This window comes from Zingiber officinale, chromosome 9A (genome assembly GCF_018446385.1).
Source record: "Zingiber officinale cultivar Zhangliang chromosome 9A, Zo_v1.1, whole genome shotgun sequence".
NCBI lineage: Eukaryota > Viridiplantae > Streptophyta > Magnoliopsida > Zingiberales > Zingiberaceae > Zingiber > Zingiber officinale.
In genome coordinates this window covers 15,327,689-15,398,926 of record NC_056002.1, presented here as the reverse complement: position 1 = coordinate 15,398,926, position 71,238 = coordinate 15,327,689, and the positions used below count along the sequence as shown (strand labels likewise).

At 41.0% G+C, this 71,238-nt stretch overlaps 5 protein-coding genes, 1 long non-coding RNA gene, 1 other non-coding gene and 2 pseudogenes across 14 annotated transcripts; 3 read left to right on the top strand and 6 right to left on the bottom strand.

The window, feature by feature from the left end:
* Positions 1-15,072: 15,072 nt before the first annotated feature.
* Positions 15,073-18,819, top strand: LOC122020965. Of its 6 annotated transcripts, none has more exons than XR_006122388.1 (4): positions 15,079-15,990; positions 16,771-16,807; positions 17,429-18,318; positions 18,613-18,819. It is a non-coding gene; the product is annotated as an uncharacterized LOC122020965 (long non-coding RNA). The 6 variants fall into 6 exon arrangements; XR_006122389.1 differs by lacking the exon at positions 18,613-18,819 and having other exon boundaries at positions 15,084-15,990; positions 17,429-17,535; positions 18,072-18,404; XR_006122390.1 differs by lacking the exons at positions 16,771-16,807; positions 18,613-18,819 and having other exon boundaries at positions 15,084-15,990; positions 17,429-17,535; positions 18,072-18,404.
* On the top strand, positions 15,140-15,242 carry LOC122022204. Its single transcript, XR_006122911.1, has one exon. It is a non-coding gene; the product is annotated as a U6 spliceosomal RNA (small nuclear RNA).
* Positions 18,820-30,654: 11,835 nt separating the features above from the next.
* Positions 30,655-38,824, bottom strand: LOC122018985 (nipped-B-like protein B). Its single transcript, XM_042576490.1, has 4 exons — positions 38,689-38,824; positions 37,111-38,595; positions 36,938-37,013; positions 30,655-31,012 (listed from the first exon to the last, which is right to left on the bottom strand). Exons 1-3 carry the CDS (start codon positions 38,755-38,757, stop codon positions 36,948-36,950), a joined length of 1,620 nt encoding a protein of 539 aa, XP_042432424.1. The 5' UTR covers positions 38,758-38,824; the 3' UTR covers positions 30,655-31,012; positions 36,938-36,947.
* On the top strand, positions 33,499-34,971 carry LOC122019054 (annotated as a pseudogene).
* Positions 38,825-39,911: 1,087 nt separating the features above from the next.
* On the bottom strand, positions 39,912-40,893 carry LOC122021809. Its single transcript, XM_042579966.1, has 2 exons — positions 40,776-40,893; positions 39,912-40,248 (listed from the first exon to the last, which is right to left on the bottom strand). The coding sequence occupies exons 1-2, from the start codon at positions 40,857-40,859 to the stop codon at positions 39,994-39,996; spliced, it is 339 nt and encodes a 112-aa protein (XP_042435900.1). The 5' UTR covers positions 40,860-40,893; the 3' UTR covers positions 39,912-39,993.
* Positions 40,574-42,428, bottom strand: LOC122021808 (pentatricopeptide repeat-containing protein ELI1, chloroplastic-like). The gene has a single exon (XM_042579964.1). It carries the CDS (start codon positions 42,374-42,376, stop codon positions 41,009-41,011), a length of 1,368 nt encoding a protein of 455 aa, XP_042435898.1. The 5' UTR covers positions 42,377-42,428; the 3' UTR covers positions 40,574-41,008.
* Positions 42,429-42,921: 493 nt separating this feature from the next.
* Positions 42,922-52,547, bottom strand: LOC122020327 (DNA polymerase eta-like). 3 transcript variants are annotated; one of them, XM_042578211.1, is made up of 14 exons: positions 52,354-52,547; positions 51,020-51,140; positions 50,841-50,952; positions 50,551-50,718; positions 49,974-50,138; positions 49,647-49,750; positions 49,353-49,472; positions 48,711-48,834; positions 47,623-47,736; positions 47,312-47,503; positions 44,360-44,465; positions 44,126-44,280; positions 43,562-43,673; positions 42,922-43,453 (listed from the first exon to the last, which is right to left on the bottom strand). In XM_042578211.1, exons 1-14 carry the CDS (start codon positions 52,427-52,429, stop codon positions 43,218-43,220), a joined length of 1,905 nt encoding a protein of 634 aa, XP_042434145.1. In that variant the 5' UTR covers positions 52,430-52,547; the 3' UTR covers positions 42,922-43,217. The 3 variants fall into 3 exon arrangements, with proteins under 3 accessions (XP_042434145.1, XP_042434146.1, XP_042434147.1); XM_042578212.1 differs by having other exon boundaries at positions 51,020-51,087; positions 52,354-52,498; XM_042578213.1 differs by lacking the exon at positions 42,922-43,453 and having other exon boundaries at positions 43,605-43,738.
* A 156-nt stretch (positions 52,548-52,703) lies between these two features.
* LOC122019053 (L-type lectin-domain containing receptor kinase IX.1-like) lies at positions 52,704-53,147 on the bottom strand. The gene has a single exon (XM_042576562.1). The coding sequence runs from the start codon at positions 53,145-53,147 to the stop codon at positions 52,704-52,706; it is 444 nt and encodes a 147-aa protein (XP_042432496.1).
* On the bottom strand, positions 53,022-54,776 carry LOC122020328 (annotated as a pseudogene).
* Between the last annotated feature and the right edge of the window lie 16,462 nt (positions 54,777-71,238).

The window sequence follows — 71,238 nt, the reverse complement described above, 5'->3', positions numbered from 1 at the left end:
AGGCAAAGCAACAAATTTCCAAGAGAAGTAAAAAATGCAGATACGCAGTTTCCTAGTAATTTTGCTTCAGAGAGTAACGCATCCCAGACTATCGGGGGGAATAAAAGAGAGGCTAAAATCGAGCAAACAAAACCCTCCGACACAAGCATAACAGAAATGCACAGCAAAGAGGAAGCAAACAGATAGTGCGATATAAAACGAGGTGGGAAAGCGTTTTTACTGGTGTGGTTCCACTTGACGGAGTTGATTTGAGATCCGGGGGAAGGCGTGTAGCTGAGGGTGCAGGGATCGCCGGCATCCACCGTGACGTCGAAGAGCTTGACGGTGTCGCTGCCGCAAGTGGCGAGAAGCGAAACTGATGAATCCACGAACCGCATCTCTCGATTTCTCCTCGCCAGATTCACACAACAACGGACAGTCCACTAGGGTTAAAAATTGGGGAGGAAGACGAGAACTGAGAACATACCCCATGGGAGGAGTTGACCCATGCTGCTACCATGCTGTAGGAAAGAAAAGCCATCATAACCGCAAGCTCGAACAAGACACCGGCTTCTAGACATAGACGAGCTTCCTTACGTACCAATTCGATGGGGGAAATCGAGAAGGGGCTCTTTTCGTAGAAGACCCCGATGGACTAGGAGCCCTCGCTGTCCGGACGGCACCCGACGAGGGTCGGATCGGGGGTGCGTTGAGATGCAGAGACGATGAACTAGTAGAAGACGACGACGACGAGCCCGGATGCGGTTATAGAGCCGAGGAGGAAGGCCACGGGGAAGGGGGATCGGCCGAGGAAGCTCCAGCCCCGCGTCAGCCCGATCCGCGGTGACATGTAGCCCCAAAAGCCCCTAGAGCGCCATCCCTAAAAGGAGGATGCGGAGGATTAGGGTTTCGTGAGGAGAAGCCCAAAAGAGAGCGCGCTAAGAAAGTCCGCCAGAATTTTGGTTCATAGACACCGGGTTTTAAAAACCGAGGTTAAAATCGATGTCTATTAATGAAAAAAAGTCGCTCATAGACATCGGCTAAAAAAACCGATGTCTATGAGCGAAAATCTGCGCTCATAGACATCGGTTTTTGGAAAAACTGGTGTAAAATACTCAAAGACATCGATTTTTGCTTAAAATCGTTGTTGTTCCACCGATGTCTATGAGGGTTTTTCTTGTAGTGTCATATCAGGTCCACCTTGGGCATGATATGAGAGCATATCAGGCCCACCTTGGGCCTGATATGAGAGCATATCAGGCCAAACGGAGACTGATTATATTTTATTTTTTTCCCAACATCTTTGGAGCTTTAAATAAGGATTTGCCAGCAGATTTGGAGTCCTTGCAACTCCAGAATCACAGTAGAACTGAAATGGGTCCAATCAGAGGTGTCTAGGTCCATCAGCGGATTTTGACCAAAAGCCACTGATGACCCTCCCCTACTTGGATTTACCTAAAATCACGTTCCCTGTGAAGGTATGAATGGGGATAAGGTATATCTGGTGTCCAAACGTATTTAGACACCATGGGAAAGAAGTTATTGCCCCGTGCCAGTTGGCACGGAACAGTGCACAGCTTTTCTTTTCATCCCTATGGAAGCACCTTTTAAAATTGATCTTATTTTATTTTTTTGATCATGCCCTTTTTAGCATGTTTGGAGTTTATATTGGTGGGGGATAGAATTAAGCTTTATGAAACGATACCATACCAGACCCACGTTGGGCTTGATATGAGAGCATATCAGGTCCAACGGAGGCTGATTATATTTTATTTTTTTTCCAACACCTTTGGAGCTTTAAATGAGGATTTGCCATCAGCTTTGGAGTCCTTGCAACTCCAGAATCCCAGTCGAACTGAAATGGGTCCAATCAGAGGTGTCTAGGTCAATTAGTGGGTTTTGACCAAAACCCATTGATGGTCCTCCCCTACTTGGATTTACCTGAAATCACGTTCCCTGTGAAGGTCTGAATGAGGATAAGGTGTATCTGGTGTCCAAACGTATTTAGACACCATGGGAAAGAAGTTATTGCCCCGTGCCAGTTGGCACGAAACAGTGCACAGCTTTTCTTTTCAACCCTATGGAAGCACCTTTTAAAATTGATCTTATTTTATTTTTTTGATCAGGCCCCTTTTAGCATGTTTTGAGTTTATATTGGTGGGAGATAGAATCAAGCCTTATGAAACGATACCATATCTGGCCCACGTTGGACCTGATATGCACTCATATCAGGCCCACCTTGTGCTTGATATGAGAGCATATCAGGCCCAACGGAAGCTGATTATATTTTATTTTTTTCTCAACACCTGTAGAGCTTTAAATAAGGATTTGCCAGCAGAGTTGGAGTCCTTGCAACTCCAGAATCCCAGTAGAACTGAAATGAATACAATCAGAAGTGTCTAGGTCCATCAGTGGGTTTTGACGAAAACCCACTGATGGCCCTCCCCTACTTGGATTTACCTGAAATCACATTCCTTGTGAGGGTCTGACTGGGGAGAAGGTATATCTGGTGTCAAAACGTATTTATACCCCTGTCTAAGAAGGTATTGCTCCGTGCCAGTTGGCACGGAACAATGCACCTTTTTTATTTTTCAATGACCGAGAACTGCTCTCCTATCTTTTTTTGCAAGGATTACTACAATCCCTTTGTGCGAGTTTTAACTCTTTTATATTTCACAACATCTTTACGTGACTTTGAAATTACTAACCCCTTTCCGTTGAATTGAAATGTATCACATTTTTATTTTAAACAATGGAGATATGGTGTGAAGTATTATTTCTGCCTTGCAGGTGATGGTTTACACTTCTCATACCTACAATAACACTGTAACACAAAATAAATACTCCATAAAGCTATATAACAGAAACATCACTTTCCACAACTGTTTTTCTTACAATCATATATATGTACTTCATACAAAACATATGGCTCAACTCATCCATTTTACAATTCAGTTAAGAACCAGAGGCCGACGGCATTCTACAGGTCCTCCGATTATGGCCCAGTTGTTTGCACTTGCTGCATTTGATTTTGACCTTTCCATTATGTTTCGACTCGATCCTTGCCTTCTTTCGCCTATCAGGCTACACAAGGCTACGTGGACATAGCACTATAATGTTGTTTACTCCCTTAGGCCTGTAAGGACCAAAAGTAGCTAGAGGGGGGGGGGGGTGAATAGCTCTTCGCGTACGCTCGGTGCTCGGCGGTGCTTGTTTCTTCAAAGATGTGCAGTGGAAATACAAAGAAACAATCACACAATGCTAACACGGTTGGTTTACTTGGTATCCACCTCACAAGAGGTGACTAATCCAAGGATCCACACCAACACACACACCCTCCACTAAATAAACCTCTCCTTTATGGTAACTACCAAGGGCGGAGAAGCCCTACAAGACTCAATACAAGAAGAGAGGGAAGGGATACAAGAAATACAAGCTTACAATGAGTACAAAACCCTAACCCTAGCTTCTCTTCCTGGCTTTGATCCGCCTCTTGACTTGGAGAACTTCCAAGATCCTTCAAGAACTGGCGATCTGAGCTTTGTGAGTGCTGTGGAGGAGCTGGCGAGAGATCTGAGATGAATCTAAGAAGATATGCCGCAGCCAACGCACGCCTGCAGCTCAAATACGACGCAACGGTCGGATCCTGATCGATTCGAATATTCCCAATCGATCGGGGAGGCTTTGGATCGATCCACGGATCGATCCAGAGCGCCTCTGTGCTCTGGAAAAATGCCTGGATCGATCCACGGATCGATCCAGCGCTTATCGCGCAAAGCAGCCGCGTCCCAATCGATGGTTGGACCTTCCGAATCGATCGGCCGATCGATAAGGCATAGTCAATCGATCGGCTGATCGATCCAGCACTTGGTTTTTGCCCAAAACCAAGTCCCAAGCCTCTCAAACCAACATCCGGTCAACCTTGACCTGTTGATACATCATGCCTAGCATCTGGTCACTCCTTTGACATACTAGGACTTCCCACCAAGTGTCTGGTCAATCCCTTTGACCCACTTAGACTTTACTCGTCGTGCCAAGTATCCGGTCACTCTCTTATCCTACTTGGACTTCACCGGATGTCGATCATCCTTGATCCATCCGGATTTTCCCTTGCTTCACTCACTAGGACTTTCACCGGCTTCACTCACCAGGATTCCTACGCCTAGCTTCACTCACTAGGACTTTCACCGCTTCACTCACCAGGATTTCCAACCGCCTAGCTTCACTCACTAGGGCTTTCCTTCCGCCTGGCTTCACTCACCAGGACTTTCACCTTGCCTAACAGTTAGGACCTCCCTGTCATGTATCCGGTCACTCTTGACCTACTTGACTCTCCTTCAATCACACCGATCAATCCCTGATCAATCTCCCACATGAACAATCGCACTGCATTGTCCATGTGTCTACATGTATTGTCAAACATCGAAACTATGACCAAGACCCAAGCTTGGTCAACTCAGTCAACCTTGACCTAAAGGATATTACACCAACAATCTCCCCCTTTTTGATGTTTGACAATACCTTTAAGTTAGGACCATTCTGAGTTAAGCTAATCTCATAGCCTTAACTCCATTCATGCCAAAAGTATGAATGTTGGTTCCCTTCATTCTCCCCCTATGAGCTCCCCCATAGGTAATGAAAGCCTAGCTTAAACCACACATTCTCCCCCTATTGGCACACATCAACCCATCTTTGAGCACACATCAACCCATGCCTCAATTTTAGGCACACTTCAACAAATGCCACATTGTTGAAAACTCTCCCCCTGAAGAGTTGCTCATCGTTGTTCACAACTTCACTCGTTGTGACCAACACGAGAATGAAGGTCCCATACCCTTCATTAACCTTAACCCTACATTCTCCCCCAATGTAGGCAAATGCCCATCCTTGAGCATTATCCACTTGAAGCCACTTGAACAATGAGGATATCCACTCCCCATTAAAGTTCAAACGCTCAACCTTGAGCATGTTCTTAACGGAAGGTTGACCACCTTCCAAGGTTCATGAAAAATAATTTTCATATCTTTAAAGAGTCCCTCCCCCTAAAGACATGGTGGTAACTTCTGTCATTGCACCAACAATGACTTGGAATCCCCAAAACTTTAGGAAACCCAAATTTAGAAGTTTTGAGGTTCAAATATTCAAAATTTGAAACAAACCTCAACCTAAACTTCAACTTAGCCTTCCTTAACCAATCCATCCTTGTTTTCAACATGAAAACACCCTTTTTATGTATACAAATGTATTTTGAGGGGTTAGGAATGGTTACATTGACTAAAATAGGTTTAGAGTGCTGAAATCAGACCTTCCCAGCCAAAATCAGCGTCCTGGATCGATTGGAGTTGGGTTCCAATCGATTCAACCTATTTGAATCGATCCACTGATCGATTCAGGATGTGTGGATCGATCGTCTGATCGATCCAGTGAGCTTCTGCTCGCGAGAATTGCCTTCTGGATCGATCCACGGATCGATTCAGGCACTCCAATCGATCCATGGATCGATTGGAGCTCTGATAGTTGCTGAATTTCAAATTCAGCCAACTTCAGAAACCCCTAGAAAATTCTACAAAAATCCAAAAATCATGAAATTTCGTGTAGACATTATTTAGGGTATACTTTATCAAGGAAAAATAGTTTTCTATGAAAATACATCATATTTTCAAAAATTGACACAAACTTAAAAACTTGCTAAAACTTTAGTGTTTTCTTCAAGTTTGTGTCTAACTATTCAATGGTGATTACTATCAAAAGATAGCCTTCACCAAGGTTTTCCAAACGCATTTTAAAACAATTTTCAAAACCAATATCCCATCACATTCCTTGGGCTTAATGCACATGACTTGTACATTAGCTTTCCCAATGATGGGAGAACACATAACTATGTGTTTTGATGAATTTAAAACTCAAAAGAATGCACTAAATCAACATCTTGAGTTTTGTTCATCATCCTAACATCTCACTAGTATTTAATGTGCACTAAAACACATACAAGTCACCTTATCGTCCTTGTGAGATGTGAGATTTTGGTTTTGCCCTATTCTAGGGATCATGCATATCTATCTAGGCATTTTAGAGATATTAGACATCCACCTAGGATGTCACTTGTTAATAAGTGTTGTTAAATGTCATTTGTCCTTAATTACAAGGAATTAAACTTAAGGCATGATTATGTTATGGCATACATCAAAATGAAATAATTTTCAAAAGAAAATATCCTATAACTACATGATGTATGAATGTCATGACGTGGTATTTTTGAATTTTTCATAATAAAACATGAATGCAACAATAGACATGATGTCATGGCATATGATGGGCAAACAATCATGGCAAGATTTAGCATAAATAAAATATACCTAGATTATCTATCTAAGTATCCTTAACCACTTAGCTAACTCAAAATACCACTAGTTTTAACTTGAACTGTGAAACCTAGATTGCCCTAATTGCTTCAAAGAAATGCCAAACCTAAATTGACATTTCTATTTCTCTTGATTTGTTTATGCCACCTAAAAAAAATTAAGCATGTCCTCAAGTGTTGGCATATTCCATTTTTCCTCAAGAGTGATTACACAAATCAAGGCCCGGATTGCCTTAAATTTCCAAGAGAATACCAAAATCCCAACTTGATATTTCTCAAGGTTTTCCCAATTTGTGCCATTTTAAGATAAAATCAAATTTTCTACCATTAGGCACATTTTACTCTTCCAAAGAGTAAATAATAATTCCATTTCATTTTCAAAGGTTAACAAAAACCTTGAAAATGTTCCTTGAGTGTCAATTTCCTCAAAGTTGGGTTAACTACCCTTCTAATCGGAGTTGACACTCTCTAACCCATCTATGGGGTAGAGAAGATGCTCCTAGGAACCCAAAACCTATTGATGCTCCTTGGATGCTCTAGGTATTCACTAGGGATAACTTCCCTAGATACCTTCCTAGTGACCTTGTTTGGTTTCTTAGAAGTCTTGGTCACTTTTTCTAGGTCAACTCTAGGGATTGCTTCCCTTGTAACCTTCTTTGTGACTTTCTTAGACTTCTTAGAAGTCTTAGTCACATTTGTTGCAAAAATACTCTTAGGGATAACTTCCCTTGTATTTTTGGCTTGACCACTAGACCTAGGGTTGGTTCCATAACTATATTATACCCTATGGTGAGAGATTACATCCTTCTTAGCTTTTGGTTTGTATCCCAAACCCCTATGGTCATTAGATGCCCTTTGTGCTCCTAGACCTAGGCTATGCTCATTTTGCCCTTTTAGGATATTTTCCATCCTTTTTAGGGTCTTTTTCATTTTGTCAAGCCTTGACCTCAAGACTTGATTTTCTACCACTAAATCCTTAGTTTTTGGTTTTCCATTAAATTTATGAGCATTTTTGTTCTTGGGCATGTATCTATTATCCTTAGTGTTCCCGCCCAAGTGTCTATCTACCTTCCTAAGCTTAGGTTGGGTAGTTTTGGCATGTAGAGCCACATACTTTTCCTTAAATCCCTCATGCTTTCTATTCTTATGGTAAATTGCATTAAAATGATAAAAATTTGAACTATCATGCTTCTTGCCATAATGTAAAGGGGTAGGCTCAACAAAAGTTACCTTCCTTTTTACCTTAGAGGCTCCCCCTTGACTTGAGCTTTCTCCTTGAGCCTTGACCATCTTCTTCCCCTTAGGGCATTGACTCCGGTAATGCCCCTTTTGATTGCAAGAGAAGCACACAATGTGCTCCTTGCTCTTCTTTGTTCCGGGGATGGTCTCCTTTGGCTTCTCCTTGCCCTTAGGTGCCACTTGACCCTTCTTCTTGGCCAATTTAGGACACTTGCTCTTGTAGTGCCCACTTTCCCTACACTCAAAACATATTATATGATTTTTATTTTTAATTGAGGCATTTATACCTTCTTGTGTAGGGATGACACTTGCTCCTCCATTTGATATTTCTTGAATTTTGGAGGTGGAACCATCTTCTTCTTCTTCACTTGACCCGGATGTGGAGGCCTCTTCTTGCTCCGGGTTCATTGATCTACACTCCCCCTCAATCCTAGAGGTGGAGGCTTCATCATCTTGTACATGGAACAAGGAGTATGCTCCCTCCTTGTTCTCTTCATTGCACTCCCTTGAAGATGAAGCTTCTTCTTGGACTTCTTCTTCGGAGGTTGAGCATCTCTCCACCTTGGAGTCCTCCTCTTGGTCTTGCTCCAAAGAGTCACCCTCTCTGGATTCTTCTTGCTCTTGTATAGTGGAGGGGATCTCTTCATGAAGCTTGGCCAATTTACTCCACAATTCCTTTGCATCTTCAAATTCTTCAATTTTGCAAAGGATGGTGCTTGGCAATAAATTTACCAAAAGCTTGGTCACTTTGTCATTGGCCTCGCACCTTTGGACTTGCTCTTGACTCCACTTGCTCCTCTTGAGAACTTTGCCCTTTGAGTTTGTTGGAGTCTTGAAGCCTTCCATAAGAGCAAACCATTGCTCTATGTCCATCATAAGAAAATTTTTGATTCTTGATTTCCAAGAATCGAAGCTCGTGGAAGTGTATGGTGGAGCCACCCTCGTGTCGAATCCGAGCCCATCTCGGAATTCCATTGTAGAAGTTGAGCTTTTGAATTTCTTTGACTTTGACAATTTTGCTTCAACTTCTTCACCCTCTAGCTCTTCTTGTTATACTTGACCCTTCCGGCGATGATTCCGGTGAAGAGCGGCCTCGCTCTGATACTACTTGTAAGGACCAAAAGTAGCTAGAGGGGGGGGGGGGTGAATAGCTCTTCGCGTGCGCTCGGTGCTCGGCGGTGCTTGTTTCTTCAAAGATGTGCAGCGGAAATACAAAGAAACAATCACACAATGCTAACACGGTTGGTTTACTTGGTATCCACCTCACAAGAGGTGACTAATCCAAGGATCCACACCAACACACACACCCTCCACTAAATAAACCTCTCCTTTATGGTAACTACCAAGGGCGGAGAAGCCCTACAAGACTCAATACAAGAAGAGAGGGAAGGGATACAAGAAATACAAGCTTACAATGAGTACAAAATCCTAACCCTAGCTTCTCTTCCTGGCTTTGATCCGCCTCTTGACTTGGAGAACTTCCAAGATCCTTCAAGAACTGGCGATCTGAGCTTTGTGAGTACTGTGGAGGAGCTGGCGAGAGATCTGAGATGAATCTAAGAAGATATGCCGCAGCCAACGCACGCCTGCAGCTCAAATACGACGCAACGGTCGGATCCCGATCGATTCGAATATTCCCAATCGATCGGGGAGGCTTTGGATCGATCCACGGATCGATCCAGAGCACCTCTGGAAAAACGCCTGGATCGATCCACGGATCGATCCAGCGCTTATCGCGCAAAGCAGCCGCGTCCCAATCGATCCACTGATCGATTTGGACATCTGGATCGATCCACGAATCGATCCAGAGGCTCTCTGTTCGCTAGGAAAGGCCTGGATCGATCCACTGATCGATCCAGCACTTGGTTTTTGCCCAAAACCAAGTCCCAAGCCTCTCAAACCAACATCCGGTCAACCTTGACCTGTTGATACATCATGCCTAGCATCTGGTCACTCCTTTGACATACTAGGACTTCCCACCAAGTGTCTGGTCAATCCCTTTGACCCACTTAGACTTTACTCGTCGTGCCAAGTATCCGGTCACTCTCTTATCCTACTTGGACTTCCACCAGATGTCTGATCATCCTTGATCCATCTGGATTTTCCCTTGCCTGGCTTCACTCACCAGGACTTTCACCTGGCTTCACTCACCAGGATTTCCTTCTGCCTAGCTTCACTCACTAGGACTTTCACCTGGCTTCACTCACCAGGATTTCCAATCTGCCTAGCTTCACTCACTAGGGCTTTCCTTCTGCCTGGCTTCACTCACCAGGACTTTCACTTCTGCTGCCTAACATACCAGTTAGGACTTCCTAGTCAGGTATCCGGTCACTCTTGACCTACTTGACTCTCCTTCAATCACATTGATCAATCCCTGATCAGAATCTCCCCACATGAACAACTGCACCTGCATTGTCCATGTGTCTACATGTATTGTCAAACATCGAAACTATGACCAAGACCCAAGCTTGGTCAACTCAGTCAACCTTGACCTAAAGGATATTGCACCAACAAGGCCAAAATTCCTTGCTTCGACAGGGGTAAATACAATTCATGTATGTCATTTTCCAATTCTGTGAATGAAAATAATGCTCACAATATGAGAGTGTATCCATGTTCCGGTGAATTATGACGACAATTGCATGTGAGCAAGGCAATCCAGAAATTTGAAACTCCCCACAGTTACAATATTTTCTCTCCAAATCAACAATATATGAAGCACCCCATGTCTCTACTTCCATTTCGGATTGAGAGTAGGGGTGGACTTTATATCGTCTAGCTTTCTCCCTCCTTGATTCCATTTCTTTGGTAGCATGAGGTGTCAACGCAACATACCATTTCGAAGCTTCCTCCCTACGGTTAAAGAACCATTGAGCTACCTTTCTTCTGGTATTATCAATTAACTTGTTTATGGGAAGTTCACGCGTCTCCTTGAACAAAGCATTTAAACTCTCTACACAATTGGTGGTTAGCATTGTGTACCTTCTGCCACTAAAGTGTGCATTAGCCCATCTTTTAGGGTCAATGTTCTGAAGCCACTTATGAGCATCTGGATGTTTTTTAAGCATGGATTGCATTATGAGATCATATTGTATTGTTGTGTTTGCTCGAATTGCTGCCCAAAACAACCCTAAACCTGACCTATTGTCAGTATCTGTTACCATATTGCAAGACATGTGGTGGCAACAAAAAGCATGATGGACAGTAGGGTAGACTTTCCTAACTGCTGATATAATGCCACGATGTCTATTTGATACTATATTCATTGACTCTGGATCAACATTAAAGAATCTCTTCGTATGATCCAGAAACCACTCCCATGCAGACCCACATTCAACTTCAGTGATTCCAAAGGCTACTGGGAGGACATTGTCATTAGCATCTATTGATGTAGCCATCAACAACACATCCGGATATTTGCCTCTTAGGTGTATGACATCAATTCCAATTATTTTACGAAGATAAGATCTGAATACTCTTCTACAAACTCCAAAACCCCAAAAACAGCGTTGGAACTGATTATCCCCATTCCTGTGTAGTGTCACATAGGTTTCAGGATCCCTTACTCTTAACTCACGCAGATATAGTGGAAGATCTCTATATGCTTGGTCATAATCTCCAACAATTTTCTTTATCGCTTTCTCTCGAGCTTTGTATGCTTTTCTGTAGGATATGGTCACTCCGAACTTAGCTTTTATATCTGCTATAATCATACTTGGCTTGTATTGTTCATTAGCAAGAAATTGCTCTTCAACAAAAGAAGCTACAAAGGATGAAGAGCATGCTTGATGATCATCACTTTCCCTAATGGTGCCACATTGGTGTTCCTTTATATATTTCATAACAGTGAACTCTACATCCCCCCGGACAACTACTCTCCACTTACACGGTTGATTGAAGCAGACAACTTTTACTTTATTTTCCCGAGTGTCAACTGAGTTATATCTCATATGTTTAACCATGACATACTTCACAAGTTCATTCTTGAACTCTTGTTGAGACGGAAATATCTGTCCTACAAAAAATTCATGCTGATCTGTTGCCTCTTCAATTGGCCTTTGGAGCAATCGAGAATTTAGAATATATGGATCATCAGCTATTGAGAACTCCTCCTCTAAGTCACTATATTGCTCTTGAGATATTTCATATTGTTTAATCTGCATATCATCAGCAAAGAATTCTTGTACATCTGTATTGCATTGCATTTCCTCTCCATTTCGGTTATAATACCCTTCCTCCTCACTCCAAGTAGCCTCATAGTAATCACCAAGTGTTGTACACGGGTTCAGAACTTCTTCTTCTTGAATACTAGCTTCTTCATTTAGATCAAATGTGAAATTACTGCTTGTATTTCTATTTGTGTTAGGCACACAACTGTACTGCGAATATGATGGAATATTTGTTCTGGCTACTTCTCCTACATTAGCTCCATGTCCAATGCTAGAATTTGCATCAAGAGTATTCCATATCTCAGAGAGAATTTCTTCAGTTATATGATCATCCCTGATAAATAAATTACAAACTAATTTAGTAAATTTGCAACTACATAATCTATTGTTGTAGTTAAATTGTAATTTTGCTCAAATGAAATCACTAGGAAGGATTGAGCGAGGAAAAGAACAATATGATGTAAAAGAAAAGTTTTAACCACATACCACGTTGGGCCTGATATCAATGATATCAGGCCCAACGTGGGTCTGATATCTATGATATCAGGCCCCTTTTGAAGCAGATACTTCTTGTAAACTAAGACCACCACTGACTAAACCCTAAACCATAAATAAAAAAATGTTTAGCCCAACTTAACTATCAACGTCAGAAAATAAGAAGACTTAAATCAATTAAGTCTTCTATTACATCATATTTCAGATGTTGTTGAATATTTATTCTCCACACTACTAAAATAAACCATAACAACACTTTTTGCCGCCACCCTTCCCACCAATACTGTAATTTTTATTTATCATCACTACCCTAATTTACAGTAACAAAATCAATACATACATGTCTAAATCTTTAAATGTGTGCTTTTACTAATTTCCCTCTTGCAAGAAGTTTATCCTTCTCGGCTGACGTTCTTAACTTAATTTGTCCTTGGTCTCTTCTAGCAACTTTTACGCCATTATGCCATAAACCTAACTAGTCTATTGCAATCCCGCCAACCAGCACGAGCAGCAATGACAAGCGCAGGGTTTATGTTTCTTTCAAGTTTATAACACCACGCAGAGGGATGGAGGGAGAGAGATGGTGAGAAGACGTGCATCTGAACCACAAAATATTTTTCAATTCGAATTTCGGTTTGGATGCTTGGAAAATTGTGTTTCAAAAAGGCGGTTGGCAGGTTAGCCAGAGGGGTAATCTAGGAATTGATTTGGGTAAACTGCGCCTTTTAGTAAATACCAAACGGTGATGCGCCTTTTGATAAATACATTAAACCAAGTACGTCTTTTGGTAAATCGTCGAAAAATATTTATAATGACATTTTAAATTAAGTGTCACTAAGAAAATGTCATAATAGACATTATTTTTAGTAGTGTAACTCGAGTATGTGAAACCATTGAGGTGTATGAAATTATAATTAATTTAATTTATTAATTGATTAAAAGATTAATCTTGTTATATTAATTAATTAACATTTACAATAGATTAAGTAATAGTTAATCATATTAATCAATTAAATTAATTAATCGTACTAAAAAAGTTTAAGTGAAAAGATTTAAAGGAAAAGAAACATCCCATATCTTTTCACCTTTTGAAAAAAATCTTTCATCAACTCTTAGGAGTAACCCTTCATCCCTATAAAACAAACCTCCCAATAGGGATAAGACGACTATTTTACCAGTAAACCATCGTAAATCAATTTCTCGAGTGAATGAGAAATTAATATCTAATGAAGGGTTGACCCGATATGATCAGACGGAAATTTAATTCACATACGAGTTGGATTCATAGATGAATGTTAACTCGAGTATGTGGAATCATTGAGGGAGTAGAAAATTATAATTAATTTCATTGATTAATTTATTAACAGATTAATCATTGTGATATTAATTAATTGATTAATTAATATTTAATTAAGTAATTAGATTAAATAGTTAATCATATTAATCAATTAAATTAATTAATAATAATAAAAATATTTAAGTAAAAAAGTTTAAGGGAAAAGACGCATCCCATATCCATATCTTTTCACCTTTTGAAAGAAATCTTTCCTCTTGGAATAATTTTTCATCCCTATAAAATAAACCTCATCCTTCCACTCAAAACACTTAATTCTCAAGTTGTGAATTCTCTTATTGAGTTCTCTCCTCTCTCTCTTTTCTTAGAGTTTCAAGGTTTCGAAAGTTCGACAAGGCTCGAAATTTGGATTTCTCTTATTTCGAAATGCAAATAGTTGTATCTTGGGAGACGATTGCCAATAAATCGTAAGTATCTGGGCACGACACTATTGTCTTAAAGAAAGAAGACCTAGCTTTCATCCTTAATACTCTTATCCTTAGAGATATGTTTACCTAAAGGGGTTGTGTCGATATCTGAAGGGATAACTCGACGACCGATAAGATTAGGCCGGTAGCGATGATACCAAGAAGGGTATGTCTCTTATCCGAAGGGGTACTTTGATAACCGAAAGAGGATGTCAAAAGTATAAATAGAACAAGGTCCATATCGTCATACCGAATTTCATTGATTAGAGTCATTTATTATTGAGATGATTAATCGGACTTAACTATTAGATCTCAACATCGAAGAACTATATATCCATATTTTTCTTAAAGAAAAATTATCCAACATCTCCTCGGCCACGGTGACATTCGAGCTAGGAAAGATTCCTAGTTCATCAAGAAGCTGGTCATCAATTACTTCTATGCTTAATATTTGCTCATGCTAATACACATTCAGTTGGCAGATTGAAAATTATGATGGGTATTAGCAACGAATTGAGCTTAAAAGGAGCATAAATCAAACGGATTATAGTTAAACACACGTGTATATTAATAAGCGTTGAACACTTAAATCAGATCGTTTAAGTTAATCTCTCGAATTAATGAAATACTTTGTGGCATAAATATTTATAAAATACTAAAAAATTAAAAAAAAAACTTTTATGCAACTACTTGTTAATGAATTGAATACCAAGAACACATAAGCCCTCCTATATTCCATTCTTCCCCTGTAAAAAAACTAGATTTTTTTTGTTTATTATTTATATAAATGACTAGAATGGTATATGATTATTATAATTTAACATTTATTATTAGTATTATGTATTATAATTTATGACTTATTGTTGATTATTGTAGATATATTTCAGATTTATTCAAGAAGTGCATTGCGTACGTGAATTAGATTTGAGAGTGATTAAATACTACAGATATTGCCATATTAATATTATTAGGTATTTATGTGTTTTATCAGTTTGTCATATTCGATTATAGATTCTTTTAGGTGGCCCAAATGTTATAATTTAGCAACCCAGCCCATTAGATGTGATTTAGTCCCACATTGGTAGGTTGTGAAGCTCAGTACGCCTGGATATTGTTCTCTCGAGAATGTAGATTTGTCTCTTCGGAGACATCCGATAAAATTGGAACGATACAGAGAAGATTAGCATGGCCCCTGCGCAAGGATGACACGCATAAATCGAGAAATGGTCCAAATTTTTTTTTTCTGCTCGCGCAAATCGCATGGCGGATTGGATTTAGGTTTTGCCCACTTTTTATCGACTTCATTCTTTGGTTTTGTTCCTCCTGCGATTATTAATTGGGGTATGCAACTGTCGATCTTTGATTTGTTACTTGGTTTGCTTCTTTGTCACGATCGTTTCACTTTCATGGATTGCGAACTCCAATCTTGAATCTCTTTTTGTTTTTCTTCTTACTTCGATTCCACCCCATGCGTATACCTTTAATTCAGCGAACCCTAAAATCACTTCTTTTTTTTTTTTTTAAAAAAAAAAACCATTTTTCCCTCTTTCGATGTACTTCGGAAAGTTCAACGGGTTAAATTTGATAGCCAGTAATGTTTATGCTACTTGTTATACGGATTCTAGTGCTTTAGTTCTCCTGGAATTGTTTCATTTGATTCAATGATAGGTTTCAGCTTCCTTTTGTGAAGTTGTCTTCCAGTAAAAGAAACATTGCATGAGGCAGAAGAGCATTGGAAGGATTGGGTTCAAATTATCTTGTGCAGCACTCAGATGCCATCAACTTTTTCCTGCTTTTTAGTCACTGTCTATCATCAATGTGATAGAAGAAATTTGGACATCCTTCTCTGTTCATGTGCAAGTGCGTTTGTGTTCAGTTTTCGACTGTGCAAAGTGATGAAATGAAGTCATTTCTCATTACAGAGATTTAACATCATTCAATAATTGTCCGGCCAGTATGCCTGGTGAATCAAAAGCTTCTGAACTGGTGAGTCTGAGAAGATATTGATAATGCTCTTTTCTATGAATTCTGATATGTCAAACTGTATATAATATATCAAAATATAATTTTTCATCCATTTGTTTTTGACTGTAAAAATCAAATGCAACCATATGTTCATTGATATATATCCATTTTGTATAATGGATGCTTGTGCATGACTTAATTATTTTAAAATTTCTTTGACTGAACATGGCACCAAATTAATTTATTGGACAAACAGCCTAGTCGCTGAAATCCTCTAATTATTATAAAAGAGTTGCATGTTGAAAGAAATCAACTAAATATGGACTATGGTGGCTGTAAGTATAATTAACATACCTATATTTCAATGTGAACATTTATGTACTGAATGGAGCTAAGCCTAAACGGCTAAACCGTTTAAGTAGTTTTTTTTATTGAAATGAGTTGATGCTCGTGGATTATACCTTGACGGCGTTGCGAGTGTGAATATATTACTCAAATCTTGATCCAACGTAAAAATCAAGTCAACTTAATGTTTCTCTCGGCAGGTTGTAACTGGCACAGTTTCATGATTTTGTAATCTGTGAATTTAAGATTGAAACCTCATGAACAGGCTTTAGGTTTTTAAAAGAATGAGATTAATTAAGGATAAAAGAGTGGTATATTCTATTACTGAACATATTATGCTAGTGCTTACCTATAATCAGAATATCTTCTCATTCCTTTCATGTGATTTATGATAAGTCCAGTTTGTTGCTGTTCTTTTTTTTAATCATTTTGTCTGTTGTTGTCATGACTCATTAGGTCTACACATTGCCAAAGAGTGAGGTCGCCTACAAATGTATGCTATCTTAATCACATCTTGGCAATAGCAAGAAACTTTATGTTCATGTTTTGGTTTAATTTATTAATTTTTCCTTTGATCCGTAACTTGCATAAGCTAGCCATTTGGTACAAGACTGGACTATCTGCTGCACCCTTTTGGTGTTCAAAACTTCATCTGCAACATCAACTCGTAGGTCTATTGATATGAAAAGGAATCTCTTGTCTCAGATTGGAATGCATGCATAGGATATACTGATATGATTCTGCTAACACTTGTAAAATTTATGAATTGAGTGTCATGATTGTTGAGTGTCATTGTTGATAACATTAGAATGGTAGCAAATTCATTTAAAGCCACGTCTTATCCATTAGAGAAATGTTGTACGACGTAGGTTGCCCATTTTGTAGTTCTATCTACAATGCAATTATGTTTTCCTTCTTGTTTTGTAATTATGGGGTACTTACATAAACTGAAATGCTACACCTATGAGCTTCTATGCATTTTTTTCGAATTGAATAGTTATACTTCTTACATACACCATTGTCATTTGTCCAGCCATCGCAGGATTATATGAGTTTGTAAGTCCAACATGCATTAGTCACTATATTGAGCCTTTGAATTCTTTAAAAATTATAGGTTCATTTGTTTTTGCCACAAGAGTCTGCCTCAATAACTTTGGTACTCCTACAGCCTTGTCAAAATCCACTATTGGGGTGATTCCACTCTTATGAAAAAATTTCCAGGTATGTACCACTTCATCGACTATAATCTGTAGCTTCACATAATTGATCCATCTTTAATGAATACATATCATGACCTATCCACTAGTTTTGCTGTTTCCTTTAACGTCATGGCAAGAGTTTCATAAATTTGTTATTGAGTCTGATATGATCAACACATCTTTATTTTTTCTAAAGAGATCCAGTGTGTTTATTCACCTAAAGTTAAGCGTACGTGACATATGAACAGAAATAGCGAGCATCTAAACACTCTAAAAGTCATAAAGTTGCAAACATTTAGTTAATCAGTAGCTGCTTAAACTGATAAGTGCAGCAGTATATGGTACTTGTTGGAGTCCTCATCATCTATGCAGTAACAAGTGACAGAAACCTCAATGAAGTCGTTCCTAATTTTTGGTGAAATTGCTGAACCATATGCACTAGGTATATGTAGCTAGAATTTCATGACAAATCCATCTATTCCTGTTTCTTTTCTTAATTGTCACTGCCAATGTACAGTCTAACCTCTTCCATTTCAAGTTCTTTGATTAATTGTACAGGTCCGGTTGTGTTATATCCAGCATCCTTGTTGAATTCATCAAAAATTTCAAATGCTTTCTTATAGAACTAACCCAACCAAACCTCCACCAGACCCAACTAAGCATTTGTCTTCAATATGAAGCTGGTTCACTTCCCTCAATATAAAGTCCATCAAACTTGACATGGATCCATCTGGCGTCTTGTTCTTATGATCATATGGCGTGAATAGGGCCTGCAAACAATAATTAATGAGAATACAGAACAGAGGTAAGAGGCATGATTCCTCTTAGCTGAGATTATTTGATATTCCTGTTCAAAATCTCAAGCCACCAATAAAGTCTGCTATTTCCAAAGGTACTCAATAGTGTAGTAAAAGATTCAACTGGGAAACAATTATTTGAATTACGACCATATTTATATAACATGGGAGCTACTCTATGCAGTCATACTGTTAACCCTTTCTCATGTTATTAAATAGTTTGTAGGTTTAAACATTTAAATATTTTTGACAAATCAGCTATTCTATGATATTTATTCTGGAGATAGTTTTTGTTTCTCTAGGCTCTTTGTCCTGCTGATGGACAAACACACTAAGATAGCTTCAGAGAAAAGAGATAAGAACAAGTTGCAAGCAACCATGAAGGAACCAGTTCTAGGGATGAAGTATCCACGTTCTATTGTTGTCTGCACACTCCATCATGAGATTTTACATAACCAAAGAATTTATGGAACATTGAATAATAAGAATGACTCCTTGGGTTTAGGTTATCTCTGCCCCACCCAATTTCTAAGAGTTTCTGCTCAGATGTTTGGCGAAAGAAATGTCACAAAAGAGGATGAGAGGAGAAATAAAATGCATACCCCACCTCCATTCCTTAGTGAGAGAACATTAGACCAAATATGAGGTTCAGAGGACTTTAATTTGCAAGCTGCCGCACTATTTGAGCCTCAGGCTTTACTGAATGGAGCTGTTCCAGGACTTTCTGCATATGGATCTTAATCCTGTAAAATTCAAAAACAAAAATTACAGGAAGAAAAGGATCTATAAACAAACACACTGAACATTATGTGCATTCTTGGTTCCTGAAATATCACACTACATTGTAAGAAGAGTGTTAAATATGGAAGAAGCGCCCCAAAAAAAAATGTCCTAGTAACAGCAAGATAATTAAATAATGTCATTTGAGTTAAAATATTATATTAATCAACTCCTCTTCCTGCAGATAAAGACACTTACAATTAATCCATAGGAAGATAAGTATATACTTCATATGATAATTATTTACTATGCATACCATCTCTCCTCTCATAGAGGTCTGCTGCTTCAGCAAGCTTGCGGCCATTCAAATTTTCCATAGGCACCATCTTAAAAATTCAAAGATAAAAAATTATCTCAATACCTAGCCCTTTAGAAGCATTCATTTATCTTTTTATGTTTTGCAAACAAGATAAAGCTACATAATTGTCAGTCACTCTAAGAAAGTGTTGGAAAGTGTCAGTGTAGAAACACATCGATGCATCACATATGCAATAAATTAAGCTTCAGAATCTTATTATTTGATCAAAAGCTCAAGTTCTTGTTAAAAAAAAAAAAAAACAGTGGAGTCTCACAATTAGGAATCAGCTCCTTACTATGCAAATCTGACAAAATTACATTAAACATCATGCTAAGGATATCATACAACTTGCTTGTCTTTAAACTCACCTTTAGAATATTTTAATTTTAGATAAACTCTTCGCTGTGAAAATGAGTTAGATGAGAAGATAGTACCATAATTATTTTGGATTTCCAAGTTTAGTACCTCTTATTTAATTAGCACAACTTGATGTTATTATTACTTCATGTAAATATCTGCCCGAAATAAATTCATACTACGTACCTATCAGAAGTATCCTAAACTTTGATTGGTCATCTACATCCTCCGTCTGACACTCCGTTCGCCAGCGGTGGAAATCTGTACCAGCGGTCGCTCGCTGTGCAGAATGGCGTGCAGACTTCGTGCTCGATCATCCGCAGGCAGCCCTCCACCAGGTTGAAGTAGTGAAAGAGACCCTGCATATATATCATTAATCGATTTAATGACAGATTAGATAATTAATCATTAAAACATAATGCAATTTCACTTGAGTTTAGTGCACTAAATAACTTGCCATATGTTTTTTGCACTAGTTGTGCTAATCTTAAAGTCTTATAGTAATTCATACTTTAAAAACCCAAACTAAACAATTACTAATCAAAATTAGAAAGGTAGCCTAATTTGGTTGCATTGAAGGCGTTGACTCGTAACTGATACTATTTTTGTCTATTCATACAAATAGTATTCCTCCATTCGCAAAATTTGCTTGATAATAAACACTTAATCATCAATTTGGAAATATAAAACAAATAATAAAATAATAAGAAAAATATTATTATTATTATTATTATTATTATTATTATTATTTAGGTGCATTCAAATGTAGTGGGATGCCATGTTTGGTATTTTGGCAATTTGTTATTTTCTATTTTCATCAATTTTTTTTTTTAAATGAGAATGTAAAAAATGGAAGGGGAAAAAAATCCATGCACCGGACAAACTTTAGTATTCTCGACAAGCAAAAGTTGATGGTTGAGTTTTTGTCCCTCGGATGGGTCTAGTGGCTAGCGCATGAGGTGTTGTCACAATGAGGTCTAAGGTTCGAATCTCGATAAAGTTGAGGTAAATACCTCTCTTATGTGCTAGTTACTATTCTAAAGGCTAGTAGTCGTCCATGATTTACCTCTTCCGTATTGGCCTTGAGACGGATTGACGGGGACGTTGGGGGTGAGTATATTCACCTTTTTACCACGACAAGTAAAAGCTGATGACAGACTAAGATACTGATGTCAATAAAAATAAATGTCATAATTATTAATTAGAAATTGTTTTTGATTTATTCGGATGACAATTGTAACCATATTTATAATTATTTTTATATTTATTATTATCATATTTATTATAATATATTACTATATTTATCATTATATTTTCAATATATTATTTTAAATAGGCTTCATCATCAATAATGAAACAATTGTTTCAACAAAAGTGATTGAATTCCGTTGGGCAAGCCGGTGGCGGCGATCATCCGCTTGTGTGCCTTGACCAGCGCTAATGGCCATAGGGACAAGATTCGGGCGATGGAGATGCTCTGGGAGATGACCTTAAGAAATGATAAATTGTACATGTCCCCATCCAACTGACTATGGCGGAAAACATCCGCCTCCTGGTACTCTCCCCCGATAGGTGTGAAGAAGAAGGATAAAAGATTCAGCAAGTGGTGCATCCGAGGAGGAGGTAATGAGGAAGAGGACGTAAGAGGAAGTGTTAGAGTTAGGAAGATGAAATGGCATCCCTCCCCCCTTCATTTTCTAGCCTATTCAAATTCCTCCATTAACCAAGGAAGAGGAAGAGGAAGAGGAAGAGCCATCTTCCTCCTATAAAAGTTGCATCCAAGGTCCATGGAAAAAGAAAAGGGAGAGACAAATTGTGTGCGAAATCTATTTGAGGTCAAAGAGAAAGAGTTTGTCCCGTGTTTGCGATCTCTATGCAAGGTTCGTCTATGTGCACAAAAGAGAGAGAAGGAGTTATTGTGAAGAACATAAGTTTTGGTTTGTTTATTACCATCGGATTGGGATTTAGTTTGTGAACCTGAAGAACTTTTCAATTCATTTGTGATCGCTGTTCCGACGACAAGTTATTCTTTGATGTCTTCCTTCTTAGATTTCTTCTCCAAAAGCATTGAAAGCTTTTACGATTTACAGATTTTATTTTCTGTTTATTTTTCATACTTTAGAACCAGCAATGATATCAGAGCAAATGTTAGAATTCATTATAGATCTTTCTACTTGTGATATGATCATGTTATCGCTAAAGCATAAAGTCTCTTATGCTTATAGATCATGTTACTATAAAAGGATCTGTGCAAGATATGCTAGTAGATCTGTTTGAATGGTATGCATATGTTCATCGTCGGAGGAATCGTCGACGAAGTTTGCTCTATCGAATTCCATCGTCGCTGGGCACAATTGTGATCTACATCCATCGCCGAACCCCGAGAGTAGCAGATGCTAACAACGGAATTTGTTTCTATTTCTAGACGATGGAGGATTAGGAGGTCAGTCCTCTAATTACGATCGACGGTCGAAAGGGGTCGAAGGTGATGGCGGCTGGGTGCTGGTGACAAAGAAGAGAAAGCAACGAGAGCGATAGTTTTTATACCAAGCATTAAGTTTGGTGCATATATTTTGGGAGAGTTTTTTTTTTTTTTTTTTTTGTGGAACCATTAAGTTTAAGTTTAATACATTAAGGTTTATTAATGCATGATTTTTTTTTTTGAAACTCATGCGTGTTAAAATTAATACAAACGCTTGTAGCGTTAATGTAGTTTTTAAATTAATGCATGTTGCAATTAATTAGAAAAAAAATTATTAAGTCACGGTTCAATTAAATTAGAAATTAAAATTTATTTTTTAAATATTTCAATTAATTGAGCATTGACTTGAATAATTGGGTCATTGAGATCCCGATCTTATTCAAACCATTGATTGATTTAATCCGACTAACTTGATTCAATTAGACTGAGGTCTGATTTAAATCATTGGTTGATTTAATCAGATCAGATTATTCCTTTTATACCCTAATCTGGTTTAAACTATTGGTTGATTTAACCAGATCAGTTTGATTTAATCAGACAACATTGAATCTAATTGGATTGGACCTTTTCTAGATTTGATCAAGTGGGCTAGATTTGTTCTACTAAGTTAGACTTATCAAAATTAGGACAAATTGTCCAATGGGATTGATCATATAAACCTTGGTTTGATCAATAAGTCTAAGTTAGACTTAAATGGACTTAGGTTAAATAATAACAATTGAACATCCCAATTAGATTAGTTCTAAGATGACAAGGAAATAAGTTAATGCTTAAGATCTAGTTTTCTAATCGATTGATCCAATGTGTTAGTCAACTGAAACTTCTCAAATAAAGAAAATTTATTTTTCTTATTTATTTATGGATTCTGTGTATTAGTTCTATATATATATGTGAGTTGAAATGAACCAGTTTTGTTACTTGTTTGTTGGTTTAGTACTGATATTATTATTTTCAATTCTAGATATCGAGGATGATATACACGATGATTCATCGCAATGTGCGACAGAATGAGCTAAGGGAGGCGATTGAGGAGATATAATATGATTCACTTTACGGGGTTAGCGGACATATTGGACGACTCAATAAATTATTCTAGAAACTCTATCAAGAAGAGCTTCTAATCCTGAATAATTATAGGATCTGGGTTTTGGTCTGATCGTTATCAATACATCTCAATGAAGTAGCACACCATTTATGGGGGCTCTCTGAAGGACGAATCTCATATACACAGTTGTGTGTGGAGTTATTTCACCATGTGGATCAAGAGGATCCTGAAGAATTTGAGAAGGATCCACAAGAGGATCCGGATGTAAATCCAATAGAGAATCTTGAAGCTAGTCTACTTAAGATTGTCCTTATTGAGTTCAAGATGAAAAGGATAGTGTTGACCTCTACATTAGTGTTTGTCCTAGTGGCAATGATATTAACTTATCCATCTTATTAGAGTGTTGTTATTACTGTCGTTATGTATGAACAATATTAGCCCATTAAGTTTAATAAAATCATGTAGTTGAAACTGTTGTTATGTACAAACAGTACTACTTTATGAAATATTATGTTATATGTTAACAAACTAGAAAAGAAAATGTTATGTGTTAATAGTCTTAAAAGAATGATTAGTTTATTTAGATGATTAGTTCATTTAAATGATGAGTTCATTTTATGATTTGTTCACTTAATGATTAGTTCATTTGATGAGATGTGTATAATAGTATTGATTAATGTTAGTTAGATTGGATTATACAAATGATGAGTGGAAACGTAGTTGCCACTTAATTTTATAAAACAACTCAAATTAACATTAAGTCAATCATAAACTATATACATGTGAAATACACTGAATACTAAATAATGTGTTTATTTATGTTAGATCATGACAAATAAGAATATCATAGCTAAACTCAATAATAGAGAGAAATTATATGGGGATAACTATAAAATCTAGCACCTTAAGACACAATATATTCTTAAGAAAAAAGAAGTTCTAGAGGCTCTAAATCAGTTCATGGAAGAACTTGCTAATGATTCTACAACATAGCACGAGCGTAACCTTGATGTCTACTATTAAGGAAATATTGATTAGTTTAATGGCAGACGACCTGATATTTGAGTATGAGTCATTACCATTTGTTCATGCAGTCTAGGTTGCCTTAGAGAAGTATAATGGAGTAAGTTTAAGTAAACTTCGTCAGCTGACAATCAAGTTTGCCGGCTACAAAAAGCACTCGAATATTACCATGGTCCAGCATATGAGGGAAATAACTAATATGATTCAAGAGCTTAAGATTGTTGGTCATGAGTTGACTGATGAACAACAGGTTCAAGTAATAATTCGTTCCCTTCCTGATTCTTGGGAGACAATAAATTAGAATCTTACACACAGTGAAAGTATCAAGATTTTCACTGATGTTTCATATCATGTTGAACTGGAGGCGGAGACAACAGAATCCTCAAGGATATCTGATCAAGCTTTTGTAGCTGAAAGTTATTGATTCAAGAATAAGAAAAGATGGTTTAAAAAAGGAAAGAGAAAGGGAAAAGAAACTGACCCTGCTGCTGGGCAAGACCCAATCAAGAAGTTTCATGAGCATTGTGTTACTAGTATAATTTTATTAGTTAATTCTTATCCTTTGTGGATTATAGATTCATGAGCAACAAATTATATAGCTCATGATTAAACTGCATACGTGATGTATCGTTGAGTACCAGTTGGCAATAAATGGATGTATGTGGAAATAATACAAAAATTGAAGTCAAAGGAGTTGACACTTGCAAACTCAACCTACGTGGTTGACGTACTTTGTTTCTACATATGTCCTGTATACTCTTGAGATTTGACAAAATCTGATTTTCGTTACTAGTCTTCTTGATTTGGGTTATTGTATAAATTTTTATAGTCATTGTGTGGAATTAAGAATTAACTCTATGTTAATAGGATATGGTTATGTTTGAATGGTTTCATAGTTCTTGATTTAGCATCGGATATTGATTACTACAAAAATGATTGTTTTTCAAACATTGGTTTTACTAGCAATGTTAATGTAAATGATGAAGTTTGACATGCTAGATTAGAACATATAGGACAAGAACGAATGAATATATTAGCCAAAGAGGGTTTGCTCGACACTCATGCTAAATTTAACTTATCTATATGTGAACATTGTCTTGTTGGAAAAGCAACTAAGAAACCATTTGGTAAGACTATTAGAGCAAAATCATCATTGTAATTAATTCATTCATATATTTGTAGTCTAATAATGAATGTGAAGGCTAGAAATGAAAGTTCTTAATTCATTACATTTATTGATGACTTCACATATTTTGGTCATGTGTATTTTGATCTCTCATAAATCTGAAGCATTAGATTGCTTTAATCATTATTTGAACGAAATTGAGAATCAATTGGAACATAAGATTAAAACCTTATGCATTGACTATGGAACTATGGAAGTGAATATTTGTATGATCAGTTCAAGATAATATGTAATAATAAAAGGGATTATTAGAGAACTCACTGTCCCTAGAACTCCATAATAAAATGAGGTTGCTGAAAGAAGAAATTAAACTCTTTCAGATATAGTTAGGTCTACGATGACTCAAGCTAATTTGTCAATTTCTAGTGGAAAGATTTGTTATTAGCTGCAACCTATATACTTAACCGAGTGCCTTCTAAATTTGTCTCATTTACTCCATATGAACGTTGGGCAGGTAGAAAATTAAATTTGAGTAATCTGAAACCTTAGGGGTCAACTGCTTATGTTCATGATAAAATTCATAAATATAGAACATTAGGACCCAGGGGTATGAAGTGTATATTTATGAGGTATTCTGAAACTTCTAAGGGTTATGTTTTCATTGGTGAGCAACAACATAGAACTATCTCTTTAATAGAGTCAAGAGATGCTACTTTTCTTGAAACTGAGTTTCCAACAAGTGGTGAAGTTGTTAAGACAATTCCTTTATTTGAAATAGAGAAAGAGGATAATATTCCTTTATTAACAAATCAAGAATCATTAGAGATGTCTGAATTTAGTCAACCTAATGGGAGTAATTTGCCAAGTCACAAGTTGATTTCTCAACAATCCAATTTACAAAGAAGTGTTTATAAGATTAAACCTTGGAAATGGTTTGATATTGAGAATGAGACATTAATAATACTCTCAGTTGACGACAATGAACCTCGAATGGTTGAGGAAGCATTAAGATGCTCATTTAGAGAAAAAAATAGAAATTTGCAATGGATGAGGAAATTGAGTCAATAAAAAAGAATCAAGTTTGAGATTTAATCGATCTTCCTCCGAGTCGAAGGACTATTGGGAATAAGTGATAGAAGTCAAATCATGACTTTTATCATAATTGGACATAATAGATAAGGGAGAAGTTAAGTACATCTTAGGGGTAAAGATCAATAGAGATAAATCAAAAAGGTTTTAGATTTGTCTCAAGAGGTTTATATGACTAAGATGCTACAACACTTCAATATGTTGGATTGCGACATTGTATCCTAAGACACCTGAAAAATAGTCGAAATGAAGAAAAAAATCATATGTCAGTGCTATTGGTAGTTTGATATATACTATGTTGTGTACTAGTTCTGATATAAGATATGATGTTAGCTTAGTCGTTTCCAGTCAAACTTAGGATCAAAATACTAGAAAGCGATGAAAAGATATTCAAATATCTTAAAGGGGCAACATATTGTTATATCTATTTTTGAGGATCTGAGATGAGCTTGAAGGGTTACATAGATGCAAATTGGGCGAGAGACCTTGATGACAGAAAATCCATATCTGACTTATTACTAAATGGTGACACCATCTCATGGAATAGCAAGAAGCAGACTTATGTAGCCTTGTCGACAATGAAAGTTGTGTGGCTTGGCTTGTGTAGCCTTGTCGACAATAGAAGCTATATGACTGAGCTTGTGTATCCTTGTCGACAATGGAAGATGTGTGGCTTACGTAGCGGATGTGGAAAAAGTTATCTGGTTGAGAAGGTTTCTGAAGCATCTAAAGATTGTTGAGGACAGTGAGAATTTTATTACAATGTTCTGTGACAATCAAGCTGCTATAATTTTTCCTAAAGATCCTAAATATCATAGCAAAGACAAACACATAGAAATTAAGTATACTTTTGTAAGAAATATTGTTGACAAGAAATAGATAGTTCTTGAGTACATTACTACATGTAATATACTTACAAAACCTTTTACTAAATCATTGACTAAAGAGTCATTTCAAGGATATGAAGTCTTTATGACTTCGTAAAATGTAACACATTGTAAAATGTCATGATCTATTCAGTGTATATGTCTTTGTTATATTTGAATAAAGTCTCGATAAGCGTGTTGGTAGATTGAGATTGTTCCACTCACATGAACAATCATCTCTATTTGTTAAGTATAAATAGAGGTAAGATCGTTACTTATGAGACTACTTATGTAGTTATGAATAGAGACATACCCATAAGTTAAAGTCACCTTGATAATCATGCCAAGATAAGATCATTTATATAATGATTAGAGTAATTGAATCTATCATTTACTGAATCTGCTTAAGACCAAATTAGAATTTATATGTTGAATTCAGGATTAGACATAGGTATGTTTAGATCAAATTTGTACGATGCTAAATTTTGAGAAAAATATACGCTCTTTTTAGTAAAGAGAAAAATATCATAGCATGTAATTCATACCACGTGTGTTATGACATAAATAAGGATAGTAGAAAAATGAATCTCTGCTTCTCTATTATCTAAGACAATTGAGATTATAAGTTAATCTTGATCTTACCCTAAATGACTATTTAGCTGTCTTCTAGAAGTTCTGATAAGTGTTTGCTACTTTAGCATGTTTCTTATTGGTTATGGGTGATTCAGTATATGGAACATAATTAGGAAAGCGGCTGATTAGAATGAATAAATTCGAGCTAAGAAGGAAGATTAAAATAAATTTACATCTTTGATATTATTCACTAGTCGACCCATTTCTATTATGTATAGAAATGATTATGAATATTGAATATGGAGCATGCTCTTGATATAATTATCGTTATGAGGAATTAAAGATATTCACAATCATGTAAATGATTAATCTGGGATAAAGGTAAGATATTAATGTCTCAGATTCGTTATATAGAACAGTTAAGTTAAGTGTAACAACTTTCTTAGCAATAATTACTCAATGTGCTTGCTGTCGTATAAATCATTATCCCTAAAGTATGAAATGAATGTTCTTACATGGTTTTTGTGACTAGATGACCTTTTTGGATTGATTTAGATAAGCGGGAGATGTTAGAGTTAAGAAAAATGAAAGAACACCTCATCCCCTTCATCTTTTAGCCCATTCAAATTCCTCCATTGATAGAGGAAGAGGAAGAGTTATCTTCCTCCTATAAAAGTTATGTCCAAGGTCTAAGAAAAAATAAAAGGGAGAGAAGCTATGTGCAAAGTCTGTGCAAGGTCAAAAAGAAAGAGTTCATCCCGTGTATGTGCTCTCTGTGTAAGGTTCATCTGTTTGCACAAAAGAGAGAGAAGGGGTTGTTATAAAAAAATATAAGTTTTGGTTCGTCCATTACCATCAGATTCAAATTTAATTTATGATTTTTTTAAAAAAAAATTGATTCATTCATGATCACTCTTTTTATAGACGATAAATTATTCTGTAATATCTTCCTTCTTATATTTCTTCTCTAAAAGTATTGTAAATTTTTATAGTTTACAGATTTTATTTTCTATATTTTTTAATGCTTTAAACTAACATAAAGTTGTTGCCCCTTTATTGCTGCCCCCTGTTTTTTCTGGGATTGTGGTGAAGGATTGCATGTAATAATTGGAGGTAGATGATTAAATTAGAGTACACATGATAATGGTCATTTTTTTCCCTTTTGGTTTTATCCATGTACAAATATGCCTAAAACATGATGGTTTGCATGGTATAGCACGTGGAACGTAGCCACTGACCTCCCTTAGTTTTACACTTATGTTCTCAAAGAGAAAAGTTTCTCTTTTTTATTTTTATGTATGTATTTATTTATTTTGATAATTCAAATGTTTAGATTTTGCAGGATTTCTTTTTAATTCGAATAAATTTAGAATATAATTTATGTATATTTAGAAGTTGCTTTTTAAAATATTTATCTTGATTAGGGGTGTAAATGAGTCGAGCCGTTCATGAACCGCTCACGAACGGCTCAGTCAAAATTTAACTCGAGTTCAAATTTGACTAAGCTCGAGTCGACTCGTTTAACATTCAAGTCGAGCTGAGCTCGAGCTCAGTTAATACTAGCTCGAGGGCTCATCAGCCTTATTAAGTCATGTTAATTTAATATTTTAATAATTAAAATTATTATTATGTTTAAAATGGAAAATAAGTTAAGAGGAGTTTGTGACTAGTGCATGTTGTTCGATGTATTTAAGGTCCACAGTTTGAATCTCACGTACACATGTCGATTACAGCCCTAATCCTGATTAGAATTCAAATTTTAATTAATTGATTGATTTTTAAAGTGTTTATCTGGATAACTTTTATCGGTGGTTAGTAACAAGTAGTATATTATTTTTTTTTAAAAAAAACAGAGATATTGTCGTGGGAAAAATAATACGGGCGGAATCATTTTCTAGTCCGTTTGCTCCACTCCCATGCGACCTCTCTCTTCCATATCCTGTGTCCGTTCCCTCCCCCTGTGCTCCTGCTTATATCTACGATGATTAACAATTCACAGGAGCCTTCTTATAAATAGACATTTTATGCGACGACATTTTACATGGAAGAGATGAAACATCCAACAAAATACATTTTATACCCATTAAAAATTGATCTCAAAATTTATAAAAACAAATACCCATGCAGACCAGCTTTGCTTTTATGCTCGGTCAATTCCAAATGAGTGATTTGATCATTTTTAGAGAAAAGGATTCACCGTAGGAAAAAATAATAGGGAAACAATTACTTAATTTACCTATATGAATGGAATGATAGAAAATGATGATTTACAATACTCATGAGCATGGTTGGCTATAAAATTGCAATTAGCAGCCAGCTCATGGCCAGACTAGTCGATGGACTCTTAGAATGGCTACTAACTCATGGCCAAGTGGTCGATGGGCTCGTGAGCTTGCAACAAGCTCACGGTTAGTGACCACCACATCTATGCCGCGAGCTTGTGCCCAGAGACAGCTGCCACAATCTTGCGGCCGGGCAGCTGCTGTGAACTAGTCTTCTTCCTTTCTTCCTACGCCAATCTCAAATTGCACCAATCACTAGTTGATGGGATTGATTGACTCAGCCACAGCATTGGCTATCTCCCTGCAACAAGCTAAAGGGCTTGCAGAGCGACAAGGCTGAGTTGATGATATTCTCCTCCTACGCAATCAGTGATACAACAGTTTGTTTAATAGCACCTTACCAGTCCAGTCTAAATCAATCTCTTGATAAACCTGAGTTCTTAAACCAAATTGGCATCCTACAAAAGCAATCTAGTACATGGGGGAGAAAGTAATGACAATAAAATTTAGAATACAACATTACTCATTATTTTTCATCGAGACTGGTGGATTAATAACTTAATATTAGTCCCAAATTATCTTGAAGAAGCTAAAATTCCTCATCTGAACTTGGACTTGAAACACAACCTAACAACAACAGAATCATGTAGATGGAACATCAACTTACAAATACACCATGCCTGATTGAGATATACATACTCTTCTAATTCCTCTATCTAACAATCCCGGTGCAATCACGATCACCCACAGTTTGTAGAACTTCGATCTCCCTGAAGATCATCTGTTTAAACAATACAAATTTAAAAAACAAAAGGAAATTGCAGTTCAGTTTTACCATGGGAAAGTGTCTGGATAAGTAAATTAGGACAATTTTTTAAATCACAATGATGGCCTTTATCTTCAAACTCCTCAAGAGGTCCATTATAATTAACATGCTCACTATGCTTCTTTATTTACTTTTGCCAGTATGAAGAGCAAGAAAAAAAAAATCCTAAATCCAAACTCTTAACTCACGTGGAGTTGGTTTACTTTTGTTAGTTTAGAATTTAAATAGCAAATTACAATTGTCCTCTCTCAATTGAGGTGCAGATATACTCTTATATAGTTCTATAATTACATGAGAAATTTTAAGAAATCAGAATGAGTTTATTTTTTTTAACTTTAGATCAGTTAAAAGTGAAAATTCACTTTGCAATAAAAATCAAGGTAAAAAGAAGAGTAATGGATCTTTAAATAACCCTTTTATAATGATCAAAATTAGGAACTTAGGAACATCTGTTAAAATGATTTGGAAGCTAAGGGATGCCATTGTGATTTTTGCCCAGAAGAAAATTAAAGGTTTACTATTGTCAGGGAAAATGAACAATAACAAGACTGCATGAAGAACTACTTGATTCGCAAAATCTCACAGAATTCATGAGCTAGAGAATCAAATTGTAAGTCTTTGTGAATTCAGTCAAATTTGTGAGTTTAAGAGAGCTCAGCCAAAATTTGAGTCTAGCATTGTTATTTGTTATGAGTTATGACTATGCCCACTGGCATCGAATCAGCTCGTGCATTCAGTAACGCTGCTCACATTTGTTATATTTAGAATTACACCATCTAGTCCTAGTAAAACCAGACTTTTAGCAAAAGATATATATCTAGCACCATCACATGCTATTGATTAGTTAAGCACTCTTCTGCGGGATTAGATAACTTTCACACATAGTCCTAGGCCTTTAATATAAAGAAGAAACTATATTGGACTATAATTAACCAAATGTTCCCCTTACGTAATCCATTTAGATCTCCTCTAAGAACAATTCTTTTAGTCATAGGCATGCATGAATGATTTGTTACCTTTTATCCAACTCAATTTATTTTCCTTGTATGTATACTATGTTCTTTAATTATTGTATCTGTCTATTCTAACTTTTTTTTTTTCTAAAAATGATTTTATATTTCAAATTGTTAACCAATTCATATAATCATGTGTTAACTTTCTAATGCATGAGGATTCGTTAGATTTTTTTATTATTTTTAGTAAATTATTTCTTTTTGTAATTTTTGATTTTTTTTTTGTTATTTTAGATATTTTTGGTACTTAATAATTTTTATATTTTTAGTTTGTTTAGGGATTTTAGGATTATGAGTCTATTATGAATCTCTTTCCTTTTCTGGTAAGATTTCTTTTCTTTCTTTACAAAATAGGAATTGAGATCTATATATTAGAATTTCTTTCTTTTCTTTGGGTCTTAGGGTCTAAAGTCTATATAAACATCTATTTAGTTGTAAAAGAAATAATCCTCGAATATTAAATAAAATTTTCTTTTTTTTCAGAAAAATCTAAAGGTTAGCGGTTATATTTTTTTGCCTTCTCCTCAAATCCCCATTCTCGTCAACCTATAGCCTATAGCCTATAGGATAATCGCTATCTTGCCCGACGTTAGTTGGTATCAAAGCTTACCGGTTGTGATTGAGGAAGTAGAGAATCGAATCTAATAGAAGATCATTGTGATCATGATCGTGGTCGCGATCGTAACAACAAGCAAGTTCCGATTGAGGAAGCCTAGCACCGTGAGAAACGGTTGAGGATTGAGGATTTCTAAAGGCAAGTCGTAGATTTATCCAAGCATGTGGCTACGACGACACAAAATCTTGAAGATCATGAGGTACGTGGTCGAGAGGGGATTAACATAGAGGCCTCAAATTTTGAGTTGATCTACCCGAATTTTCTAATACGTCATTATTGATTGGATCAACAAAGTGGAGCGATTCTTCAACTATATGCAAATTCCAGGTTAGATGAAGGTGAAATTGGTTGCCTTCAAATTCAGAGGTCTAGCATCGTCATGGTAGGAGTACTTGCGACACTCACGAGACCGATAAGGCAAGACCAAGGTCACGGATTGAGAAAAGATGAGAAAGAAGATGAAGAGTCAATTTCTTCCCTCTAGTTACACTCAAACCTTGTTCTAGGGACGATTAGGATTCACCATGGAGGGTGATAGCCTCGACGGATTCGAAGACTAAAGAAAAGGGAATAGACCCCACATGAAGCGATAAACAAAGACCAGAAGCCCACTTTCTCCAACGGCACCACTGCTCTCCACTACGCCGCTAGTGGTGGTTCCGCAAACTCCTGATTGGCGCCTTCACCGACAAGGTCGATGCATTTGATCCAAGAAGCAACCGCTCTAGTGACGAAGTCGTTCGTTCAAACAAGATGAAGGGAAAGAGTGGTGATGGTGGTGGCAATGGAAGTAGCAGGAAATAAAAGAAGCTATGGAGGAGCGCCTCCTGGGATCACCTCTCCGAGTCGGGGATCAAGGGGAGCAACTACCATTTGGCTGCCTCGGGGTGTCTGACACATATGCACTCAATGTCGCCGCCTTCACCGCCACTGTCGCCGCAATTGTCCGTGCTTCGCCCAAGGACTTCAGGGGCGGTCTGCCAAGAGTGGCACATCTAGACTGCCTTCCACGCCTTCTTGGCTCTGCGAGCGCGACAGACTCTTTGGGGGATCGTCCGACTGCAAGCCATAGTTCGAGGGCAATAGGTGCGGAAGCAGGCTGTTGTGACACTGAGGTGCATACAAGCCCTCCTCCGCGTTTAGGCTTGCGTCTAGGCTAACCGTGTGCATGTCCACCGACAGTTAGGCCGTACATAAAATGCTCGAAGCCTGTTGTCTAAATCTAGATGATGCGACAATCTAGGAACAATCGAGGAAGTTAGAGAAAAGCTACACATGAGGTGACGAGGAGCTTCCATGAGGGAAAGAGCCATTGCTTATACTCTTTCTCAACAACAACTGGTTTTTCTATTGATGAAGCCAACAACCACCCTTGCAATGTCATCGTCGCCACCCAACCCTCAACCGTCTCCCCTCACCACATTGACAACACTCCCATGAAACCTACCAACGTCGCCATTGACGCCCCTCCACTCTACGTGGTCACACCATGTGTGGGTTGCCTTCACTTTGCATTCGTTTTGACCCGTTTGGCCAAGTCCACCGTCGCCGCTATAGACTCCGACTCGGTCTTCGAGCCCCTCACCGCGTACGCTGGCTACGTTCTCGCAGATCTCGCCTCCGACGTCTTTCACTAGGCTGTCGATAACTACGGTGACCCTCCATGCCTGTGTTTAGCTCCCAGATCGAGGCCTTCTAGGGGCACCACCGATGGTCCTGGATGATCACCCGTCGTGAGTGTGCCAATAACCTACACGCGCTTGCTCAGGCTGTGACTTTTTCGGTGCTGCCGATCGAGGCCTTGCTCGACGACATGGAGGTCGGCGTGGCAGCGCACGCGTTCGTGGGAACGTGCACTAGGTGTGTGATGCTGAGCTGGCAGTTCCACGCGTGGGGGCATGAGAAGGCAAGGTGGGTGCCGAGGGTGGCTTGCCTATAACCTACACGCGCTTGCCCAGGTCGTGACTTTTTCTGTGCTACCGATCGAGGCTTTGCTTGACGGCATGGAGGTCGGCGTGGCGGCGCACACGTTTGTGGGAACATGCACTAGGTGCGTGATGCTGAGCTAGCAATTCCACGCGCGAGCGCACGAGAAGGCAAAGTGGGTGTCGAAGGCGGTGGCAGCGCTGCAGGAAGTAAGCGTGTTGGTGTCGAGCTAGATGCATGGGTCGCACCATCGACTGTCGTACAATACTAACTACTTTCATGAGTGGCACTTGGAACAGGGTGCTGGATGATACAAGGTATTCGAGGCGATGGAGATGATCCTCTTTTTTAGGCTGTAAACAAGCTGAGCTGAGCCGAACTTTGGGGTGTTCAAGCTTGTTTGATAAGGTAACCAAGCCGAGCCGAGCTGAGCTTAAAATGAACCAAGCTTTTGAAATGAGTTTTCAAGCTAGGGTTGGTTTATTTTTTATGAGCTTGAGCTTGTTTGAAGCGTAGCTTGAGCTTGGTTCATTTAGATGTTATCAAGCTCTCAATTCAAGCTTGACTTGAGCTTGGTTCGAGCTTGGCTTGAATTTGGTTCGAGCTTGGTTCGTTTAGATGTTATCAAACTCTCAATTCAAACTTCTTTGATTGTTTAAAACTTTAAGTTGTTTGATTGATTATTGAGTTTGATAATTTAAATTTATTTATTTTATTTTATTGTTTATTTAACATATTAAAAAGAGTTTTATTAATGAATATGGTTCGTGAACATTGTTCATGAACATTGTTCACGAACATTGTTCATGAACGTTAACGAGCTGAACACATATGTGTTCAAACTTGTTTGTTTAGCTTAACAAGCTGTTCAAGCTTGTTTGTTTAATTAATCTTATGTATATTGAACAAACATAAACAAGCTCTTACCAAGCCGAACACCAAGCTTGTTCACGAATTCTTAGTCCGTTTATAGCCCTACTCTTTTTCAGGTTCGGAGTGAGGCCGAGATCGTGGAGCAAGCCGCGGCGGAGTGGAGAGAGGAGGGGTTCTATTCTACGTATCTTGTTGTTAAACGAGTCATGGTGACAACCAAACACGAGGACGGTGAGCAGTAGTGGAGCAAAGCCATCTCGCGCCACCACAACACCAACTACGTCAAGTTAGTCCACCACTTGAAGAAGATCTACCATGGTGTCTTCTCTTAACGTCTTGGTGAAAGTGAGGAACCCTTAGAGGGATTTCTGCATGAGAAGATCACTAGTCTTGGGCTCTCACTAGCCAAGAAATCCAAGGCCATGGCAAATCCATGCCTCTGGCATTCTCAGAAGGTTCTAACCGAGCAGCAGTCCGGCAATGACTCGAATTTGACAGGAAAGGCCATGGAATCTAACGTTCCATTTTAGGGAGAATCTTGGAGAAGTTTTGACACCTTGTGACGGTGAAGAAATTGTGAAATGGAGCTACATTAATTCACTATGAGAGAGCGCATATGTCATCAACAAAAATAGTAAAAGTATTATGAACATGCTACAAGCAGAGCAATTTGACATTTGGCAGTCATTGGTAAAAGGTGATCATGCAGATAATCCAAATAAGGCGAAAGTCCAGCAACTACTAGTATTTTTTTATCGATTTAATGTCAAATGAACTTCCTCCTAAGCTACCACTTGACACTCCTCTGAACTTGAGGATAAGTTCTTTTCAACCCGGAGCGACTAATGCAGGAGGATTCGTTGGATTTTTTTATTAATTTTAGTAAATTATTCTCTTTTTTGTAATTTTTAGGTGGTTTTTTTTTGGTAATTTTAAGTATTTTTGATAATTTTTATCTTTTATAGTTTTTAGATTTTTAGTCTGTTTAGGGATTTTAGGATTGTGAGTCTGTTATGAGTCTTTTCTCTTTTATGGTATGATTTCTTTCTTTGCTTTACAAGATAGGAATTGAGGTCTATATATTAGGATTTCTTTTTCTTTCTTTAAGTCTTAGAGCCTAGAGTCTACATAAACATTAGCTGTAAGAGCGATCAACCTCGAATATTAAATAAAATTTCCTTTTTTTGAAAAAACCTAGAGTTATTAGCCCATAGAATAATCGCTATCCTGTCCGACGTTACTTCCTACTAATACCGAAGCACAACAATACAAGAACCCTATTATTTTTAAACAATGTAAGAACCTGAGTGTAGATTGATTACTTCTGCAACAGTAAGTTGCAAATCAAGGCACCTCACACCAGATACTAAGCAAGAATGAAAAGATATCTAAGGAAAAAAACAACTCAATAGTGAAAAATAACATAACAATTTAAATAAAACTGGAACGTACTATGCACACTTCATCGTTCTAGCTGCCTGCGTGCCAATGCAGGGGCTCTTTTGGGTATGTAAACCTTGTAACTCACCTATCAAAGAGAGAAAAAAAAAGTCAGGTCACAAGGCATCTTGCACCTCTATATGAATTTCCAAGTTTAAAATCAGTACAAAGAGCGCAAAACCTACCTCAACCACTTCTCCCTCATGCATTCTAGAGAATGTCTTTTGTTGGAACTGAGACCCAGTGTCCTCTTTGTTCTCATTTCCACTATCAAAGTTCTGCTGAGAAGATAATAACAAGGTTGGTTGCCCACTCGGCTGATTCATGTCAGCATCTTTTGTGATGCTATTCAAAGATGATGCATTTATGTTCTTCTCTTGTTTCTCTTTCATTGGTGATGTATTTAGAGAAGCTTCATTTGAGGTTTCTTTTATTTTCTTCAATTGCACCAAAGAAGCTTCATTTGAGGTCTCAATTATTCTCTTCAACTGCACCACATTTTTCTGGCCTTCGTTGATGTCAAGGCCTGAATTATTTACTTCTCCAGAATTTTCATTGGAATATGGTTGCCTAAGTGCAAGCCCTGAAGTATCTTCCTCATCAGGGAGTATGACAACGGATCTAACTCTACATTTAGATGGCCAGACTTCTCCTTTGATGATGCTTTGTTGCCATTCAAGAATTCTCGTGTTTGCCAAATCAGTTTGAGCTTCATTGTGACATTGACTTTGCTTGGCTTCATCTTCCTGATGACCAGGAGATCTAGTGTTTCCTGAAAGGCTTCGTTGGAACTTCTTAAAGTTTTCCAATGCCTTTTGTCTTAACTGGGATTCCAAATTGACCGACTCCGTGCCTGAGTTGTCCTCACCCTCCTTCGGCGCAAAATCATCTTTCCCAACACCAGCATTACCAACTGTATGCTTCTCGGCGACAGTACCGCCTACCAATTGGTTGTCCATTGCATAAGCCCAATCATCCCTTTCATGGCTCCCATGGAATTCTTGATCATTGTCTGACCTGCGCCCATCATACCTATCAAAATCATCATAAGCTTGGATAATTCCATCACTGACCACATCATTCCCACTGACTTCCACCACCTCTCTTCCATCTTCCACAGGCGACTTTGATCGAAGTTGCATCTGCCCTTCCATCTCCTCATACTTCTTGCTACTTCGGCAGCCGCTAGGACCGCTATTCCAACTTCCTGCACAAGTAGAGAAACTCCGCGACCGATTCCTACTCTTCCGAATGCCATCATTGCTGGTCGTCCTCCTCCTCCGCCGCCGACTTCTACCTCTCTCTGACTCCCCATCCCTCCCTCTTCCTCGAGACCTACTTCTCTCCTTCAGCCGGGCCTTGGGGGGAGGGCTCCTCGAGACGCTACTGCTGCCGGACGAACTGCTGCGGCAGGTGGAGCAACTACGGCTGGAGTAACCGCTCGAGGGGCTAAGGCTGCGGTACCGCTTCTTTCGGGACACCCTCTTCTTGCTCCTCTTCAACTTAGTGCTAGCATTCCTTGGCGCCCTCTTGCGCCTCTCCGACTTCTTCGCCCGCGTGCGCCGGGGCCGGGGATCCTCGTCGGTCCCGGAGGAGGGAGATGAATCTGATTCGTCGCGCAGACGGCGACGCTTTCCAGACTTGGCCTTCGCCTTCCTCTTGCTCCGACGCTGATTCAAATCGAGGGTTAATCGCGAAACGGAACAAAAAATTGATTGCGCACGAGAAATTAACGGTAGAGGAACGAAACGGGGAAGGGATACCTCGCCATCGAAGTCCTTCTTGGAGCGTCTGGAGGAAGCGGCGGCCGCGGTGGCGGCGTTCGTCATCATCGGATGGACCTCCGAAAGGGAAAACGAGGCAGCAAATGGTCGCGAGAGAAAGGAAAGCGAGTCTGGATACAAAAGACAAAGTAAAATGGCAATGTGATCATCCAAAAGCGGTGGGATTCCAGATGGACGGTCGTGATCAGGTTAAATTATAATGACTTAAATTCTAAATATATAAATATTCAAGAATAATTTATAGATATAAATATTTATCACATACATTTACATAAATCCTGAAGGATCTACAATGAATTTTCCTGCCCCCACTGGCACTACGTGCTCGGTGATAAATTGTCACCACGTGTATAGGAAGTGAATCCCAAAAAATATTTCTTTCGAGCAAGGTTTAAAATTGTGATCAACATCTAGATGGTAATTTCAGATCGGTATAAAATTTTAATATTATATTATATCGTGTTAATATAATTTTAATATTTATTTATTTATATATAATAATTATTATATAAATATATTTATTATGTATAATTTAAAAATAAATTATTTATTAATTTTATATAAATTTTAATTTAATATTATTAGAAAAAATTAAATATAATTTTATGTATAGAAAATTAATTTATCAATAATTTGAATTAAAATTAATATATTATAATATGTTACCTTGCCCATATGAATAAGAAAAAAATATTTGTAACAATTTACTTAAATAATCTCTATAATTCTCGGATGTCCCTATTAAATAATCATAATTATATAAATTAATACAGAGATTATAATTTTATATATAATAATTATATAAATTAACTATTTATTCATTTAATTAATTATTAATATAAAGTAATATATATTTTAAAATAATAAAAATATTAAAATATCAATTAAATATTAAAACAGTAAAAAATATTTAAAATAAAAATATCAAAATATAAATTTAATTTATTAAAATTTTTATAAAAAATTTAAATTTTTTAGAATTTTAAGATAAAATTTAAAATAGTAAAAATAAATTCAGAATATCATTTAATAAAATTTACTAATTTTTAAAATTTTAAATATATTTTTTATATTTTATTGAGATAATTTATTATGATTTATGAAAGTCATTTCAAAATATTACACTTGCGGGAATTGTTTGAATTATTTAAATTATAATATTAATTTTACACAGGACACGCCCGTGACACGTGCTCACGATGCCTCTAGCGGCACCGAAAGCCCCTAACAACGCTTTCAACAGCGCCGAAAACATCTTGCTACGCTACGGCTCCACCAGAAGTGTCACATCATGATGCCTCCAATGCCTATGACTCCTTTGGCTCCCGCGACTCCTCTGGCGACACCGGAGGCATCCGACGACACCTTCGGCGACACCGAAAGCATCTGGCGACGCCTCTGGTGGCATCGAAAACGGCTGATGACGCCTCCGATGACACATTCAGGACAGCCTTCTACTCGAGATGCACACTCGAAACAGCCGCGCTTAGGGTGCCAGTTTCGCTTCCCCAACGAAACGATAAAAACCATCTGTGCCACCTGACATGAAACAACATTTCAATCGCTACTCTAGAGAATAAAATTTCTCCCATTTAAAGAGACGTCGCTTGAGTATCGTGATTTATCTCTCTTTTATATGTCTTGGGACGAACATGAAGAGATATTTGGGATGAATGCATCAGCTTTTGCCAGAACAATGAATTACCTCTTTAGAGTATGATCAACAATAAATGCGGATACATGTTCTCAGAAAACAAAAAAAAAAAAAAAACTCTCATTCTCTATTTACTTAGTGGCCGACTATAAAACGACTCCGTAGTTAATCTCCCTTCACATAACTTGAAGATGAATTGTGAGGGACACATGAGGCAAACATAATTAATTTTTTTTACTATAATGATTAACAATGAATCCTTATTAAGTTATTCAGGTTTCAAAGTGTTTTTCCAACAAAATGTGTCAGTCACAGCTAAAAGAGAGTACAAAATCAAGGAAAGAAAGAACAAACTTGCTTCAGTTATTTCCTTTGACAGCAAAGAAAGGCAAGCCAAATCAATGGAACATACATGAAACAAACGTCCATGGTTGATGCTGCTGCATCTCTTCATAGTTAGACAGCTCAACTTTCGCAGCAGGTGCTCCCCAAACATCTGCGCAGGCGAAGTATTACGATATTCTCAATGTAGATCATGCTTTTATTCCATGACTCCCAAGCTATTAACTTAGCAGTTCTATTAGAAACGCAATCCTCAAAATGAATGCTATGTAATGCTGCATCAATTGATCTCCTCTTTCTCTTCTAAGAATAAGTAATCAGTTCGCTCAAGCAATTCAAGGTTCTACTTCCCTTGCTTTCGAGGAAACTAGAACCTCTGTTCTTTTTGACAAACATTTCATCCATCAGCCTCCTCACTCGCACCACATCATTCCACTTGCCCCCCAGAGCATACAAATCCGATATAAGAGTATACACCCCACCATCCTCATCAGGAATTGCCATGCATAACACCTTCTCCAACCCCTTCTCAGCAATCTCAAAATTCTTATGTTTCATACAAGCTGCCAAGAAGCTAGTCCATATGACAATGTTGGGTTCTACTTTCATGTTCTCAATGATCTTATATGCTTCCTCTAGTCTCCCAGCCTTGGCATAAAGGTCGACCATGCATCCGTAGTGCTGAATTCCCGGCTCATATCCGAATTCTTTAACCATGCTGACATAGTAGCTCTGGCCCTCCTCAATCAATCCAGCATGGCAGCATGCATTGAGAACCCCTGTGAATGTGATCTCATTGGGTCGAACACCTAGTCCAATCATCTTCTCAAAGAATGCCACTGCATCCTTGCCATGGCCATGCATGGCCAATCCACAAATCATTACAGTCCAATGCATCACATTCCTCTCGGGAATTCTCTCAAACACGTAAAATGCCTTCCTCAAGCAGCCCGACTTGGCATACATGTCAACGAGGGCAGTACCAAGCTGATCATTGATGCCCATCCCATTCCTCACAAGGTAAGCATGGATGGATTTTCCGATTAGCGGCAGTGAGCCGGAGCGGGAGCAAGCGGCGAGCATCGTGACGAGCATGAGGGGATCAAGCTTCAATTGGGTGTCATTCATCATGTCGCGGAAGAGGGTAAGGCCTATGGCGGTCAGGCCCCTGTCCATGTAGGCGCCGATCATGGTGGACCAAGTGGCGATATCCTTCTCGGGCATGCCATTGAAGTGGGCGCGAGTGGAGGAGAGATCTCCGGAGCGGGCTAGGCAGGAGAGCATGGTGTTCTCGGTGACAAGGTTTCGGTGGGGCATCTCGTCGAACAGGATGCGAGCGGAGGAGGGGGAGGAGGCGAGGGAATAGGAATGGAGGAGGGCGGAGGCGACGTAGACGTGGGAGGACAGGTTGGTCTTGAGCAGGTAGGCGTGGAGGTGGGGGAGGAGAGCGGGATCATGGGAACAGGCCTTGAGGGCGAAGACGGCGGCGTGGGTGTCGAAGCGGTCCTCGTGCGGAGGGCGGCGGAGGATGCGGAGCTTGAAGAGGCAGATGGCTTCGCGGGGCGAGGAGGCGCGGCGGATCGCGGAGGCAGAGGCGGAGGCGGCGGAGGCGACGGCGGAGGGCGAGAAGAAGACGTGGGAGATGGGGGCGAGGAGGCACTGGTTGGGCATTAGGCGGGTCGCCGGAATCGAACCGGATAGGTCGGTTTATTTTCGGGGCATATCATGAAAATTTTGTACTTAGAGGAAAAAATAGCCAAATATTTAGAGTGATTAGAAGGAAAATGCCTTAATTAACAAAAAAAAAACACTACAATATTTGAAAATTAATTTTGTTTACTTCCAATTAATATGTATTTTTTAAAAAATAACTTATAAAATAATCCTTAAAATTTTTTATTTGTTAAAATTATTTTTTGGTAGGAATACGATTATTTTCTTTCTTGATGGTTCGCTTAAATAGAAATATAATAAATAAAATTTTCTCTAAAGATAACTTGTAGTAAAATGGCAAGTATTCCTGCTTATCATGTGGAATTGTGGATGGCCCTAGGCAAATCCAGTTTGCAACCAACCAAAGTCATAACCAACTCATCAAATTCATGAGAAATTGAATATTTATTTCTACAAATTGATTGCTTTTGCAAGATCTTGTATACTTTAATGAATTGCCCGTGGAATCATACACAATATCGAAAACCTCGAGGGAGAAACAATTTCGAAAAATGAACACTAAATATAAGTGCAAGCAATTGTACAACCATGACAACAATGCAAGGATACAAGCTCGATCTAACTTGAAAGTGTTATCTACAATTTAAAGGTTGTAAAATTCTACATTATATTCGTTCCAAGATACTTCCTAGGCATGGTGTTGATCTTCAAACCCTAACTCTTATCCCAAGGCATTCCTCACATAGTCGCCAGGAAGCAGTTTCGGTTTATATTCAAATAACTTCAGCAAGCACTTTGGCTGATTTTCAGTTCTGATTTCTGAATACTCAAAACATGTTTATTCCTTTTTTACTGGAGAAAAATAGTGAACAATGCTAGAACCCTTTCTAGATGTATTTGTACGCTTCAGTGGCCGAATCCATTCTCTGACTTCTCTCTGGATCTCAATAGGTAACTCGTCTAAGACAGACGGATCGATATCTTCCACATTAAAACCCCATGAATCATAACCATTCTGAATCTGGCTGTGCCGATCATCTTTGTTCATGCTAACCTCTGTGGATGCTCCTTTCTCTGTCATTTGCTCGGACTATAAGTGTTTATAGGACTTACAAAAGTAAAAGCATTCAAAATGATGCAATAATCAGAAAAACAGTATCAGTTTAGAAACTGTCGCCTTACCAGAACATGATGGCGACAATGCTGTATCATGATTGGATGTTTCATCGGCTTGGCTGGTCGTAGGAAAAGAGGAATTACTGCCTTGGAAGAACTTTAAGATAGAGGATTTTCCCTGGCAATCCAACAGGCAGGTTGAGGAATCAAATTGTCAGGCAAAACTCATAAGAACAATGCAACCTGCAAAAAAGTGTCAAGACTCCTATGCAATCACACAGAGTAATGGTATAAGTGTCTCCTTGAAGAAATCATTCGTTTAAGAACAATGCTGATAAACACAAATGGGTATGACAGCAAACACATCTCATCTTTATCTTTCTGACCACTGTAATTGTATATGCCAAGTGAGTAGGCTACTAAATTTCAAGGTGAGAATACTTTTTTCTTCCTAACTCATGCTGCAAAGTTTTATGATGTGGTATACTTGAGCCAGTAGGATACCAAATTTCTAGGTGAGAATACTAAGTTCTTTCTAAGTCATGCCACACAGTTAGGAGGAGTCTATTTGAAGAAATCATCCACTTAAGAAGAGTGATGAGAAACATGAATGACTGACAGTAGATATACCACATCTTTTATCTTTCTGACAGCTGTAATGGTTCTCTTTTGTGTCTGATCTAGAAGTTTGTTGTTGATATCACTTCTAGTAGCTTCAGAAGCAAGGTCCCTTGGTCTAACGTCATGGTTCACCATTTCAAAATCTTCGCGTTGTAGATCCGCATCTGTACACACCACACATCATGAGCATGATGGCGAGAAGAAAAGCAAGAGAAGAGTATGACATTAAAGATTGAACATGACCTGCAGAAGACAAGACAAGATCTTGTTTAGGAGACCCATTAGGATCATCTGATATCATGGAGGAGCAATCTTTGCCTTGGAGAAACTTCAGAATTGACCTTGTTCCCTAAGAAACATGAAGAAGCTTTCTGAATCCTACTATGCATGTCCGTTACTACAAGTTATGATCACCTAAATCTAGTATGCACTGTTAGACTTCATCTTTGAAGCTGCACTAGTGACACGAAACATTGTGAATGTCGATCCTAACCCCAAACAAAGGTGGAGGGGTGAACTAGTACACATGGTTTATGATTAAAAAATTCCCTATATAAGCAAAAAAAAAAAAAAGCTTTTTTCTAGTTGAGTTGAGTAGTAAAATATTTCTACTTTGACTTGAGCTGATCATATGGATTGGTTTCTATTATATGTATATATATTATAGGTGTTATTGTCTCAGTATTAACAAATATCTTACCTCAATTGATGTTACCTTCATGGAAGACACACCTTATTTTCCATCCTCACCGATTCTGACTCATCAAAAGGAGGAGGATTTGTTGGTGTATTCTATCACACCCTCCACACCTGTCCCGGAATCGGCTCCCGTCAAGCCTTCTATTATTCAAGTCTACTCCAGGCGTCACCCTCTAGATTTATGTCCTACACCTACGACCTCGTCATCAGATCTAGTCCCGAACGATGATCTTCCTATTGCATTATGCAAAGGTAAACAACAGTGTACTTATCCTATCACTTCTTTTGTTTCTTATAACGGCTTGTCATCTTCCTCTTGTTCTTTTATAGCTTCACTTGATTCTGTCTCTATTCCTAAGAATGTGCATAAGGTCATATCTAATCCTAGTTGGAAAGAAGCAATGATAGAGGAGATGAACGCTTTAGATGATAATAGCACTTGGGACTTGGTTGATCTACCTTTAGAGAAATGGGCTATTGGATACAAATGGGTATTCACAGTTAAAGTAAATCCGAATGGGTCAGTTGCTAGATTAAAAGCACGTCTTGTCGATAAAGGCTATGCTTAGATTTATGGAGTGGACTATTCTGACACTTTTTCTCCTATTGCAAAGTTAACATATGTTCGATTGTTTATTGCAATGGCTGCATCAACTTGATATTAAGAATGTTTTTCGTCATGGTGATCTTCAGGAGAATGTGTATATGGAGCAATCTCCTGGTTTTGTTGCTCAGGAGGAGTCAGGGCGAGTTTGTTGTCTTCGAAAATCTTTGTATGGTTTGAAACATATTCCTCGTGCTTGGTTTGGAAAATTTAGCCAAATTATTGAAAAATTTGGTATGATGAAAAGCAAGTCTGATCATTCTATGTTCTACAAGCAGCCAAGAGCTGGTATCATTCTATTAGTTGTATATGTAAATGATATTGTTATCACTGAAATGATACTACGGGAATCTTATCTCTTCAATCTTTTATTCATACTCAATTTCATACGAAAGACTTGGGGGTGCTAAAGTATTTCTTGGGTGTTGAAGTTATAAGGAGTAAAAAAGGTATATTTCTATCTCAGAGAAAATACATCCTTGACTTACTAACTGAAACAGGAAAATTAGGGGCAAACCCTTGTAGTACTCCAATGACTCAGAACATGTGTCTCAAAGGAGATGGAAAACTATTTGAGCATCCTCAGAAATATCGAAGGTTGGTTGGGCAGATAAATTACCTTACCGTGACTCGTCCAGATATTACATATTGAGTCAGTGTTGTTAGTCAGTTTATGTCATCTCCAACCGTTCATCATTGATAGCATTAGAGGAAATTTTATGTAATTTGAAGGGAGCACTCGGACAGGGTATCGTATATAAATATCATGAGCACACTCATATTATGTTTTTCAAATGTAGATGGGGCAGGTTCTAAAATGGTTTATTTCAGGTTATTGTAACTTTGTCGGGGGAAACTTAGTCTCATGGAGAAGTAAAAAGCAAAACGTTGTGTCACGATCCATTGCAGAGTCAGAATATAGGGTCATGGCACAGTCTGTGTGCAAGATAATACGGATATATCAACTCTTGATTGAAGTAGGACTTAAAATTTCAGTGCTAGCTAAATTGTGGTATGATAACCAAGCTGCTCTTCATATTGTATCGAATCCTGTGTTTCATGAGCGAACCAGGTACATTGAAATTGATTGTCATTTTGTTCGTGAGAAAATTCAACAAAACTTGATTTCTACCGGATATGTGAAGACTGGAAAACAACTTGGGGACATATTCACAAAAGCTTTAAATGGGGTTCAAGTTGATTATTTTTATAACAAGTTGGGTATGATTAATATTTATGCTCCAACTTGAGGGGGAGCATTATATATATATATATATATATATATATATATATATATATATAATTTAGTTACCATAACTGTATATATTAGTTACTATAGTATTGATACAAATTAGTTAATAGATATATGTTAATTAGGTTAATTTGTCAATTAGCCTAATTATAATTTTCTAAAATTAGATCGTATATAAATATGTCTCACTTTTCAATAAAGAGATATACTTTTTATCTCATCTTTTCAGTTTCCATTTGTTTCAGATCTACTTCGACATTACTAATTTCCTTAACAAAATATCGAGAATAGTCATCAACATATTATTCCTTTTTTGTGTGCAAACAAGAAAAACATATTACCTTATAGCAGATAAAATCCAAACAATTAATGGATAATATTCATAGGTTTTATGTTGAATATAATTTGGATCCAAAATTTAATCAGTTTCCTCAACCTAACCTAAGATTGTAATAAATAAATAAAAATTCAACTAGAGATAACGCATTTCAAAACCCATCATCAAACCTAGATCTGTTAACAAAAGAAGGGAAATCTGAAGTGAAAATGAAGAAAAATGAATGAAAATGTGTTCATATGAGAATCAACTGCACCAGTTCAGCAGTTCTACATGAAATGCATATAGAAGCTGACATCTTACTTGCGGCACATCAGTTATTTTGCTTGCTGCAATAGAAAGCGACGTTACTCCCCATCCAATGTGTTGGGAACCCAAAAAATCACGAAGACCAGAATCAAATAATCGCATAGCATCTTCTTTGAGTTTTGAAGTTCCATAACGCAAGGGACAAGATTTTGAAGGAAATTTCCTTTGGGGTTCCATGTCATTTTCCTATGAAGCATACAACATATAGCATATCTAGAGAACTGTTTTCAGAGAAGCAAGTATAGATGCTTATTGTGCAAAATACAATGTACAAGGACAATCAAGTAAATGATTCAATAATGTACCTTAAATGCTCTGGCATGTAAGGTCAATGTATGTGCAACACGTTTGTTCTGATCCAAGTCACACTGTATACGCTCATTTAGTTCTTCACACAATTGATTGACCCAGTTCTCAACCTAAGTCGGTTCAAGATTGAAAAAAGAAAGGGGAAGTTAGAAACAGCTAAAACCTATCTGGAATATCAAGCACTGCAACCAAAATAAAATGTTAAATAGCAAACCAGACAAGGAAGTGTGGTAAATCAGATTCATATTACACCATTATTTATAGATGCAAGTAGAATGATATAGAGATTGCTTGAATAAATTAAGACAATAGTTTGTTATGTTATAATAAGACAGGTTGAAAAAAACTAAAAGAAGATTGAAAAAATGGAAGAAACAAGAAGGATGTGCTCGTTCCAAAAGGCCATCCTTATGAGGCTTGCTGACAAACAATTCACAGTGAAGAAAGTGAAACTTGATACTCACTATTCATTAAGGACAAAACTGGGTAGCACAGCATCACAAACATATATAAAAACGCATAATTGCAAAACTACAATTAAATGCAAGTAAGAGATATCATGGATCCCAACTATTTGGTATTAGTCATAGCTTCGGGAGTAGTAGACATAAGATACATATCAGACAAGGTCTGGCAAAATTCTAAGATCGTAAAATGAGACCTTGAATCCATGATCATAAATTTGAATATGAATCAAAATTAGCATATTTATGATTAAAAAATGAAACATGTCTTTGCATGTGTTGAAAGGAGTACTGGATCGATATATTCCCATGTATGGAGAGATGTAAAACCTTGTGATAAATTCAAATAACATTCTTAAGTAAGCATGTAAATGGAGAATGACTTGCAACAAATCCTACCTCAATGAGTAAAAATTTCTTCTCATCCCTGGTAGACTAGGAAATCATAAACTGAAAAAATATCCTACAGCCATATTGTTTCAATCAGGAAGGGGCCCTGGATAGTCGAAACTTGAAACATATGGATTATGGCACTATACAACAAACTAAGTCAAACTTCTAGTGGATTGAATACATACAGTTAACAAATGGCATTTCAAAAGATCCAAGAAGATACATACAGAAGCAATAGTCTTCAATGCTTGTGGACCTGGAAATGTCTTTCCGCAACCATGGCTTTTAGGCAGAAGGCGGTCCTCAACAGCATCTCCACTAATACCTCTCGAGATGTTCCACAACCATGTGCTGTGATTTAAAGGACATGGTAGTTAGAAAGAAGTTTGCTAGATTATGCAAACATAATTTTGGAAAAGATGATAAATAGTATGATGACCAAAGTATGAAAGTAAGAGAGGGATAAATAGCATGATGGCCAAGATACGAAAGTAAGGGACGTAGTTATGTAAATAGTTGGAAATATCAGTAGGAAAGTGAACAGCAGTTGAAGAATGGCTTAGAATTTTCGCAAATCAGGATACCCAGACATGCAGGAATGCAGTGTGTCCATTCTTCCAAATGGAACGGAACATAAAAGCCAGAAGTAGCCATCATGTTAGAATCAAGGTCTGACATATAGTTATGGTGTCGAGTATGGCTGGTTAGCTAAACAAAGCTTGCAGTTTTGTCAGTGTTCAGGAACCAAAGAAGGCCTGCTCGAGGTACTCTGCATCTTGGCCACTCAGTTTCAGGTGATACATGACAGTATTTAAAAGTTAAAACCATGGTTACAATAAATTAAAAGTGAATAGTGGTTGCTATTGTACCCTGTATTAATACCATAGTGCTCTTGCAACTTCTCCTGACTAAACTGTAGCAAATCACCAACAGTCTTCACTCCAAGATCTATTTGTAGGGAGCTTCCAAGCTTTCCACCAAGTTGTTTCCTGAGATATAGTATCATTTCAGTGAAGCATTACTGAACAAGAAACAACAGCAACTGCTACAACAATAACAAAGCAGAAGTTGTCAGAGAATCTGAAAATCTGAATATGAGAACACTAACATCGGAAAGAAGTTTCGAAAGTGAGATCATAACTACTTATACATAAGATCATTACATTTTCTTCACCGGCAAGGATGCTAGTAGATCCTTAACTGAAGAGGATGGTACAACAGTCTGTTGTGCAGGCTTATGCATAGGACTAGCAAGTTTTGCTAACATCTGCAATAAGGATTGCCCATAAGTTCATAAGTTAGAAAATATAATGGTTATTATGCTTCTAACTTGAGTTGAAAGCCCCAAGATGTAACTTGATGTTACATCCAAACTGGAGGCTTCAAAGGAATATATCAACAAGTGATTTTATGCCAGAAATTATGTTGGGTAGAGATACGAAAGTGCAGATAAAGAACACCCGGATCTCATTCTATTCTCCTATGACCACCTTGTTGTGTGCAATGCCAGCAGAACATGTGAATGTTGTTTCCTTCAAAACTTCAGTACGAAGTTGTGCCACAATAATACAACCACAAGCTAAAAGTTTGTCCTGACGGTCAGCTTCACTTCGACAGAGCCACTCTTTGACATTCTTTTCCCTTTCATCACCGTCCTGAACAACACAAAAGATCTATATCACTTTCAGGACAGATGATCGTTTTAAAAAGTAGAAAAATAAAATATGTTTTTTTTGTCCTACCAAATCGTAATAAAAAATGTTAACCTAAGTATAGTACAGACAAAAATCAGGGACTGCTACATAAGGACACACGCAAGCACAATATGAACACATGAGTCATGTCTTTGATAAAAAGTCAGCAATATGTGCTGAGGACTAAGGGGCACTCAAATATTCTTGTTTTGCACAGAAGTGATATTGGATGCATATGAATTGGTCGGCATGTTACATCTGTACTTTAAGAAACTAATTTTTATCTCAAATATCATAGAATAAAATTGGTAACCCCAGAATCTATGATAAAAATAGAGGGGGAAAAAAGGTACACTAGTATGTAGTATCTTACAACATTAAAACCTAATACGTGTGACCTCAGAGTCTCTTCATTAATTGTGTCTAGCATCTCCGGTGGTGTTTCTGATAGCATCGTTTCAGCAGCATCAGTAAGATCCAGATAAACTTCATCAATTGATGCTCGCTCACATCGCCCTTTGGTCGAAAGTATGGAAACAACCTACAGGTTCAGAATCCCCTCCAACATCAACTTTGGTTAACCGCAAAAGAAGTGCAGGATTTTTTTACTCATTTATCAATACTACATATAACAAGATTAAGTCTATCATGTGGTGAACAAACCTCAGAGCCAGCATCTCTGTACAGATTTAAATCAGCTTTACCACGTGCAACAGGAACTTGAATTAATTGGATATTTGGGCATACCATTTTGGCCTCATCTCCACGCATAGAACTGAGACCAGTGATATTTAGAACTTCTAAGTAAATAGAGAATAAATTAGAAAAGAAAGTAAACTAACCGCTTCACACCAAATCTTCGAGCTTCATAACCAACTGCGATCAGGGCACCACCTTTCCATGAGTTATACTGTACTACAGCAGCAGGCAAACCCTTCAATTCAGGATTTTTTCGTTGTTCCACTACAACAGCAAAATGTGTTCAATTTTTTTTTATGTTTCATTATTTGGCAAATAAATAAATAAAACCTTCATTATATGTTTGTGTAAACACATTTTCAAGTAAAATGTCACTTTTTTCATGAATTTATAGAATCAAATACAAAAAAGTAAAATTATGTTTAAAAGTTTGCATAAAATAGTTTGTGTTTGATTGATATGTATTAATGCTAAATGCTCAATTCAAACTGGAAAAATATTTACTTTTAGAGGGGGTATATATATATATATATATAACAGATGATATGTGTAATGTGTAAAAATCAATATTGCTTAACAAGAAAACCGTAAATATACATTTCATTTGTTCACAGAGAATGTTTGGCAACTTCTTAACATGCTTTGTTCAGTGTTGATGATTCTTCATGGACTTAAAAAAGTTGTACTTAATTATTTCATGTTTGGTTAATAAATTCAACGGTAAAAAGGTGTTCAAGTTAAATTGTGTCATCCTAAATGAAGAAAAAAAAAATGTTTCTTGAGCCAGGCACCGAGGTGGTTGTTTGCCACTTGGTTTACTTACAACCCCTAATAGAAATCCTCGTTTTATGCAAGATAATTAATTATGGATATATAGAAAGGTATAGCTACTACAGAAATTTAGTAACAGAGGATCCGTTAGGAATTTATATGGAGATAAAACTGAAACAGAGATAAAGCATACTGACGCAATCACTAGGAAAATTTGCTTAAACAAAAGATAATTAGTTAAAAACATAAAACAATAATAATAATAATAATAAATGAATGAATGAATAACACACGCCAAGCTTAGCATTCTGGCAATCATTTTTCTTATTATGTAAATTGAGATTGTTAACTAGAGCTATAGCCAACAATTCACATTGTTATCATACTACAAATTATCTTCACTTGGTAGGAATCTATCAGGTTAGCGGAGTAACATACACAGGATGAGCAAAGACACAAACTTCGTTTCGGATAGTAAATCCAGAATTCACAGTTGAAAAAATAGAAAGCAGAAATCCATTCTCATATCTCCCATTAAAAACTGTTTTTTTCCCCCACAAAACTGTGAGCGCGTATGGTCGATTGACGTCGTGTGAAAGTATAACTCTTATTCCGAGATAAGACGGAAGATTTCAAAGAGGGCAAGAAAATTGGAGCCTTTTGCATCAGGTTAGGGCTTTTCAAAGAGTAGGAGACGATGAGAGACCTTGGACGTAGAAGCAGTCCATGTCGACGTGAGCGATCACGCGCGCGTTCTGGGGCTCCGGACGCGCGATTGGCATCCTTGCTTCTCCCTAGATCGATCACGCATCGAGTGGCAATGGCATCCTCATCTTCCCCTTCCTGCAATCCTCCAACCTTTCCCTCCCTAAACCCCAAGAGAGAATTCAGTTTTACCCCCACATAGTTTTATTCCTTTTTAAAATCACCTTAAAGTTTGCAAATTTACTATTTACGCCTACAATAATTTTTCCCCAAAAAAAGTCAAACACCTATCATGTCACAATTCACAAATCCCCCGAAGCAGAAACAGAACCAGAGGATGTTCCAGTTGACTCAGAACTCGTGCTCCTGCCTCGTAGTAGTCAACTCAGATAACGGAGCCGGGCCGTAAGTAGGCACCGGCATCGCCGGAGGGAGCTCCGGCCAAGGAGAATCAAAGTTGAGCACGTTAATGGCCTGTTTCATCGACGGCCGTAGCTTTGGATCAGGATGAGCACACCATAACCCCACGACCATCAAGCACTCCATTTGTTTTTGATCAAATTCGCCCTTTAGATTCTCATCCGCCGCCTCGAGAATCATCTTCCTCCCGTAGAGCTCCCACACACATCGAGCCAGTTCGACCGTGCCGCTCTCCTCCACCATTAATGGTCTTCTACCGCATGCTATCTCCAACGCCACGATCCCGAAGCTGTAGACATCGGATTCCTTACTTGCCTTGCCGGTGTAGAAGTACTCCGGCGCCATGTAGCCTATCGTGCCGGCCAACACCGTCATCGTTTGCGGACCGCCGTGGTGGTCAAGGAGCCTGGCGAGCCCGAAGTCCCCAAGTTTGGCACTGAACGTCGAGTCCAACATGACGTTGCTCGGCTTGACGTCTCGGTGCACCACGCACTGCTCCCACTCCTCGTGGAGATAGAACAGAGCCGACGCCAAGCCCAGCGCGACCCTGTGCCGCACTCCCCAGTCCAACGTCTTCGCGGCGCCGCCATGGAGGTAGGAATCGAGGCTGCCGTTGGGCACCAGCTCGTAGACCAGGAGGAGTTCTTGGCGGTCGTGGCACCAGCCTACGAGCTGCACCAGGTTGCGGTGGCGAAGCCGGCTTATGATCTTGACCTCCGACATGTACTCCTTCCTCCCCTGTTTCGAGCCCTTGGAGACCTTTTTGATGGCAACCTCGAGCTTGGGATCTTTCAACACTCCCCTGTAGACCGACCCGAAGCCTCCTTCGCCGAGCTTCCCTTCGTCGGAGAAGTCTCTGGTGGCGCGGACGAGTTCCGGGTATGCGAATCTCTTCGGTCCTCTCTCTCTTTCGAACTCATCATCCATTGCTTCATCGAAGATCCAGTCATCTTCTTCATCTTTTCCGTTCGTCCTCTGCCTACGTTTAAAGAACCATAGCGCGCCCGAAGCTGCCACCAAGAAGACTAGTACTGCTCCGCCAACGACGAAACAGGTGAGCAACGAAGTCTTGCCCTTCTTTCTTGGCTGCAAAGTCGAATCGAACGACCATGAATGAATAGTGTGCGTTTCAACTCCCGAACCACCGGTTGCCGCCGAGAAGCCAATGACTACTTCTTCCGGCAGGACTTTTCTCAAGTCGATGGTATCGCTGAGTACCAAAACAGCATCACTGAGCTCTCGATCATCCTCGGACGAGAGGAACACACTTAAATTATGGCTGGTGCCATTGTAAATGACCCACGCGACCATATCGGCAACGGAATCGTTGCTCCACGCCGCTGTCTTGGTCGAGTTCAACGAGTTGACGTCGATCCCGACATGTCTGTAAGGTGGATCGCCGTACTCCTTGTTCTGAAAAGTATCGAACTCCACCCCCACCGTGGAGTGTGGAGGAGGAGGAGGGGGAACAACGTTGCTGAAGAGGCCGAGGCCCCTGCCGTTCGAATCGACAGGGACCAAGTACGGCGGCGCCGACAGGAAGAAAGCTAGGCCGTCGCCGGGTTCCCTGATAGCTGGGTTGATCAGCTCGGCGATGCTGAAGACGAAGCGGGTGGTAAAATCCGTGAGTTGGCCGGTTTGCGCGTCCCATAAGAGGAGGAGCTCCTTGTAGTAGCTCGCTCTCCCCACGCTGTCGGTGTTTAGCTCACTGCCGGTGTTCTTGGTGAGCTCGATAAAGTTGTTGCTGTTTAGGGCGTCGCCTTGGACGAGGATATCGGATCCATTGCCGACGTTATAGAAGTTGGAGAAGTTGAAGAACAGAGAGCTTGACGAAGGAACAGCGGCTAATAAACAAATTACAACAATGGAGATCATCAAAGTGCTCGATCTACGCATCATTGCAAATCATTAAGATTACAGAGGAGGAGGAAGAAGTAGTTGTGATCAAAAGAGAGGAATTGGATGATGCATAAAAACGGCAAAGCGTGTTCATCTAGCTAGAAGAATTGATCCGTGTGTAAGGGAATCTCCACTATCCGCTTTTTTGGGGATTTTTTTTTTTTTTGTACAACTATGATTCACACCCTATGACGATTTAAATAATTTAAAATATTTTTTAAATTTTTATACTATTTTTAATATAGAAGGGAAGTTTTACGTAATGATAAAATTATTATTATGTGATCAAAAGATCACGGATTCGAATCCTGAAAATAATCTTTTACAAAAAAAATAGAATAAGATTATGTATAATGAATCCTTTTTTAGAACCCCATATGACGAGAACTTTCGTGCATCGAATTATCTTTTTTATCTTATTTTTAATATAGATCTAGATTCAAGTTTAGATGACTCTCTCGAGCTACTTCAATACTATATGAGTGCCCATCAAAATAAAAAATTTCACACCAATTTACTATTAAAAAAAATTCTCAATAAATATTTTAAGTCTCATATTTTTTATTATATATATTTCTCATCTTTTATATATATTTTACATTATATATAATTAATTTTTTATAAAATTTAAATCCCCATAAACAAAAACTAAAAAAATTATTTTAATAAAAAAAATTAAAAAAAAAAAAATGAAGGAGCAGCTCCCTTGTGTAAATTGAGGGAGTTCCTTCCAGTATGCCACTTTGGAATGAAGCTCCCATTGGATGCCTAAACAGATTAAAATCAATAAAATAAGAGGGTAATTCACAATTATAAGTAATCTCGGACGGCCAATTTAAACTATTAAGCATAAAATCAATCAAATATTCAATCCCCACTTAAATGAATTTAATATTTAAAAACATTGCTTATATTTTTTTGATCATTAAAAGACATTGACCGGTGATTATTGTAATATTCCATCGTATCAAACAATGAAGAAAAGGTCTAAATTACAATTTTTAAAACATAGAAAGACAAACGACCTTTGTTTTTATCCTCGTTGAAGATTTTAAATGCTAAGGGGAACAGCGGCAGGCGGCTTGTGCAAGACGGCCAATTTTAATTAACAATTAACAATTAACAATTAACCCTGCAATGAGCTGTGAAAAAAAATATAAAATATATTTAATTTACCAGAATAGCCCATATCCAAAATTTAAAATTTAGGATAAGAACTACTAAATAAATTCAGATTTATTTTAGAGTACCCATAACAATTTCTTTATGAAAAATATATAATTTAGATAATAAAATCCATTTTAGATAGGGTGACTAAAATAAAAATCACTTTCCTTTTTTTTTTTCTTTTCTCTATAATATTTAGGGAATGAAATTCATTCCCTAAATTTATAAAAGTATTATTTCTAAAAATTTAAAGAATGGATAGTGATCATGTCCGAACTCTGAATCAACGGACGCTGGGCACGTGACTCTCTCTGAACTGATGACGTGGGTCTTCGGTCGGCCGCACGGATCTCCGGCGAACCTGCAAGGAAGTCGGGCCGGGAAGGGGTTCCCGGCGACGACCCTCCGACGCTCAAGTCAGGCAAGAGGAAATGCAGAAGTGGCTTTGAATGCGAGAGAATGTGTACCTCCGGTGAAACCTGGGGGCTCTTATATAGAGCGGTGAAGAGGCTTATGCACACATACCGAGGTGAATACGTGTCCTCTTACCATACCTCGATATGGGCTTATCAGAGGAGCTTGCCTGACCCCATACTGCTACAGTCTGAGCACCTCTTTGATGGGACAACAGAACCTTCCATCGTACGATTCCGCGTATGGCCTAGTCGTCGAACATGCCTGCTATCAGAAGATGTTTCCCGATGTCCCTTAATCCTTGTCTTTTTTGTTCCTGCGCCGAGCGTCCGGCCGCTCGGTATGTACCTTTGGTCTGACCGGATCGACTCCCGGTCGTGCGCTCGGTGGAGACTGTTCACAGTATTGCTGCTTTATTCCTTTGGCCGAGCGGGCTACCCGGTCGGCCATACGACCCTGTTCAACATGAGCGTCGGAACCCCGACTCCCCGTCGGGGTGTCTTTGCTTCCGTTCGGAACATTCGGCCGGTCGCCCGAATCTTTATCCGCTCGGCCAAACCTCTGGTTGACCTTTTACCTTTCAACCTCCACGTGGCGTTGACTCTGCTTAAAGGGGGGGTCCCCCATCCTCACTGCCGGATCACTTGCCTCCTCTTCAAGTCTAGTCGAAGGAGGCGATTAGTCCGACTGACTAGACCACCAGTTACGCCGAGCGGCGTCTCCAAGAAACCATCCCCCGCTCGGCCCGTGTGGAGGTTGATACGGCCTCAGTCAACGCCACCTTCCCTCGGATCTCCTCGGTATTTACGTCAATCTCCGTCATTAAGGGCGAGCATGCGCTCTGCGCCTAGTTAAGGCCCTCATTAAATGCTCTCCTGTGGTGGAATGCCATGTGGCATTGCTGCCGTCATCGTACGGCGGCGGCGCCTCGGGTGATGAGATCGAGGCGGTTTGAAATGGATGACGCGATGCGTGCTCCGATTCTCGCGACCTGAATCCAACGGTGGAGACCGCTCGGGCTCAACCTTATAAAGCCTTCGCTTTCTCCGCCTTCGTCGCATTTCTGCTCTCGCGTGCCCAGAAGCTTCGGCGTTTCAGTGCTCCGGCAGCTTCGGTTCTCTTTTTCCAGTGATCCCGCGTTCTTCGTCGATCCTCCTTCTTCTCTATAAGGCTCTTTTTCTGTTCTATCTCTGGTTCTTGTGTTTTCTTTGCCCTTCTTTTCCCGAGTTTTGGTCCTCGGGGCACTGTTTCGTTTGCCATCTTCTTTCTTCTATCCTCTGCCTTTTTTCGCCTTTCTTGGTTTCATCCGCTCGACCCATGGCTAGTTCCTCTCAGCCTCAAGACTAAACCCTCGGCCCATGATATACTACCATGGAGTCACGCTTCGATCGGCGCGACGCCGATATTCTGATGAATAATTTTGACATCCCATCTGACTTCGAAATTATCTTACCCTCTCCCTCCGCTGGGCCACACAAACCACCGCGCGGAGCTTTTTGTGTTTTCCGCGACTAGTTCACAGCCGATCTGCGATTTCCCATTCATCCCTTCATCTCTGAAGTTTACAATTTTTTCGGCATTCCGCTCGGAAGCCTAGTCCCCAACACTTTCCGCCTTTTATGCGGCGTCGTCGTCTTGTTCAAAATCCACAATATCCCCCTCCGACCAGAGGTTTTCTATTATTTTTATTACCCTAAACAGTCCAAGCTGGGCACTTACATGTTCCAAGCTCGGCCCGGTTTAGTTTTCTTCAATAAGCTGCCCTCTTCCAATAAGCATTGGAAAGAATTCTACTTCTACCTTCATATGCCCGAGTGGGCCCCCTTCTGGACGTAGTGGCAGATCGGACCACCAACCTCACCAGAGCTCAAAAGGTTCAAAACCCGACCGGACTATCTTCATGCCGCCAACATGCTAGCCGGTTTGAGGTTTGACATCAATAAGTTCCTACCTGAATGGGTGATGTATATATTCGGCCTGAGTCCGATCAGGACCCCTCTCCCGAGCAGCTTCGGTAAGAATTTTACTTGTACATTCGCTTTGATTGCTAACTAATTTTTTCCTTTTTCCTTTGCAACGAACATCGTCATGGAGTTTGTGATGACCGACATTTTGAAAAGGAAGGCGGCGGCGTTCGAGGTCGCGGCAGCCAAAGAAATGGAGACGCTTGGCATTCAGCCGGTCAACTCTAACGAAGGAGAGAGCGATACAAATGCTGGGGAGTCGGCCGCTCAGGCTTCTCTCTGGGAGCCAGCGGCTGGCGCAACTGCTAGTCGAGAGCCTTCCGTCCGGGAGGAAGGCTCGGCTCAGGAGGAAGAGCGCCCCCTCCGACAAAAGAGGCGCCGCACGGAGACACCACTCCGCTCGGCTACATCTGCGGTCCATCCATCCGAGCGGGCCACCGCCGATTCTCGCGGCAAAGCGCTGGTGGAGGCGATCTCGTCCGATCTGACGCCCTCCCAACTAGACGCGTCTGCGGACCCCCTCGAGGCCGTTCCGATCAGCGCCCTTCCACCCGCTCTCCGCCAAGTCCAACGTTCAGCGATTTTGTCCCAATTTTCGGCGCCGGCCTCCGATCCTTCCCCGGCTTCCGCCCAGACGACCCCCGGTCGGCGCCGTACCATCCGGGTTTCTTTGCATCTCCCCACCGAGGAATTATTGCCCGAGCACATGATAACAATGAAGGGGCCCTTAGCCGAGATGTGGGCCGACGCTTGGGCGCGTGTCACAATGATTCCGCTCAACAATCTGGCCAATAGCCACATGCAGCAGGCCACTGGTGTAAGTGCTTTTTCTTCCGAAGTTTTTTATGCATTCTTTCCGATCGGTCATTAACAATTCTTGCTTATGCCAGAGATGGGTGGAGGAGATCGCCATCTGCAACCGTCTGGCCATGGTGGACGAAGAATTAAAGAGGCTGAAGGCTCCGGGCGGCCCTTCCGGCTCACAAGGTCCATCATATGCCGAGCTGCAGAAAGAGCTCAAAAAGACCCAAGCTTTGCTGGCGACGGAGCAAAAGAAAACGACCGATCAGGCGTATACTTTATCCGAGCTCGATCGACAGGTCAAATCACTTGACCGAAAAATAAGCCTGGCGACCGAGCGGAAGAAGACGACCATCTCCGACCTGGAGAAGAAGAATGTCGAGGCTCGGGGCCTGGAGCAAAAAGTTAAGGAGCTAATGGAGCAGCTCGACGGAGAGAAGGCGAGCCGCTCGGCCGAGGTGATTAAATATAAAGAAGAATTGAAGACTTTGCAGGAATCCCTCGCAACCTCCCAAGCGGCCTTTAAAGAATATCAAGAGGTTGAGTCTGGCCGAGTCGCAGCCCTGAGGCTGAATTACATCCGTTCGGAAGTATTCTCGGATAAAGTCTGCGAACGGATGTACACCGCCTTCGAGCTTGCCATGACTGCCACCACCACTTATTTGAAGTCCAAGGGTCATCTGGCTGACTCCGTCCTCATCCCGACCCAAGACCAAGCGGTGATTCTCGGCAATATCCCCCAGGACATTTATGATTTCCTTGAATAGGAAGTTTTTATGTAACTCGGCCGCTCGGCCAAAAACTTATCCATTTTTGTAATTCGGCCGCTCGGCCTTAATTTCTTTAATGCTATCCTTTTACTTTCTTTTTCCTTTGCAAATCAATATGAGTGTTGTCCGCTCGGCTCACCAACTACCGTTCATGCTCCTTTGCTTCTCCTCGTTATTCGCTTCTCATCCTACCTTCCTTGTGTTCGAAAGGGGTTTTTTATGAAGTATTTTGCGTAACTAGTCCGCTCGGCTGAATATATCCTGTTTCGCAAACGGGATTTTTTGCCAGATGTGCACGTACTTTTGGTTACTTGGCCGATCGGCCAAATGACTTAAGAGTCGACCTCTTAGACATTATTCCGGCCGGAGGGTTTATAGTCGCCGGTGCGACTCTCGATTTTTAACGTCGGAGCTCAACGGTCTTCCGCTCGGAGGGTTTATAGTCGCCGGCTCGACTCTCGATTTTTAACGTCGGAGCTCGACGGTCTTCCGCTCGGAGGGTTTATAGTCGCCGGCTCGACTCTCGATTTTTAACGTCGGAGCTCGACGGTCTTCCGCTCGGAGGGTTTATAGTCGCCGGCTCGACTCTCGATTTTTAACGTCGGAGCTCGACGGTCTTCCGCTCGGAGGGTTTATAGTCGCCGGCTCGACTCTCGATTTTTAACGTCGGAGTTCGACGGTCTTCCGCTCGGAGGGTTTATAGTCGCCGACTCGACTCTCGATTTTTAACGTCGGAGCTCGACAGTCTTCCGCTCGGAGGGTTTATAGTCGCCGGCTCGACTCTCGATTTTTAACGTCGGAGCTCGAAGGTCTTTAAGGCTAATTTCAACACTGCCGTTCGGCGAAGATTGCCAAATGCGTTTTTTATCATTTTGTTTCCTGCATTAAAAGAACACAGGCGACTAAGAGATACACAAAATAAATTACATCAGCGCACCTCTCACCTAGCTCGGTACGGCTGGAGATGATTCGCGCTCCAGGGTCGATCCAGCCGCCTTCCGTCTTCATCCTTCAGATAATAAGCACTCGAGCGGAGCTTTTCGATAACTTTGAAGGGCCCCGCCCAAGGAGCCTCCAGTTTGCCAACGTCGCCGACCGGCTTTACTTTCTTCCATACTAGGTCGCCGACTTGGAATGCTCTGGGGATCACGCGCCGGTTGTAATTCTGCTTCATCCTCTGCCGGTACACCATCAGACGGACGGACGCTTTGGCTCGCTCTTCGTCGATCAAGTCCAATTCCATGTTCCTCCGCTCGGCATTGTCCTCATCATAGTTCTGGACCCGGACGGACTCTACGCCGACTTTGACCGGGATAACTGCTTCACCGCCGTACACCAAATGGAATGGCTTGACGCCTGTTTCCTCCTTTGGGGTCGTGCGGATAGCCCATAAGACGCCTGACAGCTCGTCCACCCAGCTTCCTCCTATGTGGTCAAGTCGAGCCCGAAGAATTCTGAGGATTTCTCTGTTGGTTACTTCCGCTTGGCCGTTGCTCTAGGGATTCGCCACGGAAGTAAAATGTTGTTCGATGCCATAACTTTTGCACCATTCTTCGAGTTGCTTCCCGACGAACTGTCGTCCGTTATCAGATACTAGCCGGCGAGGGATGCCGAACCGACAGATTATATACTGCCAAATAAACTTTTTGACCATCTGCTCGGTAATCTTGGCTAGTGGCTCAGCCTCCACCCATTTGGAAAAATAGTTAACCGCCACCAGTAGAAACTTTCGCTGACCGGTCGCCATAGGAAACAAACCCAAAATATCCATTCCCCACTGGTCGAACGGATAGGATACGGTAGATGCTTTCATTTCCTCCGCCGGTCGGTGGGAGACGTTGTGATACTTCTGGCAGGAGAGGCACGTCACAACGGTCCGAGCGGCGTCTGCTTGCAGGGTTGGCAAGAAGTATCCGGCCAGCAGGATCTTCCTAGCCAGTGATCGTCCGCCCGGATGCCCTCCACACGATCCTTGATGCACTTCTTGGAGGATGTACGCCGCGTCTTCCGATCTCACACATTTCAAAAGTGGGCGGGAGAAAGCCTTCTTGTAGAGTTGGTCTCCAATGAGTGTGAACTGACCGACTCTCCTTCTTACTAGCTGGGCAGCCTCCCGATCGGACGTTGTCGCACCCGAACGCAGAAACTCTACGATGGTTGTCCTCCAATCGCTCGGGAATGCGAGGCCCTCCATCCGATCGATGTGCGCCACCAAGGATACTTGCTCAATTGGTTGTTGGATGACGACCGGTGATATTGAACTTTCAAGCTTGGCTAACTCGTCTGCTGCCTGGTTTTCCGCTCGGGGTATCTTTTGGATAATGACTTCTCTGAAGTTGACCTTAAGCTTTTCGAAGGCTTCAGCGTAGAGCTTGAGCCGAGCATTGTTAATCTCAAAAGTGCCCGAGAGCTGCTGAGCGGCCAGCTGAGAATCTGAATGGAGTGTCACCCGACCAGCTCCAACATGCCGGGCGGCTTGCAAGCCGGCTATGAGCGCCTCATACTCCGCTTTATTATTTGTGGCTCTGTAATCCAACCGGACGGATAGGTGCATCTTTTCTTCTTGGGGAGAGAGTAATAATACACCAATCCCGCTCCCGAGCCGAGTGGACGATCCATCCACAAATATTTTCCACATAGCTTCGGGCTCTGGCTTTTGCACTTCTGTGATAAAATCTGCCAAGGACTGCACCTTTATCGCCGAACGGGGTTGATACTGAATATCAAATTCACTCAACTCCGTTGTCCACTTCTGGGTTCAGCAGCACTCTTCCCAATGGGCTATTTGTCCAGACTATGATGGTATGTGCTAGGAAATAAGGGTGAAGTCTCCGAGTGGCGAGGACCAAAGCAAAAGCCAGTTTCTCGAGCCCAGTGTAGTGAGATTCAGCGTCTTTTAAAATATGGCTCAAGAAGTACACAGGTTGTTCTTTTCCGCTTGTCCTCACTAATACCGAGCCTACTGCCTGCTCGGTTGAAGATAAGTAAATACAGAGCGGCTCACCCATAGCTGGCTTGGCTAGCACGGGCAGAGAATTCAAGTACGTCTTTAGCTCTTCGAACGCTCGATCGCACTCCTCGTCCCAATGAAACATAGTGACTTTGCGTAGGATCTTGAAAAAAGGGAGACTCCGATCGGCCGTCTTCGAGATGAATCTGGATAATGCTGTTATCCGACCGGTCAAGCGCTGTACTTCCCTTAGATTTCTTGGGAGCGGCATATCTTGTAACGCTTTCACCTTGCTAGGATTTGCTTCTATGCCCCGCTCGGTCACTATATAACCCAAGAAACGCCCGCCTTTTGCTCCGAACAGACATTTCTGAGGGTTGAGCTTGACTCCATACTTCCTCAGCATTCGAAAGGTTTCCTCCATGTCAGTAAAAAGATCGGCCGCTCGGATGGACTTGATGAGAATATCATCCACGTACACTTCTAAATTGCGTCCGATCTGCTTCTTGAATACTTTGTTCATCAAGCGCTGGTAAGTTGCTCCTGCGTTCTTCAATCCGAACGGCATTACATTGTAGCAGTAAGTGTCGTCGGCCGTGACGAAGCTAACCTTCTCTTGATCCTCTCGGGCGAGCGGCACCTGATGGTAGCCCTGATAAGCGTCCAGCATGCATATTAACTCGCACCCGGCTGTGGAGTCCACCAGTTGATCAATCCGAGGCAGAGGGTAGAAATCTTTTGGGCATGCTTTGTTGAGATCCCGGAAATCAATGCAGACCCTCCACTTGTTGCCCGACTTGAAGACTAGCACCACGTTCGCCAACCAGCTCGGAAACTGCACTTCACGTATGTGGCCGGCCTCCAGAAGCTTCTCGACCTCCGCTCGGATGATGGCGTTTTGTTCGGCGCTGAAGTCCCTCTTCCTTTGCTTCACCGGCCGAGCGTCCGGTCGGACGTGAAGTTCATGCTGTGTTATGCTTGGCGAAATTCCCGGCAGCTCATGCGTCGAATAAACGAAAACATCACAGTTTTTCTGGAGACATTTGATCACCTCCTCTTTCTGGCTTTCCTCCAGATCGGCCGCAATAAATGTGGTGGCCTCCGATCAGGTCGGGTGAATCTGCACTTCCTCTTTTTCTTCATAAACCAAAGAGGGTGGTTTTTCAGTAATGGCGTTCACCTCGATACGCGGCGTCTTCCGAGAGGAATTAGCTTCAGCTCGGACCATCTCAACGTAGCATCACCGAGCCACCAGCTGGTCTCCTCGTACTTCTCCCACTTTATCTTCCACCGGGAACTTGATTTTCTGGTGGAAGGTGGAGACGGTCGCTCGGAACTCGCTGAGCGCCGGTCGCCCCAAGATAACATTGTATGCAGAGGGAGAGTCGACCACGACGAAGTTGGCAGTCCGCGTCCTTCTGAGTGGCTCCTCTCCCAGCGAAATAGCCAGTCAGACCTGTCCGACCGGCAGAACTTCATTACCCGTAAACCCGTAGAGGAGGGTTGTCATGGGCAGCAGCTCGACTCGATCAATTTGTAGTTGGTCGAAGGCCTTTTTGAATATAATATTGACCGAGCTTCCTGTATCGATGAAAACGCGGTGAATAGTATAGTTAGCTATTACCGCTTTGATGAGGAGAGCGTCCTCATGTGGCACTTCTACTCCTTCCAAGTCCCTGGGCCCAAAGCTGATTTCGGGCCCGCTCGCCCGCTCTTGACTGCAGCCGACCGCATGGATCTGAAGCTGCCTGACGCTCGCCTTCCTTGCTCTGTTGGAGTCACCTCCGGTCGGCCCGCCAGCGATGATGTTGATTTCGCCTCGGGAAGTGTTACTTCTATTTTCTTCTTCCCGAGCGGACGGCCTAGGCCGCTCCCTAGACACCCGGGGATAGTCCTCGTGCCTCTGAGGATGATGCCGCTCGGGAGATTGTCGTTGTCGCCTGTCGGATATACGCCGATCGATTTCATGGTGTTGCTGTCGCCTGTCGGATGATGGTGAGCGATGACGGCTACTCCGAGGAGCGGGGTGGGCGATCAGGGGAAGGCTCCGACAATCTCTTGTGTTATGCGTGTCAGTCCGGTGGAATGAGCAAAACATAAGGGTCCATACCTTCTTCTTTGGTTTGGGCCGCTCGGCAACTACCTCTTGGACTGCTTGGGACCTCACGTGGTGAGGGCGGACTACTTCGGCCCTCGGTCCTCTAGGCGGCTCCTGGCGATTGACAGGCTTCTGCTCGGCAGGGGCTAGCCGCTCAGTTGGCACTTCTTTTCTTCGGGCCGCCTGGGCTTCCTCCACATTAATGTACTCGTTGGCCCGGTGTAACATATGATCGTAGTCTCAAGGCGGCTTCCGAATGAGTGACCGGAAGAAATCACCGTCCACGAGGCCTTGCGTGAACGCATTCATCATCGTTTCTGAGGTGGCCGTTGGAATATCCATGGCCACTCGGTTGAATCATTGGATGTATGCTCTAAGCAACTCCCTGGGCTCTTGCTTGATGGCGAATAAGCTGACACTAGTCTTCTGGTAACGCCGACTACTTGCAAAATGGTGGAAGAAGGCCGTGCGGAACTCCTTGAAACTTGTAATGGATCCGTCCGGCAGCCTCCGAAACCACCGTTGCGCCGATCCCGAGAGGGTGGTAAGAAACACCCGGCACTTTACTCCATCTGTGTATTGATGTAGGGTAGCTGTGTTATCGAACTTACCCAGATGATCATCCGGGTCGGTGGTTCCGTTGTACTCACCGATCGCCGGGGGCACATAGTACTTTGGTAGAGGGTCCCGCAGGATGACCTCTGAAAATTGCCGGTTGATCCGCTCGGGGGAGGCGTCCGTTCGGGGGGCCTTGCCTTTTCTGTTGTCTCGCAGAGGTGCCTCGTTGGACGAAGATCCTCGATCACGGTTAACTGTTGCGGCTTCAGGAGGCGTACGAAATAGGGCCCGATGGAATAGAACCGTGGCCGGTGGTGCTTCCGCTCGGCCTCTTGACGCGGACGTCGCTTGTTGCTCGATCCGCTCGACTTGTGCCTTCTGTTTTTGTTGTTCCACAAGCTTAGCTGCTCTTGCCTCGATCAGAGCGTCGAGCTCCTCCGTGGAGAGCATCACCGTATGCGGTCGTCCAGCTTCGTCCATTGCTTCCGCTCGGATGTAGGTGCGTTCCCACAGACGGCGCCAAATTGATCCTCTCCGAACGCTGAATCAACGGACACTCGGCACGTGGCTCTCTCTGAACTGATGACGTGGGTCTTCGGCCGGCCGTACGGATCTCCGGCGAACCTGCAAGGAAGTCGGGCCGGGAAGGGGTTCCCGGCGACGACCCTCCGACACTCAAGTCAGGCAAGAGGAAATGCAGAAGTGACTTTGAATGCGAGAGAATGTGTACCTCCGGTGAAACCTGGCGGCTCTTATATAGAGCGGTGAAGAGGCTTATGCACACATACCGAGGTGAATACGTGTCCTCTTACCATACCTCGATATGGGCTTGTCAGAGGAGCTTGTCTGACCCCATACTACTACAGTCTGAGCACCTCTTTGATGGGACAACAGAACCTTCCATCGTACGATTCCGCGTATGGCCTAGTCGTCGAACATGCCTGCTATCAGAAGATGTTTCCCGATGTCCCTTAATCCTTGTCTTTTCTGTTCCTGCGCCGAGCGTCCGACCTCTCGGCAGGTACCTTTGGTCTGACCGGATCGACTCCCGGTTGTGCGCTCGACGGAGACTGTTCACAGTATTGTTGCTTTATTCCTTCGGCCAAGCGGGCTACCCGCTCGGCCATACGATCCTGTTCAACATGAGCGTTGGAACCCCGACTCCCCGTCGGGGTGTCTTTGCTTCCGTTCGGAACATTCGGCCGGTCGCCTAAATCTTTATCCGCTCGGCCAAACCTCTGGTTGACCTTTTACCTTTCAACCTCCATGTGGCGTTGACTCTGCTTAAAGGGGGGTCCCCCATCCTCACTGCCGGATCAGATAGCTAATGTAAAACTTTTTAAATTATCCTATTCAAAATTTAGAATAAAATATTTGAATAGATGCTCTTATTACACAATACATCAATTTTCTTATAATTTATCCTATCTTTATTTTTTATTTTTTTTCACCCTATGTAATCTCTACTTTTTATTACTCAATTTATTCCTTTTATTTTTTTCTCTTTCCGAAATTGATTAATATTTGAATGTTTAAAGAAGGGATTTCATTTTATAAATTTAAAGAAGTATTATTTATGATATATAAATTTAAAGAATAGATAAGGTAATTGATTCAAAAATTTTTAATATAAAATTTAAAATAATTTTATTTTAGAAAAATTAATATGAATGCTTTAGATGATGGCTCAGTCAAACTACACTACTAGACTGCTTTATCCAACTAATTGGTCCATCCAACCAGCCTTATATCAACCCCACTGAGCCACTCGATCTTATTAGCTCATCCACCCGATCAGCTTGATAATTTGTCTGACCCATTAGCTGGGCCGGACGTGCATGCCCAATTGGTGGCTCTTAATTGGCTAGACCCCTTATCCAACCCGACCAACCCATTTTACTCAATTGTTATATATCTGTTTTTTCAGAGGACCGAGTAGAATAAGAATCACTATTTCTTTGAAAAATGGAATAAAACAGAAATAGAATAAAAGACCAAATGACTATTTCTTACAGTTAAGGAATCATATAATTCTTAAGCAATTGGTAAACATAAGAACACAGCATTACCAATTAGCTACATACTAGCAAATAATCTAACTGATCCGGCGGTAAGAATGGAGAATCCATTTCCTGAAGGGTCTCAGCTTGAGGACAGATGGAGGGCTGACTAAGCGGTTAATGACCGCACCGAGCAGCTGAGTAGGTCCGAGCGGAACCAAAGATAACCCAGCCAGGCTTGGGTTTCCGACGCCAAGGCAGGAGGATTGAATGGCCGAGCGGGGCGTCTGCCCGGCTGGAACCGAGGGGCCGAGTGGGTTGTCCGTTCGGCCAGGATAAGGGCGAGGATACAAAGGTTAGCCGAGCGGCCTATTCGTTCGGCTCGAGATATGGGATGTCAGCAGAGGCATGTCTAATGATTATGCCGTATACAGAATTTCACGATAGAAGATCTTGCCGTCACATCATGGAGAGGTTGATACAGTAGCGGTATGGCCTCATGGATGCCCTTCTGACAGACCCATACCTGGGCATGGTCGAAAGCAGGAGATTGCTTCGATTGGCGCGCCCAGGCTTCTTGGAGAGGTTTATATAAGGTCTCCATTTTTTCACCGGAGGTACACAAGTCTTCATTCTGCAGCCACTTTCTTCATCCATTCCTCGCCTGACTTGAGCGTCGGAGGGCCGTCGCCGGGACACCCCCCTCGGCTCGGTTTTGTTGCAGGTTCGCCAGAGCACTCGAGGATCCAGCAGGGAGCGCCACGTCCCCAGCGTTCGTTGACCCCTGGTTCGGACAGGATCAATTTGGCGCCGTCTGTGGGAACGCACCTGTATCCGAAAGGGAACGATGGACGAGGCTGGAAGAATACATACCGTGGCACTCTCACAAGAAGAGTTGGACGCCATAGTCGAGGCGAGGGCAGCCAAGATAGTGGCGCAGCAAAAGGAGAAAGCACAGGCTGAGCGAGCGCCACAGCAAACCTCGGCTTCAGCAGGCCGGGCGGCGCAAGTAGACCGCCCGGAATATGTTTCAACAGGAGGGTTCCCTCAGGCACTCTTCCGTACTCCCCCAGAAATCGCGCCCGCTCACGAGGGGCAAGGATCTTCATCTGATGAGCCTCCCGTGCGGGATCATAAGAAGGGCAAAATCCTCCGAGCGGACGCTTCTCCCGAGCGGAAGCACCGACTGCCACAGTTCCATTGCCCTCAAAAGCAGATACTTCATCTCCCGAATTCGACTTATAGCAAGCCCCTCCTTCTGGAACCTCAAGAGTGGGAGTTTGATGTCAGGCGATGAATCGACCGCATACGAGGAAGTTGGGTGGACGAGCCGCCGAGAGGATGAAGAGGGATTGACACTTGGATCCACCGTGAAGCACAAATTATCTCTAGCCTGTCCGGGGCAGGGCGAGAGATATGTGCTGTATATTTTCTGTTTGGTTGTATATTTGAAATGTAGAAGGCGAAATGTTATAATGTGCGCAATTGGAATTATTGGCCAAGCGGCCTATCTTCATGGTGTATAAGATACGAGCCAAGCGCTCTTGGCTCGATGAAGAAGGCCTCGAGCCGTTCGGCTGGAGGTATAGTATCCGAGCCAGGCGCTCGATGACGAAGGCTCGTGGAGCAATGGGAGCAGAAGGCTCAAGTAAAAGGATAAAGCAGCAGGCCGCCACCACCTCTGGTAGGCCGAGCGGCCATGGAGGACCGACCGGGAAGTTTCGCCATCCTCCTGGCCTTGATAAATTTCGACGAAGTACATTGTATCCACCTCACTCCACGGGTATTCGGGAGTCGAGAAATTGCGTTAGATCTTATGATGATCGGCAGGTTAGTTTTTCAGATATAGTTTCTTTCGGGCGTAGAATTCATCGTAATTTTCCGATCGAAGGCCCCGCGCCGTTCGACCGGAGGTAAATTATCCGAGCCAAAATGCTCAATGCGGAAGACCCCCGTGCCGTTCGGCCAGGCGTACGATACCCAAGCATCGACGCAAAAACCGAAGGCCACGTGCGGGAAGCAAAGTGGTGTAATATGGTGCTAATTGTATATTTTAAAGCTGCGCCGAACGGGAGCGTTAAAATTAGCCTTAACGGCCGTCTAGCCCAGACGTTAAACATCGAGAGCCGCGCCGACCGGCTATAAATAACCGCACCGTCGAGCACCGACGTTAAAAATCGAGAGACGAGCCGGCGTCTATAAATCCCCGAGCGGAAGATCGACGAGCACCGTCGTTAAACATCGAGAGCCGCGCCGACCGGCTATAAATAACCGCGTCGTCGAGCACCGACGTTAAAAATCGAGAGACGAGCCGGCGTCTATAAATCCCCGAGCGGAAGATCGACGAGCACCGTCGTTAAACATCGAGAGCCGCGCCGACCGGCTATAAATAACCGCGCCGTCGAGCACCGACGTTAAAAATCGAGAGACGAGCCGGCGTCTATAAATCCCCGAGCGGAAGATCGACGAGCACCGTCGTTAAACATCGAGAGCCGCGCCGACCGGCTATAAATAACCGCGCCGACGAGCACCGACGTTAAAAATCGAGAGACGAGCCGGCGTCTATAAATCCCCGAGCGGAAGATCGACGAGCACCGTCGTTAAACATCGAGAGCCGCGCCGACCGGCTATAAATAACCGCGCCGTCGAGCACCGATGTTAAAAATCGAGAGATGAGCCGGCGTCTATAAATCCCCGAGCGGAAGATCGACGAGCACCGTCGTTAAACATCGAGAGCCGCGCCGACCGGCTATAAATAACCGCGCCGTCGAGCACCGACGTTAAAAATCGAGAGACGAGCCGGCGTCTATAAATCCCAGAGCGGAAGATCGACGAGCTCCGTCGTTAAACATCGAGAGCCGCGCCGACCGGCTATAAATATCCGCGCCGACGCGCTCCGTCGTTAAACATCGAGAGCCGCGCCGACCGGCTATAAATATCCGCGCCGACGAGCTCCGTCGTTAAACATCGAGAGCCGCGCCGACCATCGAGAGACGAGCCGGCGTCTATAAACCCTCCGAGCAGGAGACCGACGAGCTCCGTCGTTAAAGATCGAGAGACGAGCCGGCGTCTATAAACCCTCCGAGCGGGAGACCGACGAGCTCCGTCGTTAAACATCGAGAGCCGCGCCGACCGGCTATAAATATCCGCGCCGACGCGCTCCGTCGTTAAACATCGAGAGCCGCGCCGACCGGCTATAAATATCCGCGCCGACGAGCATCGTCGTTAAAGATCGAGAGCCGCGCCGACCGGCTATAAATATCCGCGCCGATGAGCACCGTCGTTAAAGATCGAGAGCCGCGCCGACCGGCTATAAATACCCGCGCCGACGAGCTCCGTCGTTAAAGATCGAGAGACGAGCCGGCGTCTATAAACCCTCCGAGCGGGAGACCGACGAGCTCCGTCGTTAAACATCGAGAGCCGCGCCGACCGGCTATAAACCATCCGCACCGACGAGCTCCGTCGTTAAAGATCGAGAGACGAGCCGGCGTCTATAAACCCTCCGAGCGGGAGACCGACGAGCACCGTCGTAAAAGATCGGGAGATTGATTAAGGCTGATCGGCCGTCGGTTTGCCAACACTTCGCATTCACTAAAGGCAAACAGTATAGCCAAGCACTAAACGATTTTGAGGAAGCAAGTCAATTGATTAACCCGATCGGTCGTTTAGTAGGAAACAAGGGGAGTCCAACTGATTCTACGAATAAGCAGCAACACACTAAAAGGAGACAATGAAGGACAAACAAAAAATACAAGCAAAGGAACATAAGGAGGCCGAACGACACGTATAAATTTTTTTTTTTTTGCATCCGCTGAGCGGAGGAAATACAGAAGGCACTCGAAAGA

Bases quoted from the DNA above. Each gene is read 5' to 3' on its own strand.
- LOC122018985 (XM_042576490.1), bottom strand. From the start codon at position 38,757: ATGATGACGAACGCCGCCACCGCGGCCGCCGCTTCCTCCAGACGCTCC. The intron at 38,596-38,688 runs GTATCCCTTCCC...GATTTGAATCAG, and splicing joins AGAAGGACTTCGATGGCGAG to CGTCGGAGCAAGAGGAAGGC. The intron at 37,014-37,110 runs GTAGGTTTTGCG...TCTCTTTGATAG, and splicing joins ATGAGGGAGAAGTGGTTGAG to GTGAGTTACAAGGTTTACAT.
- LOC122021809 (XM_042579966.1), bottom strand. From the start codon at position 40,859: ATGTTTGGGGAGCACCTGCTGCGAAAGTTGAGCTGTCTAACTATGAAG. The intron at 40,249-40,775 runs GTATGTTCCATT...GTTTCATGTCAG, and splicing joins ACCATGGACGTTTGTTTCAT to GTGGCACAGATGGTTTTTAT.
- LOC122021808 (XM_042579964.1), bottom strand. From the start codon at position 42,376: ATGCCCAACCAGTGCCTCCTCGCCCCCATCTCCCACGTCTTCTTCTCG.
- LOC122020327 (XM_042578211.1), bottom strand. From the start codon at position 52,429: ATGCCAATCGCGCGTCCGGAGCCCCAGAACGCGCGCGTGATCGCTCAC. The intron at 49,751-49,973 runs GTGGTCATAGGA...TCCTTATTGCAG, and splicing joins CTGGCATTGCACACAACAAG to ATGTTAGCAAAACTTGCTAG. The intron at 43,674-44,125 runs GTATATCTACTG...TTGGATTGCCAG, and splicing joins TCAGAAAGATAAAAGATGTG to GGAAAATCCTCTATCTTAAA.
- LOC122019053 (XM_042576562.1), bottom strand. From the start codon at position 53,147: ATGACGGTGTTGGCCGGCACGATAGGCTACATGGCGCCGGAGTACTTC.